The 71,240-nt window shown below is 36.2% G+C and overlaps 6 protein-coding genes across 9 annotated transcripts in view; 3 read left to right on the top strand and 3 right to left on the bottom strand.

Annotated features, from left to right (window-relative positions):
• Positions 1-717: 717 nt before the first annotated feature.
• Positions 718-1,791, bottom strand: LOC103720058. The gene has a single exon (XM_008809586.2). The coding sequence runs from the start codon at positions 1,789-1,791 to the stop codon at positions 718-720; it is 1,074 nt and encodes a 357-aa protein (XP_008807808.2).
• A 3,887-nt stretch (positions 1,792-5,678) lies between these two features.
• LOC103720053 (pyruvate dehydrogenase (acetyl-transferring) kinase, mitochondrial-like) lies at positions 5,679-14,460 on the bottom strand. The gene is made up of 6 exons (XM_008809580.3): positions 14,016-14,460; positions 12,401-12,659; positions 11,641-11,821; positions 10,991-11,138; positions 9,731-9,941; positions 5,679-6,112 (listed from the first exon to the last, which is right to left on the bottom strand). Exons 1-6 carry the CDS (start codon positions 14,262-14,264, stop codon positions 6,054-6,056), a joined length of 1,107 nt encoding a protein of 368 aa, XP_008807802.2. The 5' UTR covers positions 14,265-14,460; the 3' UTR covers positions 5,679-6,053.
• A 9,863-nt stretch (positions 14,461-24,323) lies between these two features.
• Positions 24,324-44,424, top strand: LOC103720052 (novel plant SNARE 13-like). Its single transcript, XM_008809577.4, has 10 exons — positions 24,324-24,746; positions 35,697-35,789; positions 36,011-36,104; positions 36,185-36,222; positions 39,174-39,271; positions 41,354-41,433; positions 41,512-41,568; positions 42,211-42,303; positions 42,399-42,473; positions 43,979-44,424. Exons 1-10 carry the CDS (start codon positions 24,670-24,672, stop codon positions 44,087-44,089), a joined length of 816 nt encoding a protein of 271 aa, XP_008807799.1. The 5' UTR covers positions 24,324-24,669; the 3' UTR covers positions 44,090-44,424.
• Positions 44,425-56,009: 11,585 nt separating this feature from the next.
• LOC103720048 (nuclear envelope-associated protein 2-like) lies at positions 56,010-62,477 on the top strand. 3 transcript variants are annotated; one of them, XM_039132710.1, is made up of 7 exons: positions 56,010-56,595; positions 56,813-56,967; positions 57,059-57,296; positions 57,390-57,497; positions 59,128-59,589; positions 59,683-59,784; positions 62,009-62,477. In XM_039132710.1, exons 3-7 carry the CDS (start codon positions 57,078-57,080, stop codon positions 62,174-62,176), a joined length of 1,059 nt encoding a protein of 352 aa, XP_038988638.1. In that variant the 5' UTR covers positions 56,010-56,595; positions 56,813-56,967; positions 57,059-57,077; the 3' UTR covers positions 62,177-62,477. The 3 variants fall into 3 exon arrangements, with proteins under 3 accessions (XP_038988638.1, XP_038988637.1, XP_026665392.1); XM_039132709.1 differs by having other exon boundaries at positions 56,816-57,296; XM_026809591.2 differs by lacking the exons at positions 56,010-56,595; positions 56,813-56,967; positions 57,059-57,296; positions 57,390-57,497 and adding an exon at positions 58,234-58,300.
• A 2,386-nt stretch (positions 62,478-64,863) lies between these two features.
• On the top strand, positions 64,864-67,381 carry LOC103720050 (pentatricopeptide repeat-containing protein At5g66520-like). Its single transcript, XM_039132706.1, has 2 exons — positions 64,864-67,082; positions 67,170-67,381. The coding sequence occupies exon 1, from the start codon at positions 64,908-64,910 to the stop codon at positions 66,810-66,812; it is 1,905 nt and encodes a 634-aa protein (XP_038988634.1). The 5' UTR covers positions 64,864-64,907; the 3' UTR covers positions 66,813-67,082; positions 67,170-67,381.
• A 1,332-nt stretch (positions 67,382-68,713) lies between these two features.
• LOC103720051 (CBL-interacting protein kinase 1-like) overlaps positions 68,714-71,240 on the bottom strand; it is a 4,740-nt gene continuing 2,213 nt past the window's right edge. Inside the window, exons 5-12 of one of the 2 annotated variants that reach the window (XM_039132707.1) lie at positions 71,062-71,196; positions 70,839-70,964; positions 70,535-70,747; positions 70,332-70,433; positions 69,609-69,725; positions 69,443-69,505; positions 69,213-69,287; positions 68,714-69,032 (exon numbers count right to left, since the gene is read on the bottom strand). In XM_039132707.1, coding sequence (XP_038988635.1) covers positions 68,913-69,032; positions 69,213-69,287; positions 69,443-69,505; positions 69,609-69,725; positions 70,332-70,433; positions 70,535-70,747; positions 70,839-70,964; positions 71,062-71,196 — 951 coding nt within the window. In that variant the 3' untranslated portion in view covers positions 68,714-68,912. Of the gene's footprint in view, positions 69,033-69,212; positions 69,288-69,442; positions 69,517-69,608; positions 69,726-70,331; positions 70,434-70,534; positions 70,748-70,838; positions 70,965-71,061; positions 71,197-71,240 lie in introns of those variants that run through there. The other variant, XM_039132708.1, reaches the window with a different exon arrangement.

Genomic DNA, 71,240 nt, shown 5'->3' with positions numbered 1-71,240 from the left:
GGAAAGCTGATGGTGACCAAATAGAAGTGAGATTTGAACCAAAGCATTAAAAAATGCAAGTATCTTTTACTACCGCATCAAAAAATTTCGGTCTGGAAAAGATCTAAATTTTTTTTTTGGCAAATTGAGGTTGCTAAAGCACTTGACAGAGAGGAAGATGTAGGGGAGATGAAGTGGGAGCAGTGAAGAACTTCTCTTCTTTCCTCTGTTCTCTCCTACCAAGTGCCTTCTTCTTCTTTTTTGTTTGTGACAGCATTCCATGCTCTGCCTTCTCCCTGCCATAATGCCTCCTTCCCTCCTCTCCTACCGTTCCCTTTCTTTTGCTTCCAACAATTGAGGTAGAACTCATTCTACCCATATATGAGATAATACAGTACCAAAACTCCAAACTTTTGAATACTTTCGCATCATAATAAATACCATCCTCACATTTGCTTCACTTGATCACCCATCTATTATGCTCCAAATAATATGCAAACATCCTTGCTATGTTAAGCAACTGTCCCCTGTACTGCACATGTATTCATGATCCACAATATATATAGTTGCTGTCACAGAAGATCAACAGTGTATATCACTCCTTAACATGCATGCATACAAAAGAGAAATATACTATATATCTATAACAAAAAGTTTGAGAGAAACAAAACTAATGAAGGCTTCCAACAGCTAATTCATCCTACCTTCAGTGAACATCTAGAACAAGTTCATTGGAAGTCAGTTTGAAATCGGAAAAACCCAACCATAATTCCTACGCTTATCGACGTATCGTGGCGGCAAAGATTCAATGAGAACTTTGGTGCTTGCATCCTTCAACGACTGCCTCACCACTGCATTTCCAGTAACCATGTACATGCAGTCTTCACCATCCCATGCTGCTGGATTCTCCGCCACCTCGCATCGGTTGTAGCTCAAGAACAATGCGCGCCCGCCTAAGCTCGTTAATGGCACCCAGCCTGCTCTCTTTGGGTCCAGCGATTGAGCCTCCACAAAGAGTCTTCCACGAGGATCTTTGTACACTAACAGGAGTTCGCCTCCAACTTCAGTTAGCATCAATTCGTTTAGCAACAAGTGTAATACCCGGGCTGGTAGAGGCAGGCGCTCGACTTCTACTAACCTTGGCTTAGGATGAAGCACCAAATCCATGACCGCAACTCCATAGAGATTCGACAGAACGAAGGCCTTGCCGTCGCGAAAGATGGCGCTGCGAAACGAGTGGTGACAGGTTTGCACCATCCCGGCCGAGCCATTAAGCTCGCAGGCTGCAACGGCGTTGGTTCGAAATCTACTCCCATCCAAGCGCGAACCCCAGCCCAGGAGCAGGCAGTCTGGAGAAGAGGGGGGAGCCGTCAGGATTGCGAACCGGATAAGAAAGGACTGCTTCGGCATGCGGATAGTGGTGCTGGTGAAGGGATCGACGAGCGACGGCTGCCGCCATGATCTGTCGACGATGATGAGATAGCCGAAGGAGACCCCGACGCAGTTCTTGGTCTTGACTTGGAGCAGGCTGGTCCGGGGGCGATCTGCGTCTGTGATGCTTTGGAAGCGAAGGTCTCCGCTGGTGCAGAGGCGGAGCATGAACATGGGGGGCTGGGATGCCAGGAGCTCCTGCTTCGAGGCCTTGGCGATCGACCTCCATGCCTTGCAGACGCCGCTGAAGGCGTGGAAATCCGCAACGTTGGGGGAGAGCCGGCTGAGGATGTTATGGAGTGTGAGCTCCGGGAGATCTGACCATGGTGGGTTGGAGCGACACCTGGTGTTGGTGGCTGTGGCCTTGCTTCTCTTCGCCATGCATGGATTTCCCTGGAGCTTGGATTCAGACGTTCGGTATTTATGGCCGTAATAAATAAAGACTTGGCCTTCAGAGATACGGTTGTGACGGCTGTTCGATCTTCTCTAGGGTTGTAGATAAAGTCCTTGACGCGTGCGTGCGTACTTATTTTGGGACGAAGCGGTTTTAAGGAATACTAGATGAAGATTGGTTCTGGAGTCGCCTTGATTCAATTTCCATATCCAACTAAGATAAATCGCATTGTTTGTAAGATTTGCCCAATCATTAATATCCTTGCCACGTTGACTGTCAACGATTTCATTATTCTAACAGATTCCCTTAAAGCATGTCACCTCTCGGATTGAAAATCTCTTGCCAGTTTAGGCTCGAGCAACAACGGTGTGATTCCTTCCTCCTAGAAGATAACGCTGAATTCATGCTGAGTCAAAGTTCGAGCGTGGATGTGCTGAAGATGTTGGAAATTTTAATTTTCTTTCCAGAAAGAGGTTCAAATTTTTAAAAAGAAATTGTAATTATTTTTATTTTAATAAAAAGTTAGAATTTTAAAATACTTAAATGCAAGAACACTTGTATTTATTGATGTCAAGTTGTTTTGGGTTTTGTTGGGCTTTGGGAATGATGGGCTAGTGACCGTACAAGCGCTCGCTCGGCTCGGCTCAACAAGCCATGCTATGTGTAACGTATACATGCACGCAGCTAGTATGTTTTGCTGCACGCTCTAATTAGATTAAATTTATTAAATTGATTTAGCTTGAACTTGAAATTTTAAAAGGTTGACTCTCGGCTGATCTGCAAATCGTAATATACACGAGATCGGTCTTAATGCGCACAAATTGTCGGGCTATTATGAGAGAATTGTTGAGACCTTTACGAGCCTCTTCAAGGTTAAGGCACCAAGTCAATCGGTCTGAAACAATTCAATCTTCTTGCTATTACTCCAAGGGAGTCCCCTACTAACATTCTTTTTCTCCTTCAAATGTTCCACTTAATTTTCCTCTCTTTTTCAATATTCGTAAGCCTTTCCTACGCTTCTCGGGCAAGTGAAGGATTTCATTAGGTCAGACCTAGCTAGTGATGTCCAATATTAGATAGTTAAATGCAAGGACACTCTCATTTATTGATGTCCAATTGTTTTAGACCTAATTAAGCTTTGGAGATGTGGGCTAGTGTCTATACACGCTCGCTCGCTTGGCTCGACTCAGCCGACTATGTCATACACATGCTTGTGGCATGGCGAGGCATGCATGCTATCGTGGCATATGTGATGTATAAACATATGTGGCTAGCATGTTTTACCGCATACTCCAGCTAGATTAAATTTGAAATTTGATTTCGTATTTGTGACATAATTGTTATATAGCAAGTTGAACATAAGTATACGAATTTCAAAAGTGCTGATATTAAAATGATTTAGTTTGAACTTGAATTTGAAATTTGTAAAAGCAGACTCTCGGTTGACTCGTATATAGTATCATATACCTTACGAGTCTAAATGTGCATGCACTATCGGACCATGGTGAGGCGCTAGTAGGTCATTAAGGTCTTTATTGGGTGAGCTGTTGAGATGTTTATAGGCCTCTTGGAGGATTTCCTGGTCCAAGTCTATGAGAAAAAACTCCTAAGTCCTTGGCCTCTTCTTGAGTATTTTATTGATAGTCGATCCTACCTTTGAGCCATTCTCACCTTTGCTGAAGTTCAGTCTTATGACCAGTTTCGTTCCGAAACGTCTAGAGATTTTACCACCATTCTGCTATAAAAAAAAGAGTAGTTTCATTATAAGAATTATATAATAGCAATGAATGATGCACTTTTCTTATTGTCATTCCTATTTGGTATCACCATTAGCTCCCCTAAGGGACTTCTTGGCCTGTTTTTCAAAAACACTGCCTTGGTGCCATATCTTCAGTGCCAGAAATTTTAGTTCAGTATCATGAAACTTATAGACAGAAACACTTTTTAGGCCCTAGAGTCCTTTTTTTTTTTTGAGGAAAATCCTTAGCGTCAACATCGATCCTTTAATGGCAGCATTGTACGCTGCCAATAGACTTAGTCCTGCCTAGCTTGCAAGCGTTACTTTTGCCATGTCCTTTAGTACATAAATCTAATGATAGAATTAGATCATAGGAAGCCAGTCCAATGAAAAGGTCTGGTCCATACCTTCCATGAACAATTATTGGATTAAGATTCTCAAAGACTACAGTTTCAGAGCCAACCACTGTTACAATATTTTGTTTGGATTACATGTGAATAAATCTTGACGTAAATCTAATGATAGAATTGGATCATAGGAAGCCAGAAAGGTCTGGTCCATACCTTCCATGAACAATTATTGGATTAAGATTCTAAAAGACTACAGTTTCAGAGCCAACCACTGTTTCAATATTTTGTTTGGATTACATGTGAATAAATCTTGACGTAAATCTAATGATAGAATTAGATCATAGGAAGCTAGTCCAATGAAAAGGTCTGCTCCATACCATCCATGAACAATTATTGGATTAAGATTCTCAAAGACTACAGTTTCAGAGCCAACGACTGTTTCAATATTTTGTTTGGATTACATATGAATAAATCTTGACATAAATCTAATGATAGAATTAGATCATAGCAAGCCAGTCCAATGAAAAGGTCTGGTCCATGCCTTCCATGAACAATTATTGGATTAAGATTCTCAAAGACTGCAGTTTCAGAGCCAACCACCGTTTCAATATTTTGTTTGGATTACATGTGAATAAATCTTGACATCTCTGTCCACTCTTTTTTTTTTTTTTTTTTTTGAGTTTTTCTTGGCCCGAATACCCTTTTCAAAATTTAAATTTACGTGAATACTTTCTTAAAATTTATATTTATTTCTGTATCCTCATAAAATACTATGTTTCACAAATGCCCCTAATAATATAACAGTTCTTCTAATACCATTAATAAAACCATATTTATTTTAATTAAAAATAAAATATAATTTTGAAATTATTTTTTTATCACCCATCGTGATCGTCTTATAAATATTTTTTTGCACTTCTATCCATTAAAGATATTTTAGTCATTTTACTTTAAAACTGTTAATTTAATAACAACGTTATATGGCGTGGGTACATATGCAAAAATATAGAAAAAAAAAAGAATACAATAGCAAAACAAGTGTTTTACGAGAGTATACATGCAAATATCAATTTTGAAAAGATATTTATATAAAATTTAATTTTTAGGAGGGTATTCATGCCAAAAAAAAAAAAAATCTTTTAGCTGTAGAGAAAGGAGATAACTCAGTACAATCCAATGAAGGGGATGTCCCTTGCATCCTCTCTAATATAATGAGATAAGCTAGGAGGAAAGTCTTCTAACCAAATCCTTCAACTTGCTTTGAGCTTGCAATGCTGGCCAGACAGTCTCCTACTTGATTAGCTTCCCAAAATATGTGGATGCAGGAGAAGTTAGAGAAGATAGAACAAACATGATTGATATTTCTCAATGCTGGATGTTGCGAAGATGCTTTCCATTAATCCATGTTACTAATGTTTTCAAATCTCCCTCCAAGATGATTCTATCATTCTGAAACATAGATATAGTTGTTTTAAGTCCATTCCAAGCAGCCACTAATTACCTTGGACTATATTTAAGATACACTATTTTCCAAGTGCACCACCAAGTTTTCCATTGAACAGAGTTCTACTATTTAAGAACCTAGAGATTGTTTGACATGTGGCCCAGGTCCCAGGATTCACATAGCTCATATAAATGTGAAATAGGTTCTGGGACTGATTTTTCTTGATACTAGATTAGTGTCTTCTTTTTTGAGATCTAGCATTGATTAATGTTGTGGCTTATGCTATATATTCTCCCCATTTGGGCATTGTCAATGGTCTCATGAACATACAAGGCTTTGCAGAGCACCAACCATGGAATTAGCTCATGAATTCATACTTAATTCAAGCCCTTTGCTGAATAAATCATGACACTTCACTTCCAAGGAGGCATCATCTGGATGGACTTTTAAGGTCAATGCTAAAAACTTAGAATTCCAACATGAATTGAAAATTTATTTACAGTAGCTCTTTCCTTTCCTTTGGCCCGTTCGATCTACTGAAGATGAAAGGAAAATCAGTAGATGAGAAAGGGTGAATAAGCAACCAAATTGGATGCTGCTGGTCTTTAAAATATGCATGAATCAGCTGCAAGGCCTTTAATGCTGCAACTAGAGGAAATTTACAGCCACCAAATGTGAGAAGGTTTCTAATGAGCATAAATAGAATCAGGTACAGCATCATGGAAGGGGTTCCTGTGAATCTCCGAGTCGGGACAAGTGAAGGTAAGCATCGGTTCCTGCAAAAGGAACTATCAAAGTGAGAATCTGAGCTCGAACATCAGGAAGCAATTGGAACTCAGCAGAACAAAGTTTTGTACATCAAATGGTAAGCAAATAGCATATTTTTTGGTAAAAAATGCTAATTAGGTAAACTACATGTGCTAAATGGATCTGGAAAGAAATATAAAAGGAAGTAAAAAATTGTAAAGTTATTTTATGCATCTCTATTTTAGGCCTATATTCAAAGGCAAAAGGAGGACAAAAGAAAACCACTATGTTCCCATCCTAGAGAGAGAGAGAGAGGAAACCAAGAATCTATATCGGCCTTCTTCACACCTTAAATAAATATTCATCTTGTGTTTCAATTCCTATAGATTCTGGAATCCAAATCCAAACACCATAAAACTCCAAGAGGAAATAGAGTACATAAAGAAACGAGGGAAAGAAACCTTGCCGCAGAAAAGGAACAAGTTATACCTGCATAAATCTACTATCTTTTAGCATTGACCGTAACAAATCAGCTAATAATATCCAACACCATTCTTACTGTAAAACAAACTGGAGACCACTTTTAGTTTTTGCCTATAATAATGAGACTCAAACAAAAGAAAAAATAATAGCCAATCAGTACATGCGAGAATTCTATACAGTTATCACTAGTCATCCATGGTCTAACTAATCTAAAAGCTAAAATGATGTTTTAGATAACAAGCCTACTGCATCTCAGTGCCATAATCTGAGTGTACCTATGAGGGCTAGACAACAAACCTTTCCTTGCATATCTTGACATGGAACAGAAACAAGTATAATGATGCAATTTGAGAAGCGCGATAAACTCAGCTACTAACTTGTCAGTTCCAAAATGGACATGAATGCTATCGTCAAAAGACACTTGAAGAAATTATAACAAATAATAGCAAGGATGAAAATGGCAGTGATGTCACCAAGCTCTTGATTGTCGACCACAAATGTAAACAATAAACGAGGAATGTAAATTGGAGATTTTAAACATTTAAGAATACCGAGGTTATGACCTGTGGTGGTGATTATAATGGAAGAGAAGCCTTCACTAAGAAATAGCAGCAAGTCATCACTGGATAAGTAAAAGCTTTCTTCTTTATTTTCTTTTTCCCTTTTTTCCTTTTTTTTGGTAAATATCCCTCTTTCTTTTCCTTAAATGAGCAAGACAAGCTAAATTAAATCAACATTAAGTGAGAGCCCAAAGAAGCAAGAGACAAATATCATAGAAAACTAAGGCCAGGAGGGTTAGAGCATTATCTTCACAGGCGAAAAAGCTAGAACACATAGATTGTCAGATACTGGCCAGGAAAGGACAATGTAATGAGTTGTATCCTGTATAGTCATCTTATATCTCAAGAATAGGCTTGTGAGATTCGTAAGTATTGGACTGAAGGTTAAGGGTAAGGGTTCTGCCAGAATCAAATGAAACCAGAATAGATTCTACAAGCAAACATATAGGCCAATAAATGCAGCATTGGAAGGAAATGAAAAAAATTTAAGATGCTTGTCAAAGAACAGGATTGGTCAGGAATGGGGGTTGATTTAAAATGATGGGTGATTTGGTCAAACGATTATATAAATGATCAGCAATTAATTGTCAAGATGATCCATAAAGACCAATCATGCGGTTCAATTTGAAAATGAGATGAGAATCCGTAAAAGGGTCTTCAATGGGATTAAGAAAAGGGTCGTTTTGCTAGAGAATTTAATGTCATTCTGGGATGTATAGGCTTGTGGAATGTTGCTTCAGGAAAGGATATTTTAAGTCATTTTACCATGTTGATCAATCAAAAAAAACATGTTTTCAAGATCAAACCATATTGGGATAAGGGTCACTCATGCCATCAAAATGTCTTTTTTGGTATTCTTTTCTGACTAAGCATTGCATTTTAAAATTTTAATAAGCAATTCAGGCTTTTGTAACCTAAAAGAAAAAAAATCTTATAAAATCAAATCATAGATCAGCCAGATCCCAAAAAATCTCAAGTCTTTCCAAATTATCCCACCTTCCAATCTCAGCCGAGATAATTTGGCTCTCGATCACCCAGCAAGATGACCAAGATCTTTTAAAAACCTTGAGTTGAAGACACAAGAGGGCCTCGCAAAAGTATGGATATAATATGTTAAAAAGAACTATTAAACAGCATGAAACAATAGAAACCTAAATATTCAGTGATCATTCTTTTTATAAGCTATTCTTCTATAAAAAAAATGCATATTTTCCATCAATGAAACTTAGTAAACCAACCTTTATCCCAACCACTGCAAACTGGGTTGTATCATTAGCCTAGAGATAGAGGACATCCACATTTTTCTAAGCAAAGAGGATTCATATCTGCTTTTGTCAAGATGCTCATGGAAGGATCTGAATCTGATGGTTCAAATTTTTCAGAGACTGGGAATGAAATACAAATTCCTAGAGCAAACATCTGATATTGTCCCAAAGATGATCATGATGCACTAAAAGGAAATGAGACAAGACAACTGATTGAAAGAAACAAGGTATTGTGATTTGAAGCATGGATGTGGATATTGACATAAAATGATTAGAACATGCCAACACAACAAAATTTGAAGAAATAATATACAAATACGGCAGGGATATGACAATAAATGGACTAAATTTCTTTTGCATATCTAACTATATTACATATAAAAAGCAGTAATTCTAGTCTAGTTTATTACAAATTGTATAGTTCTAAATATTCCTACCTTTTTCTTCTCTAGGCTTGCTCTCTTTCATTCATGGCCCAATGATTACCAAGGTCCAAGTTAGTTTAGACTATCATGAATTTTGATATTACTAGCCCAACCTGGCACAACCCTTTGCTCAATAGACCCAAAAAATAATGGAGACATGTCCAGGATATATCCAGAATATGTCGTTGTTGTATCAGATACCAATTTCTAGAAAAAAATATTATAAATAAATATATTCTTACAAGAAATATCTGACATGTATTAGGCTGTACCTGAGGCATATCAGTATACTATTTGTGTCATATAGGGTGCCAGACACACAGAAGTATTTGAGATATGTCCAGGATGCGTCCATAGTACTTAGTAGCAGATACTAATTTTAGAGAAACATATTCGACATTGTTTCACCATATAATGAAGAAAGCCTTCTACCCATGCAAGGATATCTATTTAAACTAGATAATCTGCAAGTGCATCTAAGGTTTCTTTGTGTCTATGCATTGCTTGGCTCCCTGTATTTTCTTTACCATGCTATTCCAATGTTTAAGGATCTCTCTAGCTCACTGGATTAGGAAATCTTTTAAAATAACAAAACTTTTAAAATAACTAATATGATAAAATTTGTAGGGAACATTAGAAGGAAAAAAAGCTTATCTGTCTATCTAACATGCATTGAAATTTAAGCGAAATGTCTTAGACATAATGTATCGATAGCTTTGCATATTTTGACCCTAAATTTTATAATGTTTTGCACCTTCTGCCCATGCAACATCTTAGTTAATCAAAGGTAGATTTATGCTGAATCGCAACAATAAAAAGAAAATTGACAGAACTTAGGCAAAGCTGAGACAAACAGCAAGCAACAGAAAGAAAGTTCTCGTCAAGCATTCAATTTAAAAAGATGATAGGCGCACCATATCCTTCCATTGATATAATTTGAAGATCACCACCAAAATATTGAGCATAAAGACGACTAATTGGAAGTCCATACCCATATCCAGCCATAGTTATCCCATCATTTAATCCACCATAATTTTCATCCAATGGGTTTTTAGCAGTACTGTAAAGATAGGTAAAAATCTTTGGAAGGCCACTTCTTGGAATGCCACCCCCTTCATCTGATATCTGTGAAACAAAATGATTGATCAGAATCCAGGACTTATAAGCATGACTGCAAAATTTTCATACAGTCATCTACTCTATGCTGCACAGACTTGATGGCTATGTTTTATGCAAAGAAGACAGGAAGCTGGTGTTAAGTAGCATACAGATATTTCATGTGGCAAGATGTAGTTGCAAGAATGGACATGTTTTATGTGAAGTACGAATATTGTGAAAATAAGTAGCATTAAAATAAGGGTTGTTGATTGACGGACAGGTCAGAGATCAAGAATATATATATATATATATATATATATATATATATATATATGTGTGTGTGTGTGTGTGTGTGTGTGTGTGTGTGTATGTGTGTATGTATGTATGTATGTATGTAACATGAAGTGGACAAGCACTTGAAAATATCTACCATTACTTGGAAAAAGAAAAGGGCTGAAAAGGGTTGAGTACCTATTCTTGGGAGTCAATACACCATACAAGATGGTGAACAAGAACTTTAGTAGACCTTTTGCATGCTCAAGGAATGGTATCCATTTATGTGCCTTCTAATGCACAAAGTGGTAAACAAAGAACATCAGGGGATCAATTCTCAAGAACATCTTTCTGACCAAACATGATCGTTGAAGACAAAATATTAGTGAAGACTGCTTTAGTCATAAAACCAATCAACAACCAAAAGTATGCGAAGGTGCAGTACTTCCTTGTCTATGTACAGTTTCTTATGAGAAGAGGACAATAAAAGTATTGGTAAACTATGTCACGAACTGGGAAAAAAAAAGACTAATTAAAGTTAGTTTGCATTTGAACTTTTTCATGCTTTAAATTTGCAAAGATATAGAGTTCTAACCAAATAAACAACATGAAAAAAGAAATGATATGAATATTAGCATATTTAAAGGTGCAAGTGTGAAGGTATGTTACTTAAAACAGGGAAAAATACCTCAAAGTTTGAAAAAATCTGTGCTTCTAGAGTTGTGCCATCAATCTTGTGATTATCAGGTTTGATTAAGTAGCAAGACAAGAATAGCAGGTACCAGCAATTAATAGAGGCATACCTTTATCGTGACATCTTCTATTCCATCAGCAACTATAATTCTGATAGGAGGGACATGTTTGTCAGAATCCGGAAATCGTTCCTGAACCGCACGTAATGAGTTCTTGACCAACTCAAACACCATGAGGTGCAAATGTGATGGAACATATCTGCATTTTAAGTGGAACAAAAAGTAGAAATCCAAATTACTTAATGCATTTCATGCCTGTAAAATGCTCACATAGTGCAGAAAATTCATTAGGAAAAGTCAATTTGGGCATTTTACAAGTACAATGGTTGAAAGATCGATTGTGTTCTTCATGCATAGGCACGGAGTAGATTTAGAAATTATTCTTTGACGTGATTAAACATCTGTTTGCCACTGTAAACAGAAAACAAAATTGATGCATGAGAAGAGATATACAGTTCTACATTTATTCCCCTCTTGCATGACCTCACATGGATGCTAAGGTAATGCTGGAAGGATCTCTTATCAATGCCAAATTCATATAATCCAAATATCTGGCACAGCAAATTTATCCGAGTGGAAAGCACAGCACATTCCAACTGTGCAGTGATTTTGTAAGTATGCTAGCATAGCTCCCAAAGAGATAACAATAGGTAAGAACATAATCATTATAGTTATTTGCTAAAAATACAAATGATACTTACGGAAACGTGAAACTAGGATCTCCATAAATGTTAACTTCAGGAGCACTCCCATATTCCCGTAAACACATACTGCGGGCATCCTCACTAGCAGCTTGGGCCATCAGCATCGGAGAAATTCTAGTGTTTATTAGACCAATACAGCCAGGTGCTGGGTCAGGATCATGTAAAGCCACATGCTGCCCTGAATTTTCACAGAGAACAAAGTTTTCTTAGTATAATACTAATATATATTTCTCATTGATGTTTACCAAGCATGTCCTCTAATTTGAGGTGGACTAGAATACGGCTGACTGGATCTCAACTCAGAACTAGTCAGGTCCAAATTAAACTATGGGGTTCCACATCAATAATTTGAGCCATTGAACAAGATCTACTACCTATAAACTGCTTACACACTGAAATCATGTGATTGGAAGACCGCTAACTTACGTATTAAATGGTCAAAAAATATGTATTGTTTCATATTATTGAAACTATCTAATTTTGACCTCTTTATGCATAGGCTAAGGGTCACCAAATCACATAATTATAGTTTAGAGATAGCAGATCACATCCAAAAGCTCAAAACATCAATGTAGGAACCCCATCGTCCAATCAAGACCTAAACGGATCAGAGTTAAAATTAGGTCGACTAGATTCTAGTCCCCCTCCCTCTAATTTCTTCTAAGATTTCATCGTACCGAGAACTAGTCAACAAGAGTGCAGTAAAATACCAAATACCAAAACTTACAAAAGTAATGGGAAGCAAAATTGTACTAACCTATAAGCATACGGATGCCAATCCTCGACATGTAAAAACGATTAAGAAATTCATGGATTTCTTCTAGATCTGTTGGCACAACCTTGGGGTTCAAACCTTTCTTCAGCTGTTGTACACCTAGAGCCATTGCTGGTACCACGTTATTATGCCTAACTTTGATCATCTTGATCATTTCAGTGAAAGCCAGCTCGTCACTTGTGTCCTTGATTTCTGGAAAAGATCGAAGATCACGAAAAGAATCCAGATACCAATCTCTCACCTTTAAAAAGTCAAGAGATCAATTAGTTTTAAGCATGACACTTTCAATAGAGAACTACATATTTAAAAAAAATAAAAAAATAAAAAAAAATAGTATCATATTCAACATACTATCCAATAGATGGAAGGCCATAATGATTTCTGAAATTAAGAAAAAAAAATTCCGCAGCAAGGGATTGAACAAGTTATCAAAATCTATGAGGATTACTAGAGCAACAGAGATAGTAACATGACACAAGGCTATACGGCAAATACATTCATTCACAAATTTGACACGAGATGTAGGAGCAATCAAAACATGCCTACAAAGTAGTGTTTTTTTCGGTTTCACTCTGCACAAATACCTTGCTGTAAGAGAGGTTAGAGGATACAGCTCGTATGCAAATGTGGTGAACTTAAAGCATTATCTGATGCATCAAAAACCAGACTATAAATGCAGCATTGATCCCAAAAGCCACGAGACAACAGATACTGCCCAAGAACTGCTCATTTTTTATGAAATCCAAATTGAACTACTGAAATAACCCATGTCTGACAGTGCCATTGAGATCCAAAGCACACAGAAGAAAGTAAAACTGAAAATAATCGAATATAAGCACTTTAACAGTCTGTATCCAGTCTATGAATGAGCACAGAATGCTCCAAAATTATCGAACACTGACAGACTAGCAATTCAGTTTGGCAGAATTAACATAAATCAGAAGAAAAAAAACCATGTGAACGTAAATGCAGAGATTTCTTCCAGAAACAAACAGAGCACAGAATGAGCACAGAATGCTCCAAAATTATCGAACACTGACAGACTAGCAATTCAGTTTGGCAGAATTAACATAAATCAGAAGAAAAAAAACCATGTGAACGTAAATGCAGAGATTTCTTCCAGAAACAAACAGAGCACAGAAAGCATACTCTATGAAATATTGTTACCTTCAAAAATCAAGCTACATTATCTCACCCATATAAATTCTTACAGCTCTTCACCAACCATAGTTGTTATTTTAAGTATCTATAGCCCCAAAAAACTTCCGAAAACTAGAACAATTGAACAAAGGATGCTTTATGAATCAAAATCATCTGCAAACCAAAGGCGAATTTGGAGGTCACAAATCGAAAGATCAGAACTTGTATGAAAATCCACATAATAATGCTGCAAAAACAAGAAATCATTCCGAATTCAACACAAAAAAGAAAATACGAAACAAACTTCGCATATTACTCCAAAAATCAAAATACGTAACAAAAATCCACGCTTTCATCGAACACCAACATCTTCAAACGCTTTTAACACCAAAATCTGCCCCAAAAAATGCACTAAAAGACACCAAAAAAATCTATCGAGATGAAACATATCATATACCTTCAAGACGGCTGGCTTCTTGGACAACCCAAAGGGCAGACTCTCCAACTCAATGGACCTCCTCGCGATCCTTATCGGGAGTTCCTTTTGGAGGAATTGGGCCGAGATGAGGAGATTCTTCTCCGTCGGCCGGGCACCGAACTCCATCATATACCTCAAACTCACTCCCGTCTGCTTCATCGCCCCCCATCTCTGCACTTCCTCCACGAACGCCTTCGAGAACGACTCCGCCGCCTTCCCCACCGCCATGGTGATCTCCCCTCCTACGACGACGACGAAGAAAGAAACGAAACAAAATACAAGGAGAAAATTCGCGATGGGGGAGACGAAAACGGCATCGAGATCTCTCTCAGAGAGAACGAGCAACACGAGAGGGACAAAAGGCGAGACCGAGAGCGAGAAGCGAGAGAGAGCGCGAGACAGCGAAGGCGGTAAGAATAACGATCACGAGAGAAGTGCATAAAACGGAGGAGACCACGAGGGAGATGTCTTTAATTATATGTTTTATTCTTTTACTATTTTTAAATCTCTCATATAACGGACTTTAAGCAGAGTTAGATCCTATAACCAAGGGGATTACGGTGCGATTACGGAGTGGGTTACGAAATGGATTGGAATCGAAGAGTTGATAAGGAGAGGTCCTTAAGGATAATTTTGATAACTTAATTTGGTTTCTTTTTACTATTTTTCACTCTCTGTTGTAACGGACGTTACCTGGAGTTGGGTTTAGTAACCGCAATGTGAACGGTGGGGCCCGTCCCGGGTGCGAACTACACGTGGGAAAGGAAGGAGGCGTCCGTTTCTTAGGCAGGGAGAGATGGTAGGATCAGCTGTTGTGCAGGGAGGACAGGATTAATTGGAAGAAGCAAAAGGGATGCATGAGATGGCTGATGATCTCTCATTTGGTTGATGAATTCTTTATTCCTTGTATCTTGTCATATATAACCCTGCATTCAGTCACCAATACATTGGAAAAAAAAAAAAAGTAAAAAAATTCATATGTGTAGAATTGAGATAACCTTATCTGAGTTCTTTGTAATAAAATCAAGTTTAGAAACTATTTTAAAATATTGATTTTGAAATTTGCTATCTTAGAAATTTGTTGCTCATAGTTGTCTAAATTTTTGTGGTATGGTCTAGATCTTCATGTTTAGGATTTAATTGTGATAGCAGTTTTCATACAATTGTTAGATGATAAGACCATTCAAGATTTTTGCAGTATGCATTGAATGTGTCAAAATCTAGGATAGAAACTAAATTATACACATGTATTGCAAGCTTTCAATGGCATACATTAAATGTGCCAAAATCTAGGATGGTTTGGTATGTGCACTTATATTTTTAATTAATGTGCCTTTTGTTCCGCCCCATGTAATAAAAAGTAAATTATGCAAATATTTCGGTTACAAAAGGTAAAAAGTAGGGAGAGAGAAAACAGAGATGGTCAAAAAAAAAAAAGGAAGCAGATATTTTTGGAGTAAAATTACAAGATAAAATCCAATTAACTAGGCAAAATTATCCATGAAAGATATGTGATTGCTAAGTTAATTTCTAATATTTGGCTACATACGGAAGTCAAATGTCAGCTAACGTCCGCCCAACAATCATAATGCAATTTTTATGATGGGGCCTAGTTGAATGTAAATCCCTTATCATCATTACTTCCACATCCATATCCATTTAGTATATTCAGAATTTCACACATTAGCTGTGATTTTTATGGTGTTTTCAATATGTATCGCAAGGCAAATGAATTGGTAAAGTCATTGGCTATTAGAGAGTTAGACATCAAGCGAAGTGACTTCCACTTGGCCCTAATGATCAAAATCAATGCCTAGAGGGGTCGGCCTGGATCTTTTTTTGTATTGTAGGTCATACCATACATTCAATCACTCATTTGCCTGGATCATATGGCTATTTTAAGCACCAAAGAGTATTAAGATTTTTTTTCTTTATCATTTTTATGGTTTAGGGGATAAATGGTTGGATCTCCTATCTTTAGGCATCTTTGTTTTGTTTGTTAGCTATTTACAAATTTGTTAGATAAATACTCATTTATCTATCTATAAATTTCATATGAAATTTCATAAGGTACATATATGACATGATGCCAAAACCTTTTAATCTTCCGAACCTCCCTGAATAGTAAAAAACAATATTTACAAGTGATTAGCTTGCTCCCTTCAATTTGGCTAGATTTTCTAGCATGCCTCACTTGTAGGACCAAGAAAGGCATTTATATATCTAAATTGTCGTACCAAGAGACACTCTGTTCATGGCATTCAAGAACCATATAAAGATCCTATCCAAGGATATTAATTTGAGGTTCATGAATCCCAAATTGAAAAAATCTCAAAAGACATGGTTTTTCCAACTCCTACATAGAAATATTAACTAGCCACAGTTCTCTATAATATATTTACACCAATTTGTATACTAGATTCAAACCCCACACCTGAACACATGGCCTTTTCATTTTTCAAAACAATAAAGATTTGGTCTTTTCATTTTCCAAACAAAGTAGACTTAGTTTTAGGCATGTCAATGGAGCAGAATCTAGGGTTTGTGAGAAACAAAAACCAAACTCGAAATCCACCACCAATCACCAAAACCAAATGATTTTATAATAAAAAATTATAACCACCACCTAGAAAAACTACAAAATTGATACTGAAACCCAAAAACTAAAAATCATTTAACTTTTTTTATTCATTTCAAAATTTTCATATATCAATATCCAAAATAAAGATATCATTTATAATTTTTATATAATTCATACTAACTTAACTAATAAATATGTTCAAAAATAATAACACAACCATCCAACAAACTTAATAATTCTAAAATAATAACACAACTATTAAGCAAACTCAATAGTTATAAAATAGTAATATGGCCATCCAACAAATGCAATAATTCAAATTAAAACCAGCGGAAGGAAAAAGACACACCTTTCTAATCTCTAGGGTTAGTCCATTTAGTTATTTACCCATCCCTGATCTATGAATAATCCATATTGAACGGGATAGAGGGCTAGGATTTATGCTAAATATAAATGAGACCAAGAGATGTCATGTATACTCAATTTCGGGTTTGATGTCTAAGTTCGGTTTTAGGTTGAATTTCAGATCAGGTTCCGATCAAGGAATTCACTGAAATTGAAATGGAAACGTAATGGTTTTTAAATTTTAAAACCATCACCAAAACTATCCCTATTTAATTTTGGGCAAAATCGTTTCCAATTCAGGGATGGATAAAATATTCAAATATCCATCCTCGTTGACATCCTTACTTGGCTTTTCATTTTCCAGCAAACTAGATGTAAAACCAAAAAGAGTAAACTATTTTAAAATTCATTTTGAAAGCATAAATCCAACATTATTATCATGTAAACTTCATGCCTCCCTACAAACAAAAAAAAAAAAATATTTCTGCATAAGGATACATACTAACTGTTAAAAAAAATTATTATTTTCATTTGAAAAGATTCAAAATTGTGTATTCTTTCTTATTTAATAATTCCACATTGCCTGAGTTGAAGACGGCATGAGAAAGTCTTATTTATGCCATCTCTATTTTACGGGTTGACAACCTAATCTTGGAAAGAGACTCTAGGACAGTGATATCTTGGCTTAGCACAAGGATAGAACACCCTAATGTCCACCTCCTGTTACTGTTTGACATTCAGAGACTCATTGCTAGCTACATATATTGTCTGGTCAAACATACTTATAGGGAGGGCAGCAACATGGTTGATTGGGTGGCAACCTACATGGCGAAGCATACTGGCAATGTGATATAGGAGTCTGTATTAGAGCTACCCCAACAACTCCAAGGCTTGATTGTGATGGATGCTTCTCATTGTATTTATTTTAGGGCTTTGTAATGAAGCCAGGTTACAGGCACATAAAAAAAAGGGTTAAATTAAGTAGACTTGCATTTATTGAAATATAGGAGTTCCTAACCTAAGTTGTTGGCCTGGCAAGCCACAGATACATACATTCACTCGTCTTAGCCATGTGCATGGCTTGCATACCATTTGCGGCATAAACATGCACACTAGATTAATTTCTCCAACATATTGGAAGCCTTACAATTTTCATAAAATCATTTGACATGCTTTGAATATTTTTTTATTTGTAATTTTACTATATTTTTTTTAAAAATAGTTTCCAACAATCTAAGAATGAATCTCTATGCATATCTTAATATTTGCATGCTTAAGGTTCTAATATATTTTCTAATTATAAAGTTTGTCATCCGAATATTGTTATTATTTAATTTTATAAACTGATTTATGCTATTAAACAACTGATTCAATAATTCCTTCCTAGTTAGAGATCCTTTGAATCTTTTACATATCACTTTTAGAAACAAAATCCACCAAAACCTGCTGCTCTGAAAGTTGTGCAGAAAACTAGTTCAAACTTTCAAAAAAAAAATTCTAAATTTGCTGCTCTAAAATTTAGGAAGAAATTATTATGTCAAATTTAAACAATGCAGAAATCTCTAAAATAATTTTTTGAACTGAAAACCAATTATAACAACTACTTAGAAAATCATGCAAAAGTCTAATTTTTTGTTGGTATAAAAATTATTTTCTTTATTTTTGTAATCTAGACTAGAATAATATTAGTGTATTTAAAGTATTTAATACTTTGTTGAAAAACACTTAAATGCACTTCATTGAGTTTTAGTTACTCTATTCAAAATTTTAAAACCTACACATTAAAGTGTATATTTTGGCACTTAATTGCCATCCTGCTTTAGAATAATTGCTTTCATTTAATATAATTGTTTAGTGCACTATTTATTCAATATTGTTGTTATCATTTAATTATTTGCTCTTTTAATTAGTGCACTTATTATATTTTAAAAGTTTAAGACCCTATTTGCTTTTTTTATTTTTTTAAAAAATAAAAATATGAAATATGATGCAGAAAATATGTTTGGTTACCTTACTTCTAAATTTTTTAAACAACTTTTGTTATTGCTGAAAAATGGAAGTGAAAAATTTTTGCGTTCACTTTTTTTTTTAAAAACTGGGTTTTTAGCCCTCTTCTCTTAGCATCTCTTCCTTCGCTCTACCTTGCTCTTGGCCCTGTGGCCCACTCAACTGCACCGACCTCTCAAGCCTCACCGGTCGCCTCTCCTCTTGACACCAAGCTCTCCTTACTCTTCCTCACTCTTGGCCATGCTGCTGGCCCCATCCCCCTCCCTCTCTCTCATCCCCAGACTTAACCCTGTAAACCTTATTTTGCCGAGCCCATTAATCAACAAATATTTCATAAAATGTTTTTTTTTTATGATCATAGTGCCATGCTCCAACTCCAAAACATGACACATCTATGCTACAGGAGGGCACTGTCGACAACAACACGAAGCCAACGATAGCAATCTGTATAAAAAGTCAAACCACAAAAAGTATAAAAGGTTTCCAATATCTTCTAACAATTAAATAAGGAATCAAGTTGCTAGTATAGAGCTTCTAAATCCTCAAAATACAAATGTTCAAAATCCTAGAATTTCAAAATCCATAGATCATCAACTACAAGTCCGTAATATTATAATTAATTAACAAACTATAAGTGCAAAAGCTTCTAAGCTTGCTAGTATGAACTTCGAAGCCTAAATCACTTTCTACTCCTAGTTTCCTTTCTCATTTGAAAAGATATAGAGAAGAGTGAGCTACACAGTTTTGTAAGCAAATCTCACACTATCTTATTGAATTAAGCATAGATTTTACAAAGCTCAATAAACCATTTAAAGAATAATCTTTATTAAAAATAGAATATCTCATAGTAATAATATAATAAACCAAGTCAGAAAATTAGTTATATTTTCTTAGAAGCATAAACCATGTAAAGTTGATAAATATGGTTACAAGTTCAAAACATGACCCAAGTCATAAAAGTTTTGTCATCTAGCCAGGTCATAGTATAAAACATTGCTTTCATATATAATGCTAAGGTCATTTTTTATCACAAATCAAAATTTTGAATTCATGTTCCAATACCCTTGGGGGAGCCATATAAGAACTTTATACCCATTGTCGAGGCAGTATGGAACTAACTCCAGCCGAGGCAGTATGGAACTAGCTCCAGGTGTTGACCCACCACCACTTATAAAAGTTATACATAGCTATCTGAGAGCCTTTAAAATAGTTACATTTTTTAAAATATTTATTTTTTAAATCATATTATTTTAAAAAATATTTTTTTCTTAAAATATATATAAACTAATAGGTTGAAGAAACTAAAAGATATTATAGACCTCATAATTCATAAATAAATCATTAACAATAAAACAATCATGAAACCATTCTTTTTATGACAAAACATAATTTCATAATATCATATGCTTAATGCTTCATTTAGAAAAAATATAGAATCATCAATATCAAACATCATCCATGGCTTTTACAAAGTTTTAATCATTGAAAAAGACTTGTTCAAAAACTGGTAAGGAGCATGAGTGTTCCTTATCTTCTTTCACCTTGAAACCTTAAAATTCAACTAAGCAAATCAATCAAACCTATTCAAAGCCCAGTTAATCTATATTCAACTATTTTAAACTTAAATACATGATAAGAAACTCGAGAGAACCGAAAATATGTCAAAATTGGGCAAAACAACAAAACTTGGGATACCACAGGGGGGGAGAGGAGAAGGAGCAGAGAGAAAATGAGAGGGAGGCATGAAGTGGAGAGTCTAGTTCGGGCCTCTCTTAGGGAAGAGGAGAAGGAAGAAGAAGATTTAGTGGTGACTAATGGTGGCACTGGTAGTTTGCAACCAAAAAAACCATGATCAAAGAGGTGGCGACGGTGGCAGGTGATGCCGGAACCCAATGAAATTATGGAAAATAGGGCTTAGGCAAATAGAGGATTGAAGGGGATTTCTAGTGTTAGTTTGAGCCTCGATTCACTCACCAACAATGGGACTATATGCTTGGTCACAGAGGTCATGAGGTGGAGATCGACTAGCAAGGAAAAGGGAGCAGAAGTCATGGAGCGATTGTGGAATAGAGGAGTCTATAGGCCATCATTTTCGATGAAATCCAAGCCAGTGGCGCACTACAAAATCAGGAGGGGGAAGAGAGAGAGTTGGAGGGAGAAAAAGCTGCTCCATTACCTCATCTCCCGTGAGAATCGGCTGCGGCAGCAGTGAGCACAGAAACAGAGCACGACAGAGAGAATCCAAAGAAAAAGAGGGGAGAAGAAGAACAACAAGATAGGCTGGGGCGCGGCCTCATAGGAAACAATGGTTGGGGTCAGATAGCGGACGAGGTCCCCCACTCACCTCGTCGGAGTTTGAGAAGGAGAGGGAGTCTATTTCCATCTTGAACATAGACTTTACCCCAACTATTATTGGTAGGCTTTTAAAATATAACTTTTTTTGACACATACAATATAGCCATTTAATATATTTTTTAATAAATTAATATATAGTTTTTAGAATATAATGTTTCCAATAATAGAATTTAAGTAGAAAAGAATTGCATCTATGCTAATCCTTTTTACTCAGCAACGATATCTTCTGAATTTGTTAGAATACATCTACTACTATTTTTTCTAAACATACTACTAGAAAAGTATACATGGGCTAAAATGAGAAATATAGTTATGATAATAATACATGGTAAAGTTTAACAGCTGCAAAGTACTCATCATGAATCTAGCTTCTTCCGCATGGCAAAGTTATACTTTATTTTGCCTTCACTAGTCTAAACTTCCTTCTTAGGAGAACAATGTTCCCATTTAATATAACCATCCTATGTTTTAATGTAAAATTCATGTCATTTGATAGTTTACAAAAATAGTCTCTTCCATTCCTATCATCCTCAAACACAAGAAGATATTAGATAAATAGAGAGTTAGAAACCCTTAAGCATTTCTGCGGGCCCTAAGGTGTATCGGATTTGGGTCGGTTAGGTCGGGTCATAGGGTAGGAAACCCAAAATTGCCCTAAAAATTAAATAGGTCAGGTCGGGTCAGAATTTAGTAAACCCAGATCTAACTCAAAAAATAGAATGGGTCCAATTTTAGAATCCAACCCATCCCCATGGATTATTTAAATCGGGTCGAATCGGGTCTAACCAGGCCGTGTTGGGTTGGGTTGCGGGTCAACCCTACCCATTTGCGGCCTTAGTTACCATATTGTTAATGTGTAGCTGACCATTACTATATAGTTAAGACATATCACGCCAAATTAGGTAACAAACTCATATTCAACCCCATGTAAAAGGGGTAGCTCGGAGATCCTCAAGTAAGCTCATTTTAGAGATTTCTGTATAAATTTTCTTTCTTCCACACTATTGCTCTAAGTATTCTGTCTTAACTATCATAGGGTCCCCTATCAGAAGCTTTCTAGCAAGTGGACTCTTGCAGATTGGTCTTGATGGCGACCAATTTTTACTCACCTCGATCCCCCGACCCTACTTCTCTTTGATTCTCACCGACCTTAGAGCACACCGAGCGGCAACCGACCTCGGCTCAGAATTTAGTAGTAACAATCAGTACAAGTACATAGTGCATAGTTTTCTAGTTTTTTCTAATATAATGAATTATATACATGTGTGCGTTCCTTAGATACCATGAACTCATAAGTGTAGAGATCCATAAAAAGTTAGAGAGACTTGAAGGAGAGAATGACTCAAAAAGGAGAAGGAAGACTACATGGATGTGAGAGATGACTTGATAAGGAAGAGAACGGATGAAGAAGCTTGATGAGGAAGAAATAAGATGCTACACACTTTTTTTTTGATTTTTTTTAGACGAATAACGACTCCATTAGTAGACGAATTTTTTGACCTTCAAGCTTTTTTTTTTAATACCATTACTAGGAGAAATGTGGAAAAAAAAAAGCCCACTCTATTTTTTTTTTCTATGGTGCGCGCCACATATGATTTTTCTTCCCATTTGACTCCATTTATTTTGTATAGAATATTCCAACTTATTTTAGTAAAAGAAAAAATCATTTATATCTCATATATTCTATGGACTAGTTTTGTTTGTAGGAAGAATTTTACTTTATTGGAATATATTTTGTGGATAGCCGATGGCTGGATATAATATATATAGAAAACTAATTTTGGCATATCTGATTGATCACGAAGAAGTGGCATTAGAAGCACATTTTATAAAATAAATTATATTTGGTTGAGTATCTATTTTTTTAAAAAATTATGTAGAATATTTTTTATATTTTTAATAAATTGACAGCATGGAAAAGAAGATACAAGTTACTAAAATTAAAGGTAGAAAAAAAATTATCTTAAGAATCCTATGAGAAACGGGTTTCATATATGCGACATGGATATCTATTTTTCATACGAGGTCTATTTTTATTTAAAATTTTTATTCAAATATAAGCCCTTTTTTTTCGTTGGCCATATTTTCTCTCGTTCTCTTTATGCAAACGAAACGAGTACTATATACCACCGACGTGGTAGCACGGTGGGAACGGAGCTTTGATTCCACCGAAGTGGCTAAGGTGGAGTCGCTATCTGGTCTGTCGGATGCTTAGATGGTGCTGGTGTGACGTATTTATACGTGAGTTTCCTACGGGTCGGAAAGGGTATGAGTAAAATTTGTCTACTTGCATCGAATATTCTCTAATGGGGGGGCCTGGTGGGGGTTGCTATACGGGTGAGGTTCTCCTCACTCCCTTCTTTCCTTTTTTTTTTTTTTTTTTTTTCCCAAAAAAAAAGAGAAGAGAGTAGTATATATACTTTGACCTTCATGATCAGTAAAACATTGGAAACCTAATGCGATTTCAAACCCAGATCCCGACCCAAACCCAGATCCCGACCCCGGAGCATTCGCTTCGCAGCGAGGAAAGACGGGTGGCGGGTCTCTTTTATTCACGTCTAAGGGTGGGCCCCACAGCTCACATGGTCGTTGGCTCGTGACCCCACACGACAGCTCGTTCCACCTCACTCGCACCCTGTCATCTGTCCCTTTCTGCCATGTCGCTCCCAATCCTTTCCCACGGCGCTAGAACCCGCAGCGAAATCCGGTTTATTTGGTGGCAAAACGGGAAATTCGACTCTGATTTACTGATTGTGAATCGGTTCAACCGGGTCCGTAATGGTCCGGGGAAAATAAAGTAAGACGCGGTTCCAAAGATTAAAAATATCACCCTTTCACCGTAATCGCGATTTCCATCCGAATCTCCACACCTTACCATCCATCCGATCGAAAAATCCAAATTTTATATTATGCGAAACCGTAAAACAGCTGTTACAACGCGTGACATGTACCGCAAGCAGACTGGCCCCTTAAAAATATTTTTTTAAAAAATTAATTTTCCATGATTCCACCACCCACGGCTTTCTTCCTCCTCTTTCCTCCTCGAAAAGGAGCCCTAAAAATCGGAGCCGTTCCCTCGAACCCCACTTCGATTAACTTCCGCCCGGCCCTCCGTAATCTCGGCGAGAGGGATTAGGGTTAGGGATTCGCGGTCTCGGAGCCTTATCCTCCTCCCTCTCCTCCTTCGCGGAGTTGGCGCCCTCTTGGTGTCGACGTTGATCGGCGGGAGGCGAAGGATTTCTGCTCTTCTTCTTCTTCTTCTACTTCTTCCCTGGTGGGATGATGGTTTGAGGATTCGGAATTGGGGGAAGTTTCTGCGGCGCGGGGATCTGATTTTTGGGAGGGATGGCGAGCGATCTGCCAATGAGCGCGGAGCTGGAGCAGATTTCTGGCGAGATCACCGACATCTTCCGAGCCCTTCAGTAAGATCGTTCTTCAATCCTTAATTCCGTTTTATGAAACTATCATTATCATCGGGTTTTAGATACGTGGGGTGATTTCTGACGATTTGTGGAGTCTTAGATGCGTGCTTATCTATGTTCCTAGCGGAAAATGCGAGTATTTTGTTTTCTAATTTAATGATAATTTATTGGTTGAATGATATATAACAGGAGGAAAAAGAGATTTTCTTAATATTTCTTGAAAATTTATGGGTTAGGCAAACCGATAGGCTGGCGATTCAATATTCTTTTTAAATAAAGTATTTATGATGGTGTTAAACAAGTTTCCCTTGTTGAAATTATGCTTCCTTGCTGATATTATGTTTAAAAAGTTTTTAATTGAATGTGTAATGAGCTTAGAGAGAGAGAGAGAGAGAGAGAGAGAGAGAGAGAGAGAGTTTGTTTTATATAGAATGATTTCACAAAAAAAAAACTGTTAACTGCAAGAAAAAATTTTGTTCGAAGGAGTTTGTCTTGATTGTGAAAAATGGGTCCATAGTTATTGGATGTATGTGATAAGACAAAGGGAGCAAAGGGGAAGAAGAAGAAAATTATGAATGAGTTGATGTGATTCATAAAGAGAATGACAAAGTTCATGGGTAAATCAAATGAAAATGAAACTTAAAGCAACACCATGCCCAATAGACAACAAAATGACTAGGCTGAGAATGTCATGCAACAAAAGACTCATGATGGAGTGCAGAGCTGTAATGGGTAATGATGAAAAATTCTCGCTTTAAACAAGTGAAAAACAAGCTAGAAATTTAACCTGTGGTGATTTAACCCGCAAAAGAAAAAGATTGTTTTTTATGAATTTGAGATCAATAAATGCCAGGAAATGTATACAAGCCAATAGAAATGTTGTGAGGTAAAGTTTGAATTACTTTAGAGTGGTGAAGAATAAGGATAGAGGGTACCATTGAGAAACAATGTGTTTGTTGAAAGGAGGTTATTAGTTTTAAAAAGTTGTCAAAGGATGATAAATCTTGGAGCACAAAATTTACGAGATCAAAACATGGAGGTGATAGAAGATAGGAGCAGCCAGTTAGCTTGTCGAAGGAATGGCATTTCCTGGAGATGTATAGTATGACAAGCTGTAGAACTAGATGGGAGACAAGTCTTTATATGAAAGGTAAGGGAACAAACGTGGTTATCTTAGAGAATAATATTTTTTTCATAGTTCCTAAATGCTAATAAAATGCTTGATAAATTTAGGAAAAGCATCATGATCACAAATTACAACCATTACTTGAGACTTTTGCTATTACTTGTGAAGATTGAAGTTAAACATATCAATTGAATTCTGAATCTATATGAGTCTAGTCGAATAGCATTTAGGTAGCAAGGATAAAAAGGATAATTTTGCACACCAACGACGGTTGACCATTGCATGCTGATTTGTTATGGCTTTAAGATGTATATGTTGTGTGTAAAATAGTTTGTAGGAGGAAGAACATTCTCATGACATGGCTTTTAAAATATATATGTTGTGTGTAAAATAGTTTGTATCAAGAGAGTTTATAGGAATGTGACAAAATGACACATCAAATAAGCATATTGAGAAAAGGGGGCATATTGATGTTGTGAAAATATGCAATGGAGGAGTATGACAGTTGCAGGAAATACTTACAGAGCAAAAACAGGAATATCTAGAAATGATTGGGATGCAATTACCTTTTATCATAATCATGAATGAGGACTAGAGTTTCAGAATTGGTGGGCTTAGTGAGCATGTCAAATATGAGAAGATCTTTTGCCCGATGGACAAGAAGCTGATATGCATTAACAACGATCTCATGTCACTGTAGACATGTTGCAAGTGATTGTAGTGGCTTTAGTCATGGAAAAGCTCCCTGAGATTCTACAGATCAGGAATCTTAAAGAAGCGAAAGAACTGATGCGTGAAAAGCCTGGAATTGATGCTTTATCATGTGAAGAGTCAATGGTTGAGGATCTATCATGCAACAATACCATCATCAAAGATTTGTTAATTGAGAATCAGTTAGTGTCAATTCATTTGGATTTCTTAGAGTCTAAAGATCAAAATAATGAAGATCCATGCAAGGAGCATATATGGCAAGATTAATTCACTAATATAAAGCCAATGATCAAGATCAAGCCATATGAAGATTGTTTTCTTACTACTTTGCTGGATTCCTCGAAGATCGTCATCAAACAGATGAACCATGCCTTATTGGAGGATCAAGCTTATCTTAAAAGATCTTTGGGTGAGATCCACGAAGTGGAAGAGAATGATGTAGGACTGATTGGTATCACATTCAAAAACCAATTTAAAGTTCTTTGATTTTAGGCTTTAGCTTGAAATCATTAGGTTGTTTTAAAGTTCAATAACAGCCAATCAATGTGGTATCATAAAATCTTTATGTTTTGAAGAGGCCCCAAAGCAGTCAATGTAGTATGTTAAGGGGATTTTTACTTTTCATGTCATTGTAGTGTGCATAGTGATCTACAATACCTGTAGTATATTAGGAGTCAGTAACTACTTTGTTTTGAAAATTTTTGAGGGAATTGTTTCTTTCTTTATAAAGAGTCCAAAAAGGAGTAAAATTCATTAACTTGTGGGTCAAGTTTAAGAGTCTCTATAAAGCGGATCGAGCAAAAGACTTGTATGCTGGTTTTTTATTGTGAATGGAATGGAAGATCTAAGGCCAGGTTTGGCCCTTGTTTCCTCCCTCTCTCTTCCCCTCTTTGCCTGCTCTCCTTTTTTTCTGTTACATATTCCTCTCTTCTCTCTCTCAATCTTCTTCGTCTTCTTTCTTCTTCTTTATTTCATAAATCTACCGTTTATCCCTGCTTCTTTTGGGTTTTGAGTAGATCTTATTGCTGTCTACCAATTTTTGTATGCATTAACTTGGTCGTGGTTTATTTTTGATTTTCTAAGAGAGCTCTAGATTGTGATTTGGTTCATCTTCCCACATAGGATATCCTAGATAGACATTCTTTTAAACATCCATTACCCTAAATTTCAAGTTTTGTTATTGACTATCCTTATCTCAGAACATGGGCATTGGGCTGTAAAGTCCTTTATAACCCTAATCCTTTGCCTCAAGGTCCACTATTGCATGTAGGCAGCACTAACCCCTTGCTGTCCTATATTAGATTGGCTTCCACTGAGGCTCAACATTAACTTCTCATCTTTTTAGTCCTTTTATGTATAAAGTATCTCTCACAAAACATGTGACGACATTTTTTTCCCCTCGGTGTCACTATTGATGACAATTTTTTCCGAAAACCATATTGAGATGAAGGTGAGAGACAAGTTTGAAGACGAAGCAACTCCAGAAACCATATAAGTTTTTCAAGTTTGCTTGGTTTTAGGTTAGGGGTGACTAACTACCTACAAACTTTTTTGGTCTCTTTGCCATTAGTAAACAATTTTAAGACTTGGTGCATTGTAAGTTTCCTTCATTTTTGGATAAACATTGCTTATTGGGAACATTAGCTACAGTGTAACTGCACCCAGAAGAAAAAAGAGGTAAATTTATAATAACAAATCAAGGTATATTGGTTGAAGTATGACTTTCGTGCTGTCTATTGATGCAATCAAATCGGTATTTTCCATGCTTGTTTTGAATATATAACCAATTATTGCCAAATGAGCTTGAGAGGTTATTCTGATCAAGTCATAGATTCTAGCTCCATTAGTAAGTTAGCTTCTTTCTTCTGCTTTGGAAGGAGATTGGGTCTTTGTGTGTGAGGCATAGATTGATATTTGAGAGGAATTTTCAGTACTGTATGATACTTTTTGTAGTTTTTTCAGACTTGTTCTTTGTGTACTTCTGTTGATCTGAACTATACCAGCAAGTTACTTAGCTAACAAAGTGTTACCTGACATATTATGACTGCATCAAGTTCCAAAGAAAATAGGCCGATTCTCTACATCTCAATAGTGGCAGCAAGTCGATCCATGAAAAGGAATTCTTAGACCACGTCTTACTGGATTGAAGAGATATTTAAGTCATGCCGGGTTGATAATGAGCAAACCCAAAAAACGAAATGGCAAAAGAACTTGATAATGAGTGTTTCCAAAATGGAGTTTGGTGTAGGATTGACTTGAGGGCTATTTGATCAAAAGGCTAGACCAAGGTTCGCCGAACCGGTACCGGGATCCATACCGATCAGCGGGCAGGTCGGTACAGTACCGAACTACAGTATCGGTTCAGTACTACATCGACACACGATATGCTTGGGCGTTCCGGTTACGAATTGGCATGCTTCAATTTTTTTTAAGTTTTTTAAGTTTGATTAATTGGTAATCAATTTTTTCCAACTTTGTCAATAATTTTAAGTATAATTTGATGTTTTTTGATGTTTTTATAATTCCGGTATAACCTAAATGATGCATCTTGTTGTTTTAAAGTGATATAAATTATAAAATAATTAGTGAGATGTTGCATGGTATAAGAAGCAATATAAAATATCCTAAAGTCAACTAGTGAGGTGAAAATTATAAAATAATACAATCAATTATATATATTTAAAATACAATATACATACCAATATCTAAAATCTCGTCGAGTGGCGATGCCTCTCGTAGATATTCGAATCATTAGTATAGTCAGGAGGCACATCAGTCCATCCTTCTAATCAAGAGGCGTTAGTCTTGTATATTCATCCCATAAGGAATACACTTTGGTTATAAGCACTTTCGGATCTCTCGTTGAAGCTCTGATTCTGAGAGGTGTTCAGCTGATAATGCGACTGTGGAGGGGGCTATTCGAATATGCTGGCAGCAAAATTCGATCCGTAAGATGCTCCAGGCTGCGTAGGATAGTAGTCATCGAAAGATGGTACCTTAGAAACACTATATCTATATCCATATTTGTATGGATCATAGGCTACCTCTAGCTGCGGATAATAGGATGCAATATATGATTTGGAATTTGATATATTTATGGACCCTACTCCATGCGCAAGGTCATCTGTAGCTGCATCGTGTCTTCCTAAATAACCTCGAGTAGCCGGTCTTCTATATGCGATTGTATTATCGCAAGCTCTACCAGATCATGCACCGTGGTCCCTATCCCTTGTAGCATGCATAAACTGGAACTCACTGGTGAATCGAAGGCCACTCAATAAATGGTGGTCTTATGTTCTTCACTTTTTCCTTGGTCAGCAGATTAATGACCACCAGAACTATCATTGCTGCTGCTTCTGGTCTTTAAATGTAAGTCAATTGGCTCCTCCACACTCTTCATGGAGGCTGCAGTTGCTTTTTCTTTTTTGGCGCGTTGCGCAGTTGCCTGCTTACTCTTCGTGCTTCTTATTATTTGGTTATGTTGGGAGGATGGATGTCGCCCTTGTGACCAAGTCAACCAGATAACGTGGTGGCCTCGTCAAGTATCTCTCGATCATATCTTTGAGAGGATATCTCGGATAAGAGTCATGTGATGACCGACTCCTTAGTGACCCCTGTGGCTATGGATGACCAGTTGGAAGGATGCATGGAATGTTGTGATCTGCTCATTACCATGTATCGATTCTTGTGTCACTGGCTACGAAACTAGTTGGTCGTAGAGGTGATCCTCGCTCACATGCTTCAACTCTTGCTATTGGTCCACAAGCCATCCAATTATAGGATCATCCTCATCGTTAACGAAAGTATTATGGATCAGATTTGTGCACTTTAACTTCATTTCTTCATGAATGCACTTCAGCCTCAACCTCAAATTGTAGTGAACATATACAAGGTCATTGAGGCACTTTTGTGATAGACGGTTCCTCTGCTTGCTGTGGATGAGGGCGAGGGTGGACCAATTGCGCTCACAACCACTTGAGGAGACCGTCCGGAAGAGGATCCGGATAGTTAGCCACTTAAGATTTCTTGCGGAGAAACTAAAATATATCCACCATTCAGCTGCAAAAACATTGAAGAAAATTACTTATAAGATAGTATCATATTAGTAATCATCTAACACTAGGTAATAGTTATTATTGTGTAGTATTCCTGGATTCAAACTTTTCTTACTTATGACAGCTGTTAAGACTCCAAAGCTATCAGCACCCTCTCCAAATATTTTGGCCTGTGAAAAAGAACCGTGTTGTAATATGTTAATAATTGAAGATACCAGTTAATTTACACATATCATTTAAGTTAACTTACTTCTTTTAGACATAGGATCGTGACTTTTGGATCAGGCTCTATCTTGTAAATCACATTACGCAAAGCGGCCAAAAGTTCATCCATATTGATTTTAGGTACGGTGTACTGAAACCTCGGGTTCAGGTAGTATGCTGCAGATAGAGTTCGTAATTGTTTTAGTAAAATTATACAAGTATAGGAGAAGTCTAATTTTCAATATTCTTGCTTACTTGATATATGCAAGTCCCTATCTATCTGATAGTCTCACCGTCGCTGAATGATGTCGATGTACTCTTGGGCATACGTCGGATCTGCCTCATTGATCTGAATCTTTGCTCTCTCCATCATATGATACAAGAAGCCCATCTGGGGTTATTTTTCACTGTCCATAGCTCAAACACTTCGTACAATTGTTGGATTGCCTTCACTATTTTTTTGGCCCGCTGCCAGAATGTCTGCCTCGCCACTACAAATCTACTTTCTTTCCACTCGGGTCTGACAAACATCTGACATAAAGCTGGTTTTCTCTCGAGAAGGTTATCAAGTGCAATGTAGTTGGTAGCAAACCGTGTCACTCCTGGTCTCAAGATTTTTTTCCTTGCATATCTTTTTATCAGTGATAGGACCATGCATGATTATAAATATTTCTGGTGATGGTTCGGGCTGTCTCTACTGTCTGTTGCACTCTATGAATCTTCGCAATGTCTATCAACATGAGGTCAATATAATGTGTAGCACATGGGTCCAGAAAATATATGGACGTCGCTCTATCAAGATCTCTCTGGTAGCCTTATATTGTGGCCCATTATCAGTGATAACCCACACGATATTTTTCTCTCTTACCTGATCAATCATCTCCATCAATTTGAGGATTACTTGGCATCGTGCACATGATTGGAAGCATCAACTGACTTATGAAAGAAAGTCTTCGTATCACAGTATGTCAAGTTGATAATGCTCCGCTTGTTAGGATCGGTCCATCACATATCACCGTCAGTCCATATGTGGGCCATTTGCTTTTGTATGAGGCAATTCATTTTTCTAGCTCCTTATTATTGTCAAGAAGCTTACCGTAGATGTCCTTCGATCCTGGAGGATGTACACTGGGATCGACAATCTGTATGGAGGAAATGACAAATCTATAATACGTATTGTCTGTCACATTCATTGGGATATGGCTGAAGTGGAGCTACGATCAATACCTCGGTACATATCTTTCTTCTTATTCTTCTTTAACATTGTGTCAATCCTCTGCTACTTCGAATTCTTACTGGAAAAGGTATGTAGATATAAATTATGGATGGTGGCTCCTAGTGGAATCTCTCTAGAGAACTCTTTCTACTACCTAAAGCCTTTATAATAGATGTAATACGGCTACCGCCTTTGCTGATGGCCCTCTTAATTAAGGAGGTCCTTCTGAACTCTAGATCTGTTTTGTTGCTCGCAGAACCGGAGCCCGACTTGTAGTATGAGGGTCCAAATCGAGCCATATGCCTGGTCACCTCATCCTGTTGCCACTGATCATCCAGGTTCGACTGAATGACGGCCTAGATCTATGCCTCCTTGTCATCTGAAGCGGACGCTTTCTCTGACTCTCTAGAGTGATAGGAAGGTGGTTCTGTAGCTTGGCAGTCCACCTACACCTTCTTCTTGCAATCCTTTTTTTTTGCTTCTTTGAAATTAGTGAAGTATTTTTTCATCAGCTGTTGTGGTCATTTTCGGCACAGATATGGCTAGATAACCATTAGCTTTGTACTGCTTCAATTTGGTTACCCCTCCTCCTTTAAACTTTGTGTGCACCAGTTGCACTTCCAATAGTGCTGATCCAAAAGCATTTTTTTATGATTCCAACCAATATCATGCTCTCGTTCTTTTTTTCTTGATAGTTCCATTCCTGCAGATTTATCAAGTATATCAGTTTATTAATTATTTAAAAATAAAAATTTTTTGTTATAATTAAGATAATATTTTTTACTTCAAAAAATATATCTGATTTATCTAATACATAGCACTAATTTTCATATTTATTTATTTGTTTATATATTTTTAATATTTTTAAATTAAAAATATTTTTAAAGACCATAAATTCAGAAAATTATGTTTTCTACTTCAAAAAATACTTATGAAATATGTATTACGTACTACTAATTTTTCATAATTTTGGTATTAATTATATATTTCTAATTATTTTTTAAATTTAAAATATTTTTAAAAATATTTTAAAAAAATTAATTTGAGCTCAAATTCATGTAGAACCCTACCATGGATGCTACATATATTTTTCTAAGCCCATGGACATGCATCAAAAGCAATATATTTTTTAAAAAAATTTAGGCCTAGGCCACTGTGCATGATAGAATCAAAATTTGACTAAATGGACACCAAATTTAGTTGGAGAGTAGCTTACATGTCCGTAAATATGCGTATGATTTTATAGATTTTTTAAATTTTATTTTATTTTTTTATTTTTTAATCCAAAAATATATTTTTAATTTTTAAAAATTATATATAATCTAAAATTTAAAATTTTTTATGTGATTGTGGAGATCATCCATAGATTTACAGCATATCATAAAATCAAGCCAAAATCAAAATTTGTGGCATGATCTCTCCTTATTTTACAAATTTTAAGATATTTTTTGGCGTAAAAAAATAGGGGAGGGGGGCCAATTCGGAATTGGTCCGACTCGGTGCGAATTGGATGGTTCGCGCTCGTTTCGCATGGAACTGGCCGGTTTGGACCGAGTCCGTGCGGTTTGTGGCTAGTTCCAGCTCGTTCTGGACAGTTTCGGTTTTGAAAAAAATAGGTGAACTGATTCGGTCCCCCACTAGGTGGGCTCGGTACGGGCCGAACGGGGCAGTTCGGCCTAGTTCGGCAAACCTTGGGCGGAACTGGTTTGGAGCCAGTTTTGAAAAAAGTAGGTGAACCTACCCGGTCTCCCACCAAGTCGTTTTGGTATGGGCCGAATCGGGCGGTTCAGTTTAGTTTGGCAAACCTTGGGCCAGACCATCATCATCCAACTTGTACTAGGACGGATTGATATTTCATGACATGACGGAACACAAGGATATGATCATGTCTTTGTTACTTAGGTGAAGTTTAGGGGCCAAATTCCAGCGATTTAGATACAAAAAAAACTTTATCAGAATTTCAGGTTTATTTATGGATGAAATATTCTGATATTTATGTATTTTTTTCTTAGGAATGTTGAGTTATAATTTTAAATTATAGTAAAATTATTTAATTAGTTTGGCAAACCTTGGGCCAGACCATCATCATCCAACTTGTACTAGGACGGATTGATATTTCATGACATGACGGAACACAAGGATATGATCATGTCTTTGTTACTTAGGTGAAGTTTAGGGGCCAAATTCCAGCGATTTAGATACAAAAAAAACTTTATTAGAATTTCAGGTTTATTTATGGATGAAATATTCTGATATTTATGTATTTTTTTCTTAGGAATGTTGAGTTATAATTTTAAATTATAATAAAATTATTTAATTAGATGTTGTGTGCAGATTAAGTCTTTTAAGGTTTTGATTTCCAGCAATCTCTCTTATGTGCAGAGAAGGTTGTAGGCAGAATTTTGGTGACTTCTAAATTATTGAATATTGTGGTAGATACTATGGTTCTCTCATTTATTCCCTTTGTTCATCCTGATTTTATCAATTTTTTGTCTCCTCCTACATGTTCTCTGCTATATTTTGTAGTATCATAAGACTATGAACTTGCATATAGTAGTGTTTGATGTGAATCTTGTGAACGTATAAACTGGTTATAAAATCCTTTGATGTTACGGGGAAAGGATTCTTGTATCAAATGTCTAAACTGTCACCTTTAGGTATGTGCAGCCTCCATAAATGCTCATAAGGTGGATGTACAAGTTTGAGCAATTTTGGCATCACAACTCCTTCATGTATTCCATGTATCTTGAACACAATGAAATAATGACTTGATCATCAAAATTTTGCACCTTTTGTACTCCATTTGATCTTGAGTATGCTTGTTTATGCATATACATATTCATATAAATATACATCAGCGGGATAACCTCTAAAAGTTTATTGTTGTCAAAGGTGAGATAAAAGACAAAATTAGCAATTGTGTTTCTTTTCTTCCCTTACAAAATATCTATCATAATAGTAGTGAACTTGATTGTCCATTTGTGGCATTTGGGAGAAACAAAGTGATGTTTATCTTGTTTGCTGTGCTAAATAAATGTTGACATGAGGCTTTGCTCTCTCTCTCTTTCTCTGCCCTCCCCTTCCCCTCTTTTGGGAAGGGGGGAGGGCGGAGGGTGAGGGAGCTTGTGCAGGACACCAAATTTCTTTGTGGAGCACATATAGTCATTTGTAATGGGAAAAAAATGGTATTTGGGCAAATGAACTTAATGTTATGACATGGAGCACTTATTTATGTATTTTTAATTTGTCTTACAAAGCATATCTGTTGTAAGTGGAGTCATGCATTCATAAATTTCTCATGCTCTCTATGTGTTGCTTATTCACATGTACAATAACTATGAGCTGGTTTTGTGATTCCAGTTGTATATTGGTTTTAACAATGTAGCTATATTATTTTCTGTTTTGCGCATTTAAGAATGAATAAATCATAGGTCCATGTGACTTGTTTTTGATTCTTCTTTATGTCACAAAACTTGCTTTCCAAGAGTTCTTTGTGTGTTTAAGGAAAATGATGTTCCATCATGATTATTGTATGCCTTCTTCAAAACTCGAAGTATTAAATGCAAAACTGCACATGGGAAGCTCCTAGTAAAGTTTTCAATTTTATTGAAGCTTGCCTTTTCCTTGATTCTCTGCAGAAATGGATTCCAGAAACTGGATAAGATTAAGGACGCTAATAGACAGTCTAAGCAATTGGAGGAGCTGACAGGAAAAATGAGGGAATGTAAACGGTATGTTGAATCAAACTTTTGTTCAGTTTGTTCTATGTAAAAGAATTTATTTAAGCTATTCTAATTTTCAGTGAGCAACAAGTACATATATGTAGCTTGCACTTCATATACATCATATCAACTCATCAGTTGTTTTATAAGTGACCAAATATAATTTTTTTGTAATAAATGATGCCTTTGAAACATGTGTTTTTAACTATTTTGCTCCTTGTTTTTTACAGGTTGATTAAAGAGTTTGATCGTGCAATTAAAGATGAAGAAAATCGAAATCCTCCTGAAGTCAATAAGCAGCTTAATGAAAAGAAGCAATCCATGGTTGGTGATTTCTGTTCATGTTTTTTCATCTTTGTTCTCATCTTTCTGTGTAATGTGATTAATTTACATTGTCATTGCAGATCAAAGAGTTGAACTCGTATGTTGCCTTGAGAAAAACGTAAGTTTGAAATGATTATTAACTGTTGAAGAGACATATTTCTCTCATTAATATAATTTTGATTGGTTTTCTATTGTCATATAGAAGTGCATCTTCAGGGTTAATAATAAAACCTTTAGTGCAACTTATGGTTTTCTACAAGAATGTTAGCCATTTTGTGCTTGCTCTATTTGAGATCAGTTTTGTTAGTTATCTATCATTATGAACATATATAACTATTGAGCTATGGTCCCAACCCTATGAATGTAACTACAGTCTGCCTGTCTACTGCATGCTTATCCTAAGAAAAAAATTTGAGATTTTCTATTGATATGCGTATGTGTCAATAGTGTTGGTGTTAATCCTTTAAAAAAAAATCTGTTCTTTTAGTCAAGATAGATACTGGCGTACTGCCTTATCAAGAAGATATGCATTGTTTGATTCTTTAATTTGGAGGGGCATCCATGCTTGGCATTCTATCATAATACTAGATGCCCCTATTGATTTTAGGTGATTCACTCTAAGCCAGTCCCTGTAATTTTGTGTTTATTTTTCTCGAGTATATTATATGAGTGACATAAACAGAAGAAGGCTTGACTTAGCATTTGGTAAACAATCTTCTCCAGTGATTGTTTAAGTGAAAGTCTCATAAAACTTTTTCCGTGGTCGCAGAGAAGGGTACCTAAGAAAGTTTTAAGTCGATAAACCATGGTCTGCCGAACTGCCTGGTTCACCCGTATGGAACCGGCATGGTTCAGTGCTTTGTTTTTTCAAAAAATAGCTTGAACCACTCTAAACCGCCCCTGAATCGAACCAGTGCGAAACCAACACGGTTCGGTGCTTTTTTCCGAAATATAGCTTGAACTGCTATGAACCGATTTTGCCCCCCCCTCCTCCCCCTCCTCTTCAATATCTCGAAAGGCTTGAAAATGGTCTATTGAACTAGGATGAATCTCTCGGTTCAACCTGTACCGAATTGGCAGCCGACCGGCATGGGTTCTGGTACCGGTCCAGCTAAACTTGTGACAAGCAAACTCCTGTATAAATCTTTATGACATACAACAAAGAAAGCAAATTTTATGTGATCCATTAACTTGTTCTTTTATTTACTGAAGATTCTTAAAATGATTGAAATAACCTTAATAACTTATTTACTTGATAGGTTATATAGGGCCAACTTAAATCCAAATTTAACTACAAAACATAGATCTTGCTTTGGCAAGATGACTGTTGTAGTCCTGAAAAATGTATTTTTTTTCAAAAGCAAATGGTTGCTGAATTAATTGTTCAATCAAGTTGTTGGCCCCTCTGAAGCCACATCATTCTTTCCTTATCTCTTGGTTAGAGAATAAAAGAAAACTCTTTCTCAATAATTGGTGTATGGAACCTTCCTTTTTCCTTTATATTGTAGAAGTTGCCTATGTCGAGATAGTTTGCATCACTATTGTGCATCTTTAATACCCGGAAAACATAATGCAATTATAATATTAAAATAGTCAACTGTAATTTGGTAAAACATGTCCCACTTACTGCACTGATCCAATGTCAAATTCAGTAACACAGTGAATTAACATTTTATCAGTATTTCATCAAAAGATCGCTGGTGATTTCTAATGAGATGATGTTTTTGATGGTAGTAAATAAGTCTTATTATCTGCACATCTCATTTCTTGTGTCTTTCAACTCCTTGAAGGCTTTAAATTGATTATAATGAAAAGCCACAGAACATATGACATGGATTTACTTGGTAACTTAATAGAAAACTTTAAGTTTTTTTCCTCCAAAAAACCTCATGAAAGAATATGAAATGACACCTATATGATTTGTGGATTGTATATGAAGTCCTATAGTTTGTACACTGTTATTTTGTGTACATGTAGCATTGTACTGGCATATATAGAATAGAAACTTCATTCTCTTTCATGGATAAGTTGAATATATATAAAAAAGACATACCGCACACGAGGCTCCCACCACTATGAGGTCTAGGGCGGGCCAAATCTACACAGCCTTACCCCGTATGGGGAGGCTATTTCCATGTTTCAAGCCCATGGTACCGAAGTCATAATAGAGCAACCTCACCATTGTGCGAAGGTCCGCCCTCATAGACAAACTGAATGTATGGTTTTTCAAAAACAAACTGTTCTAGGATCTATTAAGTTTTAATTTTTTTTTCAAAAAAAAAGTACGGACAAACTGCAGTAGGTAATAAATTTTGGAATTTATGTTGCACACTTGTTTTTTTGAGCATATTTTACATTGCGAGTTGGTAAAAGCAGAGCAGATTTGCAATGTTGTTTGCTGCAATAAGGGAATGTTGGGAATATTATTTGGTAATTCTACCTCTAGAATACCTGTTAACTTCTAAACGTTTACTGAGCTAACCTATAACTTAGATAATTTTGGGAGGTGCTAAATGTTCCTTATCGTCAATGAGATTAAATTGAATTTATAGATTCATCTAGTTCTGTCTATGATTTGGTTGCATACATTTTTTTTGAGAACAGTTTGCATACATTTTTATGCATAATTATTCTATATTTAGTTAAGCTTTGGTTGCCTGGGTAGATATTAGTCCCCCAGTTTATTTCATCTCTGGAAGTTAACTCATAACTGTGATCTGTTTCATCTATTTCTTTTCTCCTTTTGTTTGCTTAGCTGTTCCTGATTTCAAAATGGAAATATTGTTGTATCAAACCAAACATTAACATTTCTGCATGTTTGTTTACCTCTGATATTGAAATATTCTGAATAGATATTTCTTACATCCTTTTGTAGTCTTTATCTCCAATAATCAAAGTGTAGCTACTGACCCAGATTTCTAGCCTTTCATTATGCACTCATCTGGAACATTTGCATTTGTCTGCCATTATTGGTTCTTCTATCTTATATCCAGGATATGAGTTGCAATGTGATTTCTTCTTGGTCCTTTGTTGAGTAGTAGATATTCCTTGCAATTTGATATTCTGCAGGTACCAAAATAGCCTTGGTAACAAAAGAGTTGAACTCTTTGATATGGGTGCTGGAGGTAGCGATCCCGTAGCTGAGGACAATGTTCAAATGGCATCAGGTTATACTTGATCTTTACCTCATTTAGCTTGTTTTAAGGGGTATATCCTTACCTACTGTTCATTTATAGTATGATCTATCTATATCTTGCAATTCTTTTAAGTGGTGTTTGGTAAGTTGAAAGTTGGCTCAAATCCAACTGAAGCTCAGTATGTGAGAGGTACTGGAGTTGCATCAATAGGAGTTGGGGGACCTCCTGCAGCTGTTCAATCAGATGCTTTGTATAAGTGGAGACAAGGATTTACGTGCCTGCTGTGCCAGTCTGTATTGGCCAGCATGCACCATGCTGAGCCAGTGCTATGATGGCACCTATTAACCTTTTTTAAATGTTTTTGTTAAGAAATATTTTTTGAATTCTTTTGTTTTAAATTTAGGCACAGCTCATCACTCATGCCAGTGGGTGATTGACACACCCACTGGCACTGACTTTTAAGACCTTGGACAAAGATAATATGGGAGGAGATAGTCTTAATTATGAGTTGAAGGGTCTAAAGTGGAGAGGAGATTAAAGAAGACTTGGATAGAGGTGGTAAGGACTTGCAGGAACTTATTTCAGAAGAGCTGGCCTTGTCACGAGCCATGATTTTTATGCCAGGCCCATTTTTGTATGACAGGCTTGTTCTCTATAATTTCTGTCATTGATAATGGACGACAATTATAATTGACCATTTTTATTCGAAGTTCTCTCCAATAGATAAATCACATATCTTGATCCTTCAGCTTATTGACTTCATGGATGGTTATAGTTAAAGGTGTGGGTTTGCCTAAACTTCTTGAAACGAGCCATGAGGTAGAAGTCAAGGATGAAATGGAAGCCAAGACTGGGCGATAGGAAAAAGACTAACAAAATATAAGTGGAATTTAAAGTATAAAGGGACTAAGGAAAAAGGAAGTGTTCTATTAGGTAGTGAGGATAAAGGAGTCATTTGAAAGTATCTTCTGAAGTTGAGGAACAAAACAAATAGAAATACTGTATACTTCATTTTTGGTCAATATGCACAATATCACCGCATTTTCATTGCATGAAATGGAATAATGGTGCATAGAGGCATGAGGATGGTTGTCAGAAATGACGACTTAAGCAGCCTCATCAGTTGGCAACTCTCTCATCAGTGCTTGTGGTGGCCAGTGGAGAGTGGTTCATATTCAAACTTTGGAGGTGTTACTCTCACCATCTCTCTCTCTCTCTCTCTCAAAAACACGCACAAACACCTAAAAAATAGAAGCAAAAAAAACTCAAGCAACCTCTATCCATGTCTATCTGGTGAGAACTTAAATTGTTTGGCTGGACATCTCTGAAAGGATTGTCTTGTCTTAAATCTCTTACTAGTCTCAAATTGGTTCCTTTTAAGTCACCAATCTAAGGGCCTATTTAGCCATCAAATGGTTTCGGTAATTGCCATAGGTAACCCTATGGTTAAGTGGATATTTGTTTCCATTTTGCTCTGCCCAACATGCATTTCTGACATCTCCATGCATTAATCCTAGTTGATTGCTAACTGCAGCCGACTAGCCGAGATAGGGCCGAAGGATGGCGCTAACATTGACGGTAATGTGATGTGCAAAAGGGCAACTATTTTTTTTTGTGTTCTCATGTGATAATACCTGAACCTCTTTTTGTCAATAATATAGATTTTCCTCTTTTTAAGAAATTCCAAGGTAGACTAATTAATACCAGGCTCATGCACATGCACGTGCACGAAGATAGACTACATAGCCCTCAGGTCTCGACATTTGGATATATGGGATTTTGTGCAACTATTACCTGTAGCTGCTTGGCTATGCAACCCTCGTATCTGTACATCCTTGTCCTTAGATCTAGTGCCATGAAAATTACTTAGTTTGCACCATTCTGTTGTTAGCTGAAAGAAAATGAAAAAGAAAAAAAGGGCTCAGAGCTTCCTCTATTATGGAAAGAAAATTGGACCAATTCTCTGTACAGCTTATGATTTATAGTGCAATACTAGCAGGTTCCTTAATCATTTATTGTTGCTAATTTGATTTTAAGCTTCTTGACTTGCTCATGACTGATTTAACTTGAAGTCATTTTCAATGAGGTTGTTAATATTCTGTTGTCCTACAGCAATGTCTAATCAAGAGCTTGTAGATGCTGGAATGAAGAAGATGGATGAGACTGATCAAGCAATTGAACGTTCAAAAATGGTATAATGTGATATCTTGTGAAAAAACCCTCCTGCCATTCATCTTTCTGATGGTTCTCATGATAAAGTTGACTTGCAGGTTGTTGAGCAAACCATTGAAGTAGGAGCTCAAACTGCTACAAGTCTTAAAGGCCAAGTAAGTAAATGTTAGTATTTCTATTTATCCTTCCAAATTGGAAAGTGGTTGAGGTCAATAGTTGCCCTAGGTTTGCTTGCCTTCTAGCTTAGCATTTTAGAGCAGAGTTTGAGCTTAAATTTTTGACTCTTGGAGTGAGAACAACTGATAAATTGGGCCTAAGAGGCTGAGACAGGCTTGGTTGGTTAGTTTTAGTTTAAGGTCAATTTGCTTTGACATTTTCAGTTATTATATATGTAAAGACTTCAAAAAATTAATATAGTTAAAAAATCATGAATTTAACATCATTTTAACTTATTTCACTAAATAAGTGCTTATAAGTGTTATCTGCTTAATTTATGTGAAAAATTTATTTTATTATTTGGAAATCGGGGTCATAGGATGTTGGACTTAAGTAGACACCTGTTTTTATGAGCTTAGTCAAGCCAAGCCTGGGTTAGAGAATACCAGAAGAGTGGAGCCTACTGGGCCACATGAAATTTAGCCCAGCTGAACTTCTCTGTTCATGACTCATTAACTTCTTATAGTATAAAATGCCAGCTGGAATGTAGAGTAGTCATGCTAAGGATATCCCTTGTCTCAAGTGTTGCAGTCTCTGTTGTTTTTTCTTTTTCCTAAAGTATTTAATTTGTAATTTTGCAGACTGAACAGATGGGTCGAATTGTTAATGAGTTGGATACAATTCAGTTTTCTATTAAGAAGGCTTCTCAGCTGGTGAAAGAGATTGGTAGGCAGGTTGTCCTCGTGATCTTTATGCTTGATGTTCCTTTATTTCTTTTCATTATAACTGTGACTAGGCCAGTTTTAACCATTGTACTTCATCATTCCAGGTGGCTACTGACAAGTGTATCATGGCTCTTCTATTTTTCATTGTTTGTGGTGTAATTGCAATCATCATTGTGAAGGTAATTTCCCTCTCGTGGTTTCTTTCTCCAAGCCTGGATGTTTGTTTTTTTTTTCACTTACTAGGAGACTGAAGCTTCCTTCATATGATTCAAAATTTAAGATTTTAATTTGAACATAACAGCAGTATCTTTTCTTGATCTTCTATTTCATTCATAACGTGACCATCACTAGAATAGAAATGACTTAATTGGCTTCCATTAGATTGTGATCCTTTTATATGCGTTTCAGTTTTCTTATGAATGATATCATCAGATCATTGAGATCTATACAGGGGCGGCTCAATACATTCTGGGGCCTAAGGCGAATCCAATGAATGAGGCCTTTTTTTTTAATAATAATTTTTTTTAATAATAATTTTTTTAATAAATATAAAATACTTAAAAAAATATATGAAAATAGATAGCTATCAAGTACACTATTTCAACCATGAATCTAACAAAGATAGACAAGAAGCCTTTTCAATTTAATATAATTCTTGAATGGAAGCACATAAAAGTAATTATTCTAAATGAAGGGCCATGAAACTGATTAAATAACTGAGATAATACTTGGCAATACTGTTTACCATGTCAAGCAAGAGCCGGATAGGAAAAGGTCATCCTATGGCACTTCATGGTCAAGGTAAGAAAAGAATTTGTCCATAAAGAAATCTCTCAATAAGAGAAAGTAGGGTCATTATGGGAAATTCACTCCATCAAATTAATAAAAGTCCCATCCCACCATCTCCCCTTCAAGTGAGTACCCAAGCAGCAACTGCAACATCACGGCACAGCAGCCATTCAACCCCCTCCCTCCTTTTCTCTCTCTACCACCCAAGAGGGGAGAAGAAGCCGAGAGGAGAAAACTAAAAGAATCTCCACCCTCCAAGACGTCCATCTCCAATCCCCCTATCATTCTTCCGGATGGCCCAGCTGGATCAGGAGTAATGTGAGGGAAGGAAAACCAAGACCAAAACCAAAAAAGAGAAGGGATGAAAGGTAAGAGTGGCTTCAGGCGTCTATCAAGCCAACCAAATCCCTCCTCTCTCTCTCTCTCCCCCCCCCCCCCCCCCCCCACCCAAAACAAAACTACTGTCCCCAACTTCCAAATTGCCCCTCTGCAGGCCAGGAAACTCTCCACCGATGGAGGGGAGAAGATTCTTAGCCAGCTCCTGATCCCGTTTATATGGGGCCTTTGCTTCCTTTTGGTCAGCCTCCCGGGGCCTTCCATTGGCCCGGGGCCTTAGGCGACCGCCTCAGTCGCCTAAGGCTCGGGCCGGCCCTGGATCTATAGAAGGAACAACTTGCTCTATCTTTCTACGTGTCTTCTCTGCTTAATCATGTGGATCTAGCAAAACATCATGTATATAGCATGTCATCATTATGTCATAATTTTCAAGAAGTAGTGCTTGCGGATACTTCAATTTCCAGTTTATTCATCTCGCATATGTTTGTCTGCCTCATGCTTGTACATGCATGCTTGCAGACTGTTCTTTTGAGCCTCACGCTATTTTTCAAAATTTTAGATTGTCAACCCACATAACAAGGACATCAGAGATATACCTGGGTTGGCACCACCAGCTCCACCAACAGCGAGGAGATTGTTGGCAGTCGAAGCTTTCAAAAGTTTCCAGTAGAGTGCACTTCAGAGGTGGCTGGTTTGCTCATGTGCATTTGAACCTTGAAAGAAACATATTTGATGTGCTATTCTGTGTTATTATTCTTTGCCCCTGTATATCATGTCACGCGTTTGTTCATTTTGAGTTCAGTCTTAACGGCTATCAGGTTGATCGTTAGGTTGAGATGTTTAGAATGCTATGTACTTTGTTTACAGCATGTGTATTTGTCCCGTTTGTTCTGTAAATAAGCTGAAGACAATCATTACAAGGAGTCTGTTAAGAGATAATGTGTGAAATCTTTTGATATGTTGTACTTATCATGATTATCAGAATCTTTGGTTTCAATTAGTTTCATTCTTTTCTTTTGTTTTCCGGTATATGCATCCCTCTTAATCAGATATGGACGACTTTATAGGTGAACGTACTTATGTTTATGAAAGATTATAAACCTGCCTTCTAAAATTGGAGATTGCTGTTTTACCTTTGCCTTTTTCCCCTACCAATATATTAGGCTGGGAAGAAAAACTAAATAACCATATTAAGCTTTGATAAGATTAGTTATCATATTACATCATAAAAACTTTTTTGATATTTTTGTTTCGAAATAGTAATACTAGCATTTTAGGCCTCTTAAACTTTATAAATATGATATGCTCAACAAATTGCGATTTCCCTTTCCATAGCTTTCGACAAAATAAACTAGCATTCACAAAATAGAGTATTTAAGTACAAAAAGAAAGCATATTTTGAAGTTATGAGTTAAATATCTGTGTGCATGCTGTTCCATAATAGCTAGCAACAACCCTTATATGCCTCCTTGTCATACCATCGGCTTCCTTGTCTTACTATTTTCCAATGCAATTATGATCTGAGTAAATTAAAAAAAAATAGTTAGCAATGAAAGGCTTATTTTTTATTTTGTTTGTAAAGAGTTTTTATGTATAAGTAAAATCGTACCTACTTTTACTTTTAGCTACTCAGATTGGTTATTAGGCTTGTAACTTGTGTTCTCTCCTATTATTTTTCTCCTAGGGTTGCATATTAAAATTGAATAATTGGTTATTAACAAAAGATAATTTTAGGAGCTTAAATTATTATAAATTTGAAAATTATATTTAATGCGAGAATGTTATATACAGTACCATGCCTTTATTCATAACGTTTATTTATTTATTTATTTATTTATTTTTCAATAAGTATTTTATAAATTTAAAATTTGTTTGCTTCTTCCATCTGTTTTGCTCTCTCGGTCCTTGAAGTGGTCTTGAGTTCACTGACCACATAGTGAGTACACACAGAAGAAGATTTCTGTTTAATCATTTCTCGTATCTGTTTGGTCGTAAGATGTCTACATAACATCAACATGATGATTCATTCTAGTTTTTGCGATGATTATTGTTTCGGAGATTGGTGCGATACACCGTGGGGGATGATGGTGTCAGTGATCAGGTCTCACCTGGTGTTCAACAAATCACCTATTCTGTATCAAACCAGTGAATGAAGTGGTGATCGATATGGCAGGCAATCTTTAGTATTTTCCTAAAAGAAAATGTCGTATGAATCTTCACAAGTATATTCAGGCCGCAAATAGCCATGCAGAAAGTTAATCCTAAACCCTAAATTCTAAATTCTAAACTCTAAATTCTAAACCCTATGCAAGTTTTGCTTTTTGTATATATTTCTACGACAACTTATTATGATTGTTGTGATACCTCTGTTAGTTGTAGTTTTTTTTTTATTACTTTATTTTATAGAGAGAGTCTGAAGTTGTGCTTGGTGATGTTGTTGTCAAAACCTTCACATCAGGCACTAGGATATACTACTGGTGAGTTGTATCAAACCATGTTTTCTATAAGTTTATAAGGATGCCTATGAATCTTTCTTGCTCTTAATTGATTGATTTCAAATTAGAAACATGAATGTGCTTTTCTTCCTACACATGACCATTGGCTAAAAGTGTTGTTTCATCTATAAATGCTTTGCTGCATCATTTGTTGCTAGAGGATCACCTGAATCTTTATTTTATTTATCCTGCTAGACATTTCTTCTTTCTACGCAAACCTCTTTTTTTTTGTGTACAATGTCTCAATTCAGCGACTCGGCTTCTACATGGGTTGGGGGGAAAAAGAGAATAAGAGAGAGATGGACTAGCATGTACATACATCTGTACACATTCTATACCTCATGCGTGCGGCCCGGCCCGGCCCGGCACGAAGCGGGCTTGCTACAGTAACGGGCCGTGCCTAGCACGGCCCATAAAAGGGGGCCGGACTGGGTTACGAATTTCTAGCCTGCGGGCCGAGCCCAGCCCGGCCCATAAGGGCCTAGGCTGGCACGATTCGTGGGCCAAGCACGGCACGACCCGCGAGCCAGCTCGGCACGGCCCATAAGGGCTTGGGCTGGCACGATTCGTGGGCCAAGCACGGCACGACCCGCGAACCAGCCCGGAACGGCTCATAAGGGCCTGAACCGGGCCTGGGCTGGGCCAGGCACGGCTCGTCCCCCTTAAAATAAATGAGAATAAATTTTTTTAATAAATTAATAAATATTGGGAACTAAGGATTTATTAATATAAAGCCACCTTAATAGTAGGGGGTTTGGCATAGACCCCTACCAGTTTATTAATTTAAATCAAAATGGTACATGAAGGAAGGTTTGGACCTTGGTCTGACCTCCAGAATACAATAAAAAAGGAAAAAAAAATAGAGATGACTCACTTTAACAATTAAAAAAATAAAAATGTACAATTATAAAAAATTAAGAAATAAAAATAAATGATCAAAATTTTACTAATCATCAGTATTCACTATTCAGTAGTGTTTGTATCATCATCATCAGAGGATGTTGTATCATGTCCATCTTTATCTTGAAGTCTCGCCTCAGCATCCAATCACTCTTTGAAGCAGAGAAGCATCTCAACCGTTTCGCCAGTCATCCTACTTCTCTTTTCGTCAAGAACACGCCGACCTGCACTAAAAGCGGATTCCGATGCTACTGTGGACATCGGCACAGCTAAAATATCGCGTGCAATTGCAGACATAACAGGATATTGATTTTTAATACTCTTCCACCAAGATAATACATCTAGACTCTCTATTTGATTTTCATCATATGCAGACTGAAGATCATTTCGTAAATAAAATTCTAGTTCACTACTTAAAGATGAAGAAGATGAAGATGAATTTGAAGCATGTGTGTGTTTTCTCTGTGCAATGAATGAAAAAATAGATGACGAACGAGAACTACAAGAAGAAGAAATAAAGCTTTGTACGGAAAATCTAGATCCACGAATTTTTTCATCATATATAGCATAAATATCATAAAGAAGTTGTTTTACCTCAATTTTAGCAGGTTCGGGATCTTGAATCATATTTTCACAATATGCATCAAGTAAAATTAGTACGCCATTCAATTTAACTCTTGGATCAAATACAGCAGCTAAGTTATGCATAGGACAGATCTTGTCCCAATACTCATTCCATTTAGATTCCATTTGTTCAATAATAGGCATTAAATAATCATCATATTTATGTTCTGCAAATTTTTGACTAATCATATATGCTTGTTGTAAAAATGAACATGAAGTTGGATAATAAATACCAGAAAGAACATTAGTAGCATTATAAAAACTAAGCAAAAAATCTTCCAAAATTTTTCCTTTATTCCAATCAATTTCAGTCAATGTAAAGCCTAATCCACGATCATTAATATATGCACTTAATAAGTTTTTATATGGGTATGCATCATGTATCATGCTATATGTTGAGTTCTAACGAGTAATTACATCAAGTTTAAATTTTTTAAAATGTTTACTATGATTTATACATAGTTCCTTAAATTCTTGAAGTCTTGATCTTGAAGCATGAATAAAAGAAACTGCATTTCTAATTTTTAAAATGACATCTTGAATCATGCCCATGCCAGCTTGAACAGAAAGATTTAAGATATGACATGCACATCTAATATGTAATAAATTTCCATTTAACATGGGATGCAATGAGTCCTTTAATAATGTAACAGCAGAATTATTATTAGATGCATTATCAAAAGTAATAGACATAATTTTATCATTAATATTATATGAACATGCAGTTTGATAAATGGCATTTGAAATTTGTTGCCCAGAATGTGGAAAATCAAAAGCACGAAAAGCAAGATTACGTTTATTTAATTGCCAATCATTATCAATATAATGAGCAGTAATAGCAATAAAACAATTACTACCTACAGATGCTGACCAAATATCAGAAGTTAATGAAACTTTTACATTTAAAGTAGAGAGTGTTTCAATTAAACTTTGTTTTATTGCTAAAAGTTAGTCATAGCTACTCTTCTAAATGTACGCCTACTAGTTCTTTTGTAAGCAGGTTGTAGGTTTAATTGAACATATTCTTCAAAATTAAAAGATTCACATAAACTAAAAGGTAATTCATCCTTAACTATCCATTTTACAAGTGCTTTTCTTTGATTTTCATGATTATATGCAAAATTACCTAAAAGTGATCCCCCTTGTATGTTAAGGGTACTTTGAAGACGAGAATCATGCATCCTATGACTCTCTTGATGTCTTTTTAAATGGCCTGTTCCCCCACTACTACTACAACTATAAAGTTTGGCACATTTTTTATATTTTGCTTTCCAGACTCCATCAACCATAATTCTATCAAATTCATTCCATACAGCACTAGTCCTCTTACGAGAAGAGGTTTGATCTTCACTCGGTTCACTAGTTCTAGAGGAACTAGGAACATGGGGTTGGGGATTAGTTTCTTCTCCCTCAGAAACAGAAGGAATGCCAAAATGACTTTCCTCAAAAGATGACATATCTAAATTGATGAATGCAAAAAATAAAAACTAACCACAATGAGGAATTGAGTAGAGGACCAGAGGTAGAGCCGAGATTTGTGAGCTTTCTCTTGTGCTCTCAACAAAAACCTCCTTCTCTTCTCAACAAGAACCTCCTCTTGTGTAGCACTTGAACACTTGCTAAATGCAAACTAAAAATTAAATTGCTAGAAGAGCACTTGCTAAATATTGCTAGAAGAGAGAAATAGTAGTAGTAGAGAAGGAGAGAAGAGTTGGTTTGGTGTGGTGAGAATGAGGGAGAAAAGGGGTATTTATAGGACTCCAAATATTTTTTTCCTCAAAATACCCCTCAAATTAGCCATTTTATGATTGTTGGGAGGGGGTATTTTGGGTAAAAACCAAAAAATAGTTGTTATGTAACCGTTTCCGTCTCGTGCCTGGCACGGCCCGTAACGACTATTTTCTTTTTGCCATACGGGGCACGGCCCGTCTCGTGCCAGGGGCCGGCATGGCCCGCCAACCCACGGGCTTAGGGCCGGGCTGGGCTTAGCTTTTAGGCTAAGCGGGCTGTGCCTGGCATGGCCCGTTAGGCACGGCCCGTTTAGTAACAGGCCGGGCCAGGCACGGCCCGTTTATTCTGTGGCCCGGTGGGCCTGGGCCGGCTCGATGCCCATGTCTACGTGCAAACTCATGTATACATGCCGGTATATGTGAAGCACATATAGGTTCCTCCTACATTTGATTAATTGTGAATAGGTTGGACTTGGTCATTTGATCATGTACCCTAGCTTAGTTTTTGTGCATATGGAAGATCTTATTATGATTGTGATTTTATTTTATTATGATTTATATTAAAATAATCAATTAATAAAATGTAAAGTATTAATAAATGTGAGTCGCAAATTATAAACAAAAAAGGCAGACACCAATAAATAGGGTATTAGAGAGAGATGATCTCAATTGACTCATTAATTGAATGAGAAAAAGAAAAAATCCTTTTTTACATGTCAATATTCAAGTGAAAATTTCAGCATTTAATAGCAGTTTTTCATGAAACAATAATCTTAGACAAATATATCAGAATTTTGTACATCGTCTAATGTTCAATACAACTGTATATGCCTGCTAATGTTTCTATTATTTGATTAAATTCTATTGTTATAGTGTCGGTTACATGCTATTATGTGGAATATTCTTACATCCCATGCCTTTTCGTTTTCATCATAGGGCATTCTGAACACAATTGCTGTAAGAAGTTCAGATCCAGGCTATGTTATTTATCTTGCATTCAATAATCATAGACATCCTGACAGTTGGAAGAATGCGACCATTTAATTAAAAGCATTAATCGCATGAAAGATCTACAGCGACTCAATTAAATGTCCTTCCTATCCACAGCTCTAGGAAAGCAACAACACATGCCTTGCTTTAATTGCTTTGAATTTTCTCCATCCTTCTTTAATATCTTCTAAGATTTTTGGTTTGGCACTAGATGAACCTCACTTTTCCAATCATAATATTGCGTCCTTAATGTTTTGGCTTTGATAAGGGATGGAGCTTTTTACACATGGATTGATAGAGAATCCTCTGTCAATCAATTCCATCATGAAGATGGACAACTAATATCCATCCAAATTTGGTTCCGTATTCGAATCTATCTAGATACGGATAAAGATTTAAGCATCCAGCTAATATCCATATCCATATGCATCACAATAAATAAATAAATATGGATATGAATAGATAATTATTTTATATTTTTATTTAGTTTTATCTAGAACTCATAAATTTTTAAGAAAAATAAACAGTCTTATTAATATGCTATTGACTTGATTTACCTTAGTAGTATCTTCGATTTTGCGCTCATAAAATTCAAATATTCGACTTATATTTATATTTATATTTTTACTATCCGATTTGTATCCATAATCTGTATTTATCTAATAAAATAAAAATAGATATAAATATATCGATATCCGATCCAGTTTTAATCCTACAAAACATACACTCAAGATCCAAACTTCCAAGAAATGCCTCCAAGGCAATTTATAAAATTTTATAACTTGTGAGCCGATGACATCTCATTGTACTTAAAATGCCCTCCCATGGATTTTAACATCTGATCTGATCTCATATCTCTGATAACGAGGGCTTAATGGCTCCAATAACTTCAAAAAAACCTTCTCTTTCTTGACGTCGTTATTTTGTCCTCAAATATTATTATTAATGCAATAATAATAAATATAGCCGTCATCAACTATTATATAGTGAAAGATGGCAACAAGATAGCATCATTACTTGATGATGCTTTGCTCATCAAATAAAAATGATTTCTTTCAACTAGCGTGAAGGTTTCAATTAAATGAATTTATTTTAGTTAATATATCATAGTATGGGCAGGGGGAACATCAAAAGATAATGATAGTTATTCACATTTTATACAGTTATGATAAAAAAATTAATAACTAAACAATGATTGCTCTTTGCAAGTCCACTATTTCAAACCTAAATTACATTGCCAAGTTCACCAGATGCAAAGAGGTGATACAGGCGAATGGCTTTAAATAAAGTTGGTTAGCCTTTTTATTCAGTTAAGAGCTAAGGGTGTTTGAGTAAAACGAAATGGCCTTTTATCTAACCAATAAAACTTAGGGTTGGTAGTCCGTAGCTTGTTAGGATCGAAAAAGAGAAGTTACACCGACACTGTGCAGCATGCTAATCACCGTGTCTCTTTTCTATAGGCTCTATATGCTATGTACTCATCTCGGTGATCAGCCATGAAAAGAAAACGATAGTGCATGCCCATGTTTGAGCATAACAAAGAGTCCATTAGTGGACGCATACTAAGCTCGATAAATTGTGTGGAAATGTGGACAATAATTCTTAGGTTTTTGGCTAAGATCAAATATAATAGTTAGCAAAGGTGGCATGAGGCAATTTGCTGACTATGGTGTTGTGAGATGGACATTTAGGCCCCATTTAAGAGAGCTGTTGGCAGTAGAACTTTTGAAAGTAGAGCTTTTATAAAAAACTGTTTGCTGTTTGGTAACTATATTTTTAAAGTGTTATAGAACTTTAACATGTATTTGGTAAACAAACTGAGAAAGTACTTTTGGTATGACAAAACGACCATAAAGGGCATTACATAGTATTATACAACAGAGCATAATAAAATATAATATGTATTAACACATAAATATATAATATAGTATAATATTAATGTAATATAATATAATATTATTATAATATAATATTGAATACTATAGCATAATAATTTAATATAATATTAAATTATTTAATATAATATATTTATGTATTATGATATAATGTAATATAATATGATATTTATAGTATAATATAATAATAAAGGTATAAAATATTATAATTATTAGCGTAAATTAACTTTTCATCCTCCCGCTGACTGTGGTATAACATAATATAATATTAAATTATTTAACAGAACATATTAATGTATTATGATATAATATTATATTTATAATATAATACAATAATAAAGGTATAAAATATTATAATTATTAGTATAAATTAATTTTCTATCCTTCTGGTGACTATTTATCTCTCTATGTAATTATTATATTTTTATTATAGGTATTTTGGTCCAAAAAAATAATAACTCAAAAAAGCTTTCCAATAATTTCTAAAAATGCTTTTTTGGAGAAGCTCCAAAATAAAGCTTCTCCCAAAAAGTTATTTTAGCTTTCTGAAAAAGCTAAAACAGCTTTTTGAAAATTGTATCAAACATCTATATTTTATCTAAAAGTGCTTTTGGAGGGATACAAAGTGCCTTTTGATCCTCCAAAAGTTCTCCCAAATGGGGCTTTAGTCAGTACACATTGCATGATCTTGAGTGCTCTCCTAGTCTCAGGCAAGATCACTTACCAAGCGCCAGAAATAGTGACCACCGATGCAAGTTTATGGACTCTTTGGGGCTCAAAAAAATCCTCTAAATGAATGGGACAAAATATATATTTTATTTTCCATTGGCATGAGCTCAACTTGAGAAAAACTCGGCCTAAGATTAATTTCAAGTCAAACCAAAAATTGAACCAGCTCGATCAAGCTTGGCTTGATAAAACTCAAAATAGATTTAAATCATATAATGAATCATCAGATTGAAATTTTAATGGGAATACTCATTTATTATTTCGATCAATTTAAATTCAATTTAGATCTAAAAATAAATTTTGGATCAAAACTTGAAATTTTAAATCAAGATTTTTTTAAAGCTTAAACCAAATAGATTTACTTATGAGTTGATTTCAACTCAGTTTAAGGTTATCAAGGTGATCAAATAGACTTATGTTCAACTTTATTCGAAATCAATATTGGATCTAGCTTAACATAATGATTGAACAAATCAAACTCAATCATGCAATTCAAGCTCAAAATTAATCAAATTCAAGCTCGATCAACTTCTGCTAAATTACACACTCGAAGAGTAGTAGGCTATTTCTCATTGATCTCATCTCACTCATCCTATCTCATATCTCATCCCAAGAAAACTAAGAAGATATGTGGATAGGGAAAATAAATATCCAAGCTCCCCATTTCCAACTGACTACCATTCACAAGAACAATCCACAATTATTATAATAATAATGTCCATTTTAAACATCCATATTATAGTAATCCTTGCATTTTTTTTTTTATGTTGTTTTCTATATAAATTTGACCTCCTAGGAGGGCAAAAGGAAGATGACAGAAGAACTAGTGTGATTAAAAAAGGCAAGCAATTTGTGAATGAGGAGACCAAGCAAATTGTTAACGAGGTTAATGCTAAGTGTATCAGGTGGTGCAAGTGCAACCTTCGAATAATATACATTTTTATGGATGATCAAATTGGTCTTTGTCCAGTCTAATTGCTAAATATTAATTCTCTACAAGATCTTTCCTTTTCTATTATGGGTTTCATACACCAATGCGTAGCACATTCAAGAAGGCCGTAGTAGATAAGCTATGGTGATAATCATGGAAACAAGTCAAAGTTTGCACCAATCCATTAATATTCATGAAAGGAGTAGTAAGCGTTATGAAGATTCTTATTTTCTTTCCCGTTGTCATAATTATTTTAAATTTTATATATGAGTTGGATTTTCTTCTTATGTATTTTTAATTTACCATGAGCAACCTGTTGTCTTTTGGCTTGGAGTTCTTTACATGGTTGACTTCATTTGTAATATCACCTATATGATTTTTGAAATTCCTAGATAAATAAACGCTTTCTACTCCATTCAACTTAACTCTAAATAACATCATGCAAGAAATAGTGGCTTCGTAAACAATATCAATGCAAAAAAAAAAAAAAAAGGAAAGAAGATCTTATATCTTTGAAGAATCCTAGAAAGAGAGCAATTAAGGCTGAAAGTGGATTAGGAAACTAGTCTATCCATATTCATATTCCTATTTCTCAACAAATATGGATATAGATATCAAAGGGATACTAAAATTAACTAAGAAATAATCCATGACTGTGAAATTATAGATCCATACTTATTCTGAACAAATGCGGACATGAATCGAGTATTAAGCATATTTATTTTTGTTTTAAATGGATACAGATACAAGTTGGATATTAGTTACATTCATATTTTCTCAATCCAAATACAAATATGAATCAAATATTGTTCAGATATAAATTAAATTTTGAGGGAAGTCAATAACAAAAACTAATGTAAATAATATAATCATAAACATGAGAACGAAATATACTGCCATGCAGTCAATAAATTTGATAATGAACTAAGGTGTAATTAATGAACTTATATAGAGACCGATTTGAACAAGGATCTTGATCATTGTTTCAACCATATTTGGTATTAAAATTATGTTAAAAATTATAAGTTATTTAAATAGAATAAATAATATAAAATATCAAAATTTATATATTGAATATCATTTTTACACTGCAGTATAATAAAAAAAATCATAAATTATCTATAATTTAAAGAACTTGTATGAAATTTTTTTTACAAATATAAGAATAGGTTGAATGTATTGACATTTTAATATTTAAACAAAACAGTTTTGAAAAGATGATAAAGAATAAAAAGAAATTATTCTTTTTTTATTTTTATTAAGAAAAAAGACTATATTTTTATGAAAAGAATTATCAATTGTTGTCATCGTGGCATTCAAATTCGATTCAAACCGGATACAGAATAGATACAATTGGATAATATCCAACTCATTCTCAATCCTAGATGGTGAGGTTTAAATTTAAATTTCACCATGATAGATCCATATTGGTGCTAAGCTGCAACTTGTACTCATTTTGGGTGGGAAACCTCCAATTATTGACATGATTTGCTAAATGACTGGACAGTTATTATTATTTTTCTCCCAATTTTAGTGGATACATGTTAACAATTAAAGCTAGCACATACCAGTTGGTGACAAATTATAATGCATACTGATATTTAGGGCTATTGCCAAGATTCCATGTAACTTATGCATGGAAGGAAAAAAGAATATATATATATATATATATATATATATATATATATATATATATTTTAAGTCAAAGATCAAATTTGAAGTGACTACTAGGAACAATAAAATTTTCAAATATTTTAAAATCAAAATGACCAAGTCCTCTATAGATCATATACACATTTTAAACTAATAATCTAGCAGGATGTAAATTAAATAGAGGTGCTGATTTGCTATCGGATGATATCACTATTAATTATAAACTTTGGATTTTTCCAATTTTTAAGAGTCATTTGATAAGCAATGCATGCATTGACGTGCAACGTTCCAAATAAATTATCAATATAATCTTAATCTAATAGGATAATCACAGATTTGACTCACAGACAATATAATAATACGGTTAATACCCACAGACAAACTCCTATCTTTATAATCAAAAGTATCCCACCACCAAGATCCAATTTACCAAACCAGGGCATTCCTTTCCTTTTATTCCCTTTTCTCTTAAAAAATAAAAAATCACAGCCGTTTGGCAAATCCACGGCCGACACGACGCCACGTGTACAGCGAAGCCGAAATTTTGTTTTGCCGCGCTGGGTGTTGAACATTCCGAGCCTCAGCCCCGGACTCCTCCGAACCAACGTTGCCATAAATGGAACCCATTGCGTTACCCCTCTCTCCGTCCCGGACGCTCCGTTCCCATTGAGAGCAATTAATACCACCTAGAGTCAGCGCAAAATCTGTCGAAAACACTTGCCCTTTCGATCCAAAGTTCCAATCTTTGGGGGGTTTCCGGTTGGATTTCGTCTTTTCTCAAGCTTCCGGAGCCGAAGGATACGCGTCACCCGGGGCGGTGACGCGTGGAGTTCTTTCCATGGGGTCCGTTGAAAGGGACTCGAAGGAACGTGGGAAGAAGGGAGACGTGAGGTCAAAGATGGATGTTTTTTTTTGGAAGGATTTTATTGATTTGCCGCTGTCTTTTGGGAGAAATCCATTTATGGTAGCGATATGGAGGTAAGAGGAGGGCAGATCGAGTTTGCTGCAGTCGCACTGGTGTGAAATCGAGCGAAAAAAAAAAACTGGATTTTGGTTGATTGTTTCATCTGGAGCGAGTGGGAAGGTTGGATTTTTAACTGAGGAATTTTGAGTTTTTTAAGGCGTAGATGGCTGCTGGTGAGAGCTGGGCCTTGCGGTTTCCAGTTCTTTGTGGATTTGGATCGATCTGAGAGTTGGGCAAGAAACGGTCTTCTCGTGATATGAGAGAGGTGTCAACTTCTCACTCCTCTTCGCTTGGATTTACTTTTTTTTTCCTCCTCCTCTATCTCTCTTTTTTTCAAAAAAAATAAAAATAACTGTTTTCTTGAATTTTTATTAGGTTTTTGTGGTCGCTCGTCTAGCGTTCTTCAGGAAAAAAATGAAGCAATTTTTTTTTTCTTTTCAATTTGTCTGATTTTAAATTAAACTTTCGTTCTTCTTTTTTAGCAGGGAGAAAACTACGGTTTTGGGCGTGACCGCCGAATTTAATGCTTGCCGGATTGCGTGTGAGAGAGAAAGTTTCAACGCACGGGAAGGCCGATTGTTAGGGCTAGGATTTGTAACCAAATGAAGATTGGGTAAAAGCAGAGGAGCAACCAGTGGTATATTGCTTAGTTTTCTTGGGCAGTTCTCGTGTATTCTAGAGAAGGCTGAGAAATTATGGTAAAGGTGGTTTCTTGCATGCAAGCTTAGGGTTGTTTGCTGATTGGTGATGTCGGCCGGAGGGAGGACGTCAACATCATCAATATCATCAGCATCATCAACATCGTCTTCGTCGTCACTAGAGCTGGATCCGCTGTTGAAGGATCTTACAGAGAAGAAGCTGAGCTTTCGGAGGAGCGTGGTGTCGCTGGCGGCGGAGCTCAAGGATGTTCGAAGTAGGTTGGCTTTGCAGGAGGAGTCCTTTGCCCGAGAAAACCGAACAAGGCAGGTTGGTTTCAAGCGTTTTCAGCATCTCTGAAGAGTTTAATTATATGATTCTGGTGTATGGGATTGAGCATGAAGTGTATTGGGCTTTCCACAGGTAGCAGAGTCAAAGGCGAGGAGCATGGAGGAGGAGATAGGTAGGCTGCAGAATTGTTTGGAAGAGAGGAATGAGCAATTGATAGCATCTACATCTACTTCTGAACAGGTGAGAATCTCTGGGATTCTATTTGGTCTTTTGATTGTGAACTTGGAATGTTCTCTTTCGGAATGGATTTAATAGGGCTATGAAATTTCTTCTTGCTTTATCCATGGATGTTGATTGTCAATATTCCAAGTAGGTTAAGTAAAAGAATTTGGAATTGGTTGGTGTGAGAACAAATGATGGGGCAAAATATTTTTTTCTATTTGCCAGAATCTTTTCTTATATTACAAGTTAAAACAGTTTCAATGGACCCAAGATGGGTCTCTATTGAGTCTGGAAATTAATCTCAATCTTTATGTCATATAATATGTTTTAGGAAAATATATTTTCTGTAGAAGTGTTAATAGTCTCTCCAATTTCTACTTTTTATAAAAACCTGAGGTCATATCTGGTAGATCCCTTTCAGCATGAGTGGACCAATGTTTCAAATTTTGACATATTATTTGAATATAGGACATGAGAAGAAGAGAATATGTCTGTTGACACTCTATATTTTTTTAAACATATTATGGATTTCCTAAGTATTTTTAAGTGTCTATGCGGAAAACATACATCACTTATCTAATATTAGAGCTTTGTCCATCTCCTCTATTTCATTTAACCACATACCAATATTTTTCATAAATAGTTCATTTTATAATAATATTTTACTTATTTATTTGATACTTGCAACTATCGCCTTGACTTAGGGATCTAAAATTCTTTTATCTTCTATATTTTTTAAGCATTTACACTTCACTACTGGGGGAATGTGAAGAAACCTAGTTCTATGCAGTTTTGAAACATGTCTCCTGTGAGACCATTAGGTAATAATTTCTTAAACACTTCATCGCTACAATTTATCTATTGCTCATGCCTTTTCCCTTCTACAATACTATTTCCTTATTTTTGATTGTTTATTTTTTATTTCCTTGTATACATCTTTGTCTATGCAATCCTTAATTTTAATTCAAAGAAATGTATGCCTGGAGGGTTTTCACAAGAGGCAAAATATTTGTCAATTCTAAATTTGAGCAACCCTTAGTATAAACAGTTCACCTGTTGATTTGTTGTCTTTTTGTTTACCAACTGCCATATCTTATCATTTCTTTTTAAGCATAGTTTGGATTTAAAAGTTCCATCAGCATTTCATAGCATCTTTTTTGCTGTGAAAATTCTTATAGTTCATGCCAAGCGAGTTGCTGTTTATGGGAACTGATCTTTGGTCTTTTATATTTTGTAGATGTAATTCTGAGATGAATGAGTTGAGAATCAACAAACATTATAAGTTATCCTGCAGTGTTGCTGCAAATCTAGATAGCTTGTGCCTGTTTATGCCTTTTTTTTTGGGCATCAGTTTGGTTCTTAATGATTTGTTTCTTGTAATCACTCTGAGATGACTCCTATGGTGCAGTTCTGCACATTTTTTATCCATCTTGATCATTTGAAAACTTTCAATTAAATTTCTTCTTTTGGTTCTTAATGATTTGTTTCTTGGGATCACTCATGGCTTCTGCATTGCGGCTTTGCGTAGCTTTTTCTTGTTGCTTATATGAACACTTTCAATTAAATTAGTCCTCCATTAGCTTGTGTTGTTTAATTTGCTATTTTCTTTTCTCAGAAGACCTTCCTAATCAGTACTTTATGTGTGCAGTGTGCTAAGGAGTTCGATGATTTAAGATCCCAGCTTTCAGTTACTCAAGCCACTGCAGAGGCTAGTGCTCTCTCAGCTCAATCAGCACAAGCTCAGTGCTTGACCTTATTGAGAGAACTAAATCAGAAAAATAGTTCACTAAAAGAGCATGAGATCCATGTCAATAAGCTAGGGGAGCAGTTAGATAATCTGCAAAAGGATCTCCAAGCAAGGGAGCTTTCACAAATGCAACTGAAAGATGAAGTTTTAAGAATAGAGAAAGAGATCATGAATGCAGTTGTGATAGCTGGAGCTAAAAATGATTGCGAGCTTCAGAAGGTTTTGGCTGAAGTCTCCCCCAAGAATTTTGAGAATCTCAGTAAACACTTGGATGCTAAAGATGCAGAGATTGCTAGATTAAGAGATGAGATCAGGATCTTGTCAGCACACTGGAAACATAAGACCAAAGAATTAGAATCACAGGTAATTCCTATTTCTTGGACGGGTACAATATGCTGCTCTATTTTCAGCAAGGCAGGATGTCTTATGTCTTTTGCTGGTTACTCCGTAAAACAGTTAGAGAAACATCGAAGGACTGATCAGGAATTGAAGAAGAGAGTACTAAAGCTTGAGTTCTGTCTTCAAGAAGCGCGGAATCAAACAAGGAAACTTCAAAGGGTAATTCCTATTCGATCTCTTAAATAATTAAACTTCAAAGGGTAGTTCCTCTTAATGTGTTCTATATCCTATGGTGAAATCTAAGTAAAAAAGGAAAAAAAAGAGAGGAGCGTAAGCTTTCTCGCTTTATCAAATTGGATTGATGCCCAACTAGCAAACTTGACTTCTGTATATCGTTTGCTAAATTTGTATTTTTTGTATGATATGCAATATTCAAGCATGGAGATTATGTGCCTATAGCTCTAGTACTTTATGAATTCTGGATGTTGATACAAATGTTAAATCTACAAATTTGTATGAAGCATTAGATTCTCCAGGATTTAAAAAATAAAAAATGACAGTTGTATAATTGCTTACTTGCATCTGTTTTTTGTATATTAATGTTTCATGTAATATTAGTTATTGATTTTTTTTTTTTACTTTAAAAATAGCATTCAGGTCTTTTTCTTAAAAATTGAAATGCTATGTAGCTAAAGAGGAGTCTCATGTACTATATGGAACAGGTGTATGTTTAGGAGGAAAAAGATACATAGTTATGCCATTAACTTCTGATGGAAATTTGCTGTCAAATATCCATGTGGGCCATAAGTAATATCACTATCTGTCTCAGAACTATTTCCTTGTGTTTCTTTAGTATAGTTGAATTGGTAGAAAATGAATAAAAAACATGCAAAAGTTATGAAATTTGATTTCTTGGTTCAAGAGATTCCTTCTTATAATGTTGCTATGATAATATTATTAGATACTTCCAATTAGTATCAGTCCTGGTACTGCTATGGTAGCCAGCTATAGTAATCCAAGCTCGGGCATGCTTTCAAAATTTTGTGTGTAACTCACCTTAGGTCAGCAACACCAGTTCCCAAGGACAAGTAGAAAGTTTAATTCAGATGTGCATGGACAGATTGAGTAGATATATAATTTCAGTTTTTTCTTCGCAGAAAGCCCTTAGGCAATTTCATTCAAGAAATTTATTCTTACGAGCCAATCAGTTCCTCCCCATCTCACGAATGACATTAAGAAAGGTGGAGGATAAGAAGGCCAGGTTGCAACTTGTATTGGCAGCATGTTTTACCAGTGACTTTAGTAAATACGGTTTGGAAGATGAGATTCGCTTGAAAGTTTGTTACTTTTAGGCCCTGTTTGGGAGAGCTTTTGGAGGGCCAAAAAGTACTTTCTGGCCCTCCAAAAAGTTGTTTTAGCTTTTTCAGAAAGCTAAAAATAGTTTTTTGGAAGAAGCTCCATTTAGAGCTTTCCAGAAAAGTACTTTTAGGCACGGTCGGAAAGCTATTTTTTTACTAAAATACCCATGATAAAATATAACAATTACACAAAAATGTTCCTTTATAGTCCTAAAAATCTGTTAAAAAATTTGTTATAGAAATAAATGGTCATCAGAAGGGTGAAAAATTAATTTACACTAATAATTATAATATTTTATACCTTTATTATTGTATTATATTATAAATATAATATTATATTACATTATATCATAATACATTAATATATTATGTTAAATAATTTAATATTATGTTATATTATGAAAAATTAATTTATACTAATAATTATAATATTTTATACCTTTAATATTGTATTATACTGTAAATATAATATTATATTACATTATATCATAATACATTGATATGTTATGTTAAATAATCTAATATTATATTAAATTATTATGCTATAGTATACAGTATTATATTACTATATTATAATAATATTATATTATATTATAGTAATATTATACTCTATCATATATTTATGTATTAATATATATATTATATTTTATGTATAATACTATGCAATATCCTTTATAATCATTTTGTCATACCAAAAATACTTTCTCAGTTTGTTTACCAAATACATGTTAAAGTGCCACAACATTTTGCAAATGTAGTTACAAACAACTTTTTATAAAAGCTTTACTTCAGAAAACTCTAGTTCCAAAAGCTCTACTTACAAAAGCTCTATTAGCAACAGCTCCCCCAAACGGGGCCTTAGTAAATGATCGCAGCTTATGAGAATTCACTTGAAAGTTCTTTTCTAAGGTTATAGCAATTTATTGAGAGATTTTGGGCACCATTTTCTTAAACTATCAACTCTTTGAATTTGTATATAAACTACTAAAAATTGACCCATATGTAAAACTCTCCTTTTGCTAAAGTCATATATATCAAACATTTGAACTATCTCATTCCTCTTGGTGTTTTCTATTATGTGACAGATGGGAGAAAAAAGTGATGACGACATAAAAGAGCTAAGAGATCAGTTGGCAATGAAGCAGCAGGATGGGTCTGGCTGCAACGACAAGCAGAAATTTTGGGAGAGCTCCAGTTTCAAGATTGTTGTTTCTATGTCTATGTTGGTCTTAGCTGTTTTTGCGAAGCAGTGAAGGCATCCTTTTTCATTTTATCTATGCGCAAAGGATGCTGTGTTTCAGTATTCTGAAACAGCTTTATTTATTTAGAAATAGAGATTAGTTATATAGAACATTCACATGAACTTGTTAGTAACCCCTATTATCTAGGTCAGAGTTTTCATTTCACGGTACGAAGCAGCCAAATTGAAATATCTGTCATCGTTTTGATCATTTTGTATACCATTAGTTGCTGAAAAATGTACTGGTTGCTATTTAGAGTGCAAATGTTCTTTTTGTGTTTGACGTTGGGAAAGATGGCCATGTTATGCCTTCATGCTTTGTTTCCACTGGTAGTGACTTGCTTGCGACTGGAGGAATCAATCACAAAGACCATGACTAAATGCTTGGTGACCAGTCTCCAGCAGGTGACTGAACTGACTTTAAGGTCTTGATGGCCATGGTTGTGAGCTGGCTCCCTTGAATTTGTTGATATATTTCTTTTTCTTTTTTTGATCTCCAGCTCATTTTTTTCAGGTAATGCTGACATGAAGCACACAATTTGGAGGGGGCAAGAGCAGTCCAACCCATGGTCCTCTGCGTGTTGATGGTGGGAAGGGAGTGCTTAAGAAAGGGTTGGACAATAGGTGTGGCAATTTTAGCCGGCTCATCAGGTGCCTGACCCGATCCTGACCCGATTTGACTTAAATGGAGCGGGTTTTATTTGATCCGTTTAAACTCGGGAGCATGTATGGGTTTTAGATATAATCATATAATACTCGAAGCTGGTTCGGGTTAGGTATAGGCAATGATATGCCTCGTCCTGAACCTGATCTGATATCATATAATCTTAATCCACACTCCGTCGTTTTACTCGATTGATGATTGCTGCTATAGTCCTCTTCCCTCTGGCCGTCCTGCTTCTTTTTACTAAAAAATTTATTATTATCAAAATTTAGAATATATATTTTATGAAAATCAAAACAATTGATTAATTTTGTTTATTTTGTTTTCAAGTCCTCAATTAATTTGACTCATTAGAATAGTCTTTAGCTGGATAAAAAATTAAGTCATACGAGAATATTATAGGCTTCTTTTATATATATATATATAGTTGCTATAATTTTATTAATTATAGTAATAAGCTATAATTATCCGATCCGACCTAATTTGTTTTGTTTTTTAGACTTGACCATTCACAACCCACCCCATATACTTTACCTCGACCCAACTCGGGATGGGTACAAGGTGTGTATAGTTTCAAGTTGTTAAATTGCAGGTCTGGTATGGATATTGGCTGACCGGACCCGTTGCCATCCTTATTTATGGAGAAGGGTTCTGTGGAGTATAGGGCAAAAGTTAAATAGGGTTAATTTAGAGCTCCAGGAATTGAACTGACTATGTACAATTGAATATGATTGAGTGGTGATGATTGAGGAGATGGGCAACAAGATCTACAAACTTTAGTCATGGTCCAAAATATGAGAGGGAAACAGGATCGAACGTCATTTATGATTTTCTCCTTTTAGTTGACGGTGCTAAGAGACTAAATTCTTATTGAACAAAGCTCAAGCATAGGCTCCTCATTTTCAAAGTGACATGCGGTCCAACCAAGTCAACTTATAAATTGGCTCAGCATCAAGCTACCAAATACTAATACACATGGTTTCTTGTCTAAACTGGAATTAGAAAAAAGTTTAGGCTTATTAAAATTAAAAGCTTAAATCATTAAACTCTGAAGCCATATTCTCAAAAATAAGTTCCGCCTTCAACCCACCTGACATAATGTAACAACCCAGGATCTCACCCAAAATAGCTAGCCGGAAGGTATTATTTGGGTTCCTTGATCCTGTATAAGTACCCAAGATCTACCTAGCGAATAACCGATGTGGGATTAAACACACACCCGCATGGGTCCTCAAATACTCCCTCCGTTCAAGCCCTGACATCCTCGTCAAGCTAAGGTTCAAATCTATTCAAATCTAATCACAAACACCATGATTGGCCCGTGGTCAGCCCCAATGGACCCATGCTGCAGTGTCTCCTAATCCACATAGATTATGGGCCGGGTCTACTTTGATATCATTTGTAACAACCCAAGACCTCATCCAAAATGGCTAGCTGGAATGTGTTATTTGGATTCCTTGATCCTGTATAAGTACCCAAGATCTACTCAGCGAATAACTGATGTGAGACTAAACACACGCCCGCATGGGTCGTCACATATTCCTCCCATTCAAGCCCTGACGTACTCATCAGGCTAAGGGTTCAAATCCATTCGAATCTAATCACAAACATTACGATCGGACCGTGGTCAACCCCAATGAATCCGTGCTGCAGTGTCCCCTAGTCCACATAAGTTATGAGCCGGGTCCGCTCTGATACCATTTGTATCAACCCAGGACCTCATCCAAAATGGCTAGCCGGAAGGTATTATTTGAGTTTCTTGATCCATAACCAAGATCTATCCAGTGAATAACCGATGTGGAACTAAACACACGCCTGCATGGATCCTCACACATAAATTTGCAGCACCATGCTCATCAAGGCCAAGTGAGCAACTGAGAACTGGTTAAGCTCACAGGTATCGGCCAGCCCCAAAGCCAGGACGAGCCGCGCTAGACTAGCCGTGGCCGTTTGTAGCCGTTAGCTAACTGCCATTTGAATTCAAAAGGGACGTTAGAACGCCTCGGACACCTACGCTTACTCCATGGCATGCTCGTCTCAGTTCCCGTTTCACCCCGCCAAAACTCTAGAGCGCAGGGTCATGTCCCTAATCCAAGAGGCCACCACCCTCCCCCAACTCCTCCAAATCCACACCCTCCTCCTCAAGACCTCTCTCGATCGCAACATCTTCGTCCTCACCAAATTCCTCCGCCGATGCTTCGCCTTTCCCTCTCGTCAGGCCTTGCCGCATGGCCGATCCATCTTTGACGGAATCGACGCCCCTGACGCATTCTTATGGAACACCTTGATCCGCGCCTACTTGCAGGCGCAAGAGCCTGTTGAATCCCTTCACCTTTTCCACAAAATGAGGCTCCGAGAGGGTGTGGCGGTCGATAGCTTCAGCATCTCATTAGCTCTTCAGGCGTGTGGGAGGTCCGGCGAGTCCAGGATTGGTAGAGCAATACATACACATTTGTTGAAGCTCGGATTTGTATCGGATTTGTTCGTGCAGACGGCTCTCGTGGAGATGTATGCGAAGGTTGGAGACATCGGTCTTGCAAGAAGGGTCTTCAATGAAATGCCTGAGAGGGATTTAGTCTCGTACAATGTCATGCTGGCAGAGTACATCAGGTGTGGTAATGTCCAAGAAGCTCGTTTGTTGTTCGACGAGATGCCTGATAGAGATTTGGTTTCTTGGAATACCATGATCCATGGGTATGCAATGAGCGGCGATCTCCGTGCTGCACAAGAAATATTTGATAGGACCCACGAGAGGGACTTGTTCTCTTGGAGCTCGATGATTTCAGCTTATGCACAGAGCAGGCAGTCAAGCGGGGCATTGAGGCTATTTCATGAGATGCAGTTGGCAAATGTGGCGCCCGATAAGGTTACAATGGTTAGCGTGCTTTCCGCTTGTAGTGATCTGGGGGCCTTGAGCATGGGGAAGGTGATCCACAAGTTTATAGAGAGGAAGGGAATAGAAGTGGATGTCAGACTTGGAACTTCTCTGGTTGACATGTATGCCAAGTGTGGAGATATCGATAGTTCCCTTGGACTCTTCCATAAGCTGTCTGAGAGGGATGTTCTTACTTGGAGTAGCATGATCATAGGGCTTGCAAACCATGGGCTTGGGATGGTTGCCCTTGATTTCTTCTCTAAGATGATATCTGAAGGAGTGAAACCAAATGAGATCACTTTTGTCGGAGTGCTCACGGCTTGTAGCCATGCTGGTCTGGTCAGTGAAGGTAGGGCTCACTTTAACTCGATGAGTGATGTGTATGGCATTTCGCCTACTATTGAGCACTATGGATGCATGGTTGACCTCTTGGGAAGGGCTGGGCTTATTGAAGAGGCGAGACAATTTATCAAAGATATGCCATTTGAGCCAGATGCAGTTGTCTGGAGGGCACTTCTTGGTGCATGTCGGATCCAAAAAAATGTTGAGATAGCAGAAGAAGCCATAGCCAAACTTGTTGATTTAGAGCCTCTTGTTGATGGGCACTATGTCCTGTTATCAAACATTTTTGCACATGCTAACAGGTGGGATGGTGTTGCAAACGTAAGGAAAATGATGAGAAGCAAAAGCATTCAAAGGATCCCCGGGAGCAGTTCAATTGAAGTTGATGATACAGTTTATGAGTTTGTTGCTGGTGATAAATCACACCCCAGGAGTGATGAGATATACCGAATGTTGAATGAGATTATTGATAGACTAAAACAAGCTGGATACAGACCAATAACGTCCTTGGTCTTTCAAGACACTGATGAAAGATCGAAAGAGTGCCTATTGATTCAACACAGTGAGAAGCTAGCAATTGCTTTTGGATTTCTGGCTTCCCCTCCAAAGTCTACCATTCGAATTATGAAGAATCTTCGAGTCTGTGAGGATTGCCATTGGGCCATTAAGCTTGTGTCTTTAGTTTATGATCGCCAACTGATCGTCAGAGACCCAAACCGGTTCCATCATTTTGCGAAAGGGGAGTGCTCTTGCAGGGAATACTGGTGAGTTGGGACTTACTAAGTTAGATCATCAAGAGCAATGCTTCTATAATAAAACTCACCATTGAGCCTCGTAGAACTTCCCTCTTCTTGGAAAGGAGCTACCAGTACAAGTTAAGATGGTTTGCTTTGCAATCAACATGCTGAAGCGCCCACCCCTGACTTCAATTCAAACATCTTCCAAACCAAGCTTACCCTCTCTGCCCTCCAACTATATGGCAGGATGAAATGTCTTGCCATGGAGCACCATTATCATATGCAATTCTGAAGGATAATGGTATATGTTTTGATAGACCCTTTTCTACAAGATCTTCATGGTTTTTAACCTCACTCGATAACTTTATGATCTCATGTGTGATCAAAGGTGCACTTAGCTACATGTAATCAAAGAAAGGAAGAAGATCCACAAATCAGGAGATGGAAAGTCCATTTGCACCAGGAACTGAATGCAGGGAGTCTAGTTAGTCTCTTCTCCGTATTCAGCGGGATGGATTCATGATCTAAGTGCTTAATGGACATGGATTTATCCATTGAAAGGATAATTTGTGATAGAGGTGGAATTATTTATTTATTGCATATTTAAGCATAGATGAATAGAGTTTACCAGCCTGTTACTTTAAAGAGATGTTGATGACATTCATTGAATTGTGAATATTGAGCATCAAGGAGTTAAAGCACTGCTTTTACAGGATAAAGCTTCCATAATATGTATTATGGAGTTTTGATCTTTGAAGAAAGAGAATATACAAGGCGCCTCTCAAGGTATTGCACAAACATGTTCCTTTTTTTGTTTTTTTTTTGCTTTTTTTTTAATGATAAGCTAGGAAGAGTAGAAGTCAATGAGGGAAAAACAAGAAACTAAGAGAGCACTTGAACTACACCAATGGGCAAAGTTGTTGATTCCCTGCCCTTATTGTGGTGTTCTGGGAGATGACTCAGAGGAAACTCCAAGATGGGAAGGCATTACAAGACTATTTGTAAATTGTTTGGAATGCTTTTGTGTTTCATCGTCATCAGAAAAAATGGTGAGAGCAAGTTAAATTGAGCATTGTAAGAGACAAATACTCCAGGAAGAGTTGAGCGCTAGTGGATGACATTTATACACATTTATTATGGTTTGCCTCATTGTCACTATATCATCATTTTTGCTGGTTCTCATACCTAATGTTTCTTTCTATTTCCGTCCATAGTGAGAAGAAGGGATTTTGCTTGCTATATGGAGATATATGTTGTACCTTGTAGGGGACGTTTTTTCTTTCTAAATTATGTGATCTCTATATACCTTCTGGCCAATGATGTAGCCCATTTGACAATGGTCATGCCCAGATATCGTGTCCTGTTAATTATAGAAAACTTCAACTGATGATTGAAAGCCTTGATAGTTTATTTTTCAGAGAAGCTTGGAAAAGAAAACAGTTTATGTTCCTCTCCAAATTTGTAGAATGCTTACCAGTACTCCAGGTGGAGAGTTAGAAGAGCATTATTCAACAATGTAGCAATAAGTGTCCGTCCTTACTGAAATATTTTTAGAGTGAATTATATTCATGAAATGATGAAAACCTAATTAATTTGTAATAAAGTTTTAATATGCAAGAAATTTACACATGATCCTCACGATTCCACCAATTTTCAACGTAAACCACAAGTATCTATGAGTATTTTGCCTCATGTCATCTCTTCCCAAAATTTAAATCATGAACCATGATGAGACTTCTTTACTTAAAGAGGGAATATTTCTTCGTGCATTCAATTTGTTATTTGCAGCTGATTGTTTAATGTCTGATAGGATGAGAAACCTCCGAATTCCAGAGCAAGAAGGCAAATTTCTTGACTATCGGAAGCTAATGGTTCAATATCATGCATTTTAGATCCAGCAACTCTCCATGGAGTTTGGTAAAAAGAGAGGTCTTTTCAAATCCAGAACATATGATTTTGTATGGATAATTATTTATTTATATACAAATGCCAACAGCCTTTATCTCAAGGTACCAACTATGTACATTGTAACAATTCTAACATTGATGTTTTTTTCAGGCGAGTCCCTAGTATATGTGGACGGGAAAATTATTTTTCATCCTGCATCCTATGTGATATAAATTCTTATCGATCACAAAGCAGCAACAGACATCTCCCCTTCAAAACCAGTGATCTCTGGCAAACAAGATTGTGTCTTCAAAAGCTGCTGGCTTGTACAGACACCTAAATCATTTGATAGCTTTGTACACAACTGCAGGCACCAGCAAAAGAGTTTATCCAAGTCAGTGAAAGATCCAAGTAATATCTTTCCAAACAGAAGTTGGTATCACTGTATCAAAATTTATCTTAAAAATACTAATCTTAGGCAATCAATGAAGCAGACACAAGCGTGCACCTACACATGGACAGACACAAACACAGAGAGTAATACCTGTCTGTACAATGAAGAATCTCCATATGATTTTCGTAGCTCTACAACATACAGAGATGGACTGAGCTCAAACACCTGATTTTAGAATATGCAATTAGCTTTCAAGTATACAAGATATCAGATAAATGAAATATGTAATACCAATTGATGCATTAATAAGCATCATCAGCTGATGCCAGTGAGGCACAGATATATATTAAGAATGAGAGAACGAGGTAAATAATATCTACCTCAGCAGCAACAGAAAGGGATCCTGGGCTCTTTGCACCCTTGGATTGTTGCAAGACTTTCAGCTGCAAATAGGCTAAGTAAAATTTCAAAGTTCTGAAAATTTTATATTATACAAGCAACTCAGATGCATCATTAAAATTGCAGAAGAAATCCCAATATACTAACCTTTCCATGTCCCCTCTGGACTTCATATCCCATTTCTGTGACAATATCTTCGATATTTTTAAACAAATCTTTTGGCGGATAGTTGGATGTGAATCTTATCTTCCTTTCAGAAACATCCTGAAATATCCAAAATTATGATAAATCGATTTTTGTAATGCTCAAATTTTTTTGTGATCATTATATCAAAGCAAATAGACGTTTCAGTGTTCAGTTGTCTGTAGGCAGCACTTCAACAGGAGTGGCCCAATATATTTGGGGGCCTAAGGCTATTTTGTGTTTGAGGCCTTTCCTGCAATGGGCCGGCCTAAAGCGAACTCACAAAAAAAACCTTTTTTTTTTTTTTTTTTTTGTCTTTGAGGCCTTTCTTGCAGTGGGCCTTTTTGGGGCCGGGGCCTAACCTTAGGCGACCGCCTAAGTCGCTTAAGAGTTGGGCCGGCCCTGCACATCAGCAGTTCACGGGCGGTGATCCTAATGATAGATGGCAGGAAACATATATGAACTTGGAAAAAGGAGAACTACTGAAGATCTGACTATTATTTTGTCAGTTTTGCAGCCTTGCGGGAAGAATATATTAAATAAGCCTTTTTTTTTCACCAAAGCACGTAAAAACATATCATGGTCAAGACGATACATTCTGACTACTAATCGTGGAGATTATTCTGTTCATATTGATTGAGAGACTGAGCAAAGAAATATTAAACAGATAAGGAAGTTGGATCTCACCTCTTTTTCGAAAAAGCCAGAAAGATCAAGGTATGAAGACATTCCGATAAGCTCAAAAGCATTGATATGGGTGGGTGACAATGGAAAATCTCCCTCATTATGCTTCAAGAAACAAAAGGATTGTTTTCAGTTTCACATCCACCTGTCAACAATATATGAGAAGAAAGTAGCACCTAATATCATGTCATCCACACATATGCTACCTCTTTAATTTTGAGAGCTGCATCATCAATACTCTTATCTTCATCATCATCATCATCAAGAACAACAGGAGTATAATCTTGCTTAAACCACTCATCTTCTTTAATTCCAGCTACATTTATCCGGGTGATAGGATTCGGATCAAGAATTCTCCGTAAAAGGTTTTGAGCACCAGGGGACAGCCATTTAGGGATCTGGGTGTCTCCCTTGAATATCTAAATGAATCGAGAAAATTATGATCAGGAAATGATTGGAGTAGCATTAATTGGTCAAACTTATCATTTGTTCCTGCTCCAATTTATATACCTTCTGATAAAGAACAGCAATATTTCTGTCCTCGAATGGAAGATATCCCACAAGAATAACATATAAGATGACACCACAAGACCAGATATCTGACCGCGCACCGTCATATCCTCTGTTGGCAAGGACCTGCAAACATTGTCACAAGAACTTATCAATTGATTACGACATTACTATAAGCATGAAAACATCATCTCAGACGACCATAAAGATTTTCAGTTATTACTTCAGGGGCAATATAATTTGGACTGCCACAGGTTGTATGCAGCAACCCATCATTCCCAAAATGCTGAGGTAAAGCACTGAGGCCAAAATCAGATATCTTTATGTTCCCTTTTGCATCGATAAGAACGTTCTCCGGCTTTAGCAAAACAAATGAAAAAGTGTAAGCTAGTCTAAATTACT

Source organism: Phoenix dactylifera, chromosome 13 (assembly GCF_009389715.1).
Source record: "Phoenix dactylifera cultivar Barhee BC4 chromosome 13, palm_55x_up_171113_PBpolish2nd_filt_p, whole genome shotgun sequence".
In the NCBI taxonomy this organism is placed as follows: domain Eukaryota; kingdom Viridiplantae; phylum Streptophyta; class Magnoliopsida; order Arecales; family Arecaceae; genus Phoenix; species Phoenix dactylifera.
Note: the sequence above shows the minus strand (reverse complement) of the source record. Positions and strands in the feature narration are given on the sequence as shown.

What these genes read in the sequence shown, in the direction of transcription:
- LOC103720048 (XM_039132709.1), top strand. Translation starts at nt 57,078, where the DNA reads ATGTCGGCCGGAGGGAGGACGTCAACATCATCAATATCATCAGCATCA. An exon ending in CCAAAGAATTAGAATCACAG is followed by an intron (nt 59,590 to 59,682) that starts GTAATTCCTATT and finishes TCCGTAAAACAG; the next exon opens with TTAGAGAAACATCGAAGGAC. An exon ending in AAACAAGGAAACTTCAAAGG is followed by an intron (nt 59,785 to 62,008) that starts GTAATTCCTATT and finishes ATTATGTGACAG; the next exon opens with ATGGGAGAAAAAAGTGATGA.
- LOC103720058 (XM_008809586.2), bottom strand. Translation starts at nt 1,791, where the DNA reads ATGGCGAAGAGAAGCAAGGCCACAGCCACCAACACCAGGTGTCGCTCC.
- LOC103720052 (XM_008809577.4), top strand. Translation starts at nt 24,670, where the DNA reads ATGGCGAGCGATCTGCCAATGAGCGCGGAGCTGGAGCAGATTTCTGGC. An exon ending in TATGTTGCCTTGAGAAAAAC is followed by an intron (nt 36,223 to 39,173) that starts GTAAGTTTGAAA and finishes GATATTCTGCAG; the next exon opens with GTACCAAAATAGCCTTGGTA. An exon ending in CAATGTTCAAATGGCATCAG is followed by an intron (nt 39,272 to 41,353) that starts GTTATACTTGAT and finishes GTTGTCCTACAG; the next exon opens with CAATGTCTAATCAAGAGCTT.
- LOC103720053 (XM_008809580.3), bottom strand. Translation starts at nt 14,264, where the DNA reads ATGGCGGTGGGGAAGGCGGCGGAGTCGTTCTCGAAGGCGTTCGTGGAG. An exon ending in TAGAAGATGTCACGATAAAG is followed by an intron (nt 9,942 to 10,990) that starts GTATGCCTCTAT and finishes TTTGTTTCACAG; the next exon opens with ATATCAGATGAAGGGGGTGG. An exon ending in TATATCAATGGAAGGATATG is followed by an intron (nt 6,113 to 9,730) that starts GTGCGCCTATCA and finishes TTCCTTTTGCAG; the next exon opens with GAACCGATGCTTACCTTCAC.
- LOC103720050 (XM_039132706.1), top strand. Translation starts at nt 64,908, where the DNA reads ATGTCCCTAATCCAAGAGGCCACCACCCTCCCCCAACTCCTCCAAATC.